Source organism: Micromesistius poutassou (genome assembly GCF_964030765.1).
Source record: "Micromesistius poutassou genome assembly, chromosome: 19".
NCBI lineage: Eukaryota > Metazoa > Chordata > Actinopteri > Gadiformes > Gadidae > Micromesistius > Micromesistius poutassou.
This window is the reverse complement of record NC_140289.1, coordinates 7,334,545-7,398,157: the sequence shown is the minus strand read 5'-3', so window position 1 is coordinate 7,398,157 and position 63,613 is coordinate 7,334,545. Positions and strand designations below refer to the sequence as shown.

Below are 63,613 nucleotides of genomic sequence, written 5' to 3'. Positions count from 1 at the left end.
GTGTTTGTGCATGAGTGTGTGTGTGTGTGTGTGTGTGTGTGTGTGTGTGTGTGTGTGTGTGTGTGTGTGGGGGGGGGTGTGTGTGTGTGTGTGTGTGTGTGTGTGTGCATGAGTGTGTGTTTGTGTGTGTGTGTGTGTGTGTGTGTGTGTGTGTGTGTGTGTGTGTGTGTAAATGTTAAACTAATCAGTATTATGCATTATTAAATCAACAAGTGTGTGTTTGTGTTTATGTTCTGTTTTTTGTGTTTGTGAGTGAAGTAAGGCTGAGTATGCAAATATACGTGTTGGCATGTGGGCAGTCTGTCTGTGTGTGTGTGTGTGTGTGTGTGTGTGTGTGTGTGTGTGTGTGTGTGTGTGTGGTAGCTGATGTGCTTTATTTGTGTGCAGTCATCAGTCTGTGTGTGTGTGTGTGTGTGTGTGTGTGTGTGTGTGCATGTGTGTGTGTGTGTGTGTGTGTGTGTGTGTGTGTGTGTGTTTGTATGCCAAGTGTGCACATGAGCGTGTGCATGTGAAAGTGCTGTAAAATAATAGGGGGACTGCTTGTCTGAAGGAGGGATACACCATGGAGGGGTTTTGGTGGGGGTGTGTGTATGTGTGTGTGTGTGTGTGTGTGTGTGTGTGTGTGTGTGTGTGTGTGTGTGTGTGTTTGGGCGGGGGGGACTCTATAGCACTCTGCAATACAGAAGGAGATGGGAACTATCTGGTGCTGGAGGGCGATTCCAGAAAGCTAGGCTCTAGAAGAATTAGGAAGAATGGGCAGGGTTAGCAACAGCAGGTTAGCAGGAGGGGGAAGACATGTTTCTGACATGCAGATGACCCAGACAAGACAGGAGCGATGCTAACCAGCTAATAAAATAGCTAACACTTATAGCAGCCAATCAGTCCCGGAGTCATTCAGCCAGACTTTGCCCTGAAAATATGTGACTGCAGCGTCCTCTGCATACAGTAGCATCGAGCACATATTAGCAATCAGCCAAGCTGACCCCCTAGAAACTCACACTGTGTGCAGTCTTGCTAATAGCAAATACTAAGTGGCTGAGTTTCACTGTATTGTAGCAAAACATCAAATATGGCAGCAAATATGTCATTGAGTCTGATAACTGCAGAACAGGGTACAATAAAGCCAACCAAAAAAAGAACAGACTCTCATTTTTATTCGATTAACATTCTAAAAACGACGTCGCTAAATAATGTGTGGGGGGAACCGAGTACCTAGCAATTTTTTTTTTTTTTTTTACCTTTCACCGAATCCCACCTGCTGCTCAATCCGTATCTCTATAGAAACAGAGACAGAAAGAGACAGAAATGCTTTGGAAGGAGATCTAGCAGGGATGAGGGGGGGGGGGTGTATCTTTCTTGCAGTTAGCAAACAATATTCCATCTGTTGAACAGAAAATCTGAAAGCCAAATCATTGCTGTGTGGGATGGTTCTGTGCTGCTAAATGTCAGGTGTGAGTTACAGCAAGCGAGAGAGTGTTATAGGTCACGTATCATCGGGTTCTGGGGGTAAACACAGACTTTTGTTAGACGGTCGCTTTCCAGATGCATGTTATGCAGGACTGCGTAAAGGAGGTTGGACAGTAGCTGGAAGGTAATCGGCCCGATGTTATTAAAAGGTCCTCCGTTGTGTGTGTGTGTGTGTGTGTGTGCGCGCGTGTGGGTTACTGGGTGTGTGCGTGCATGCGTGTGTGTTTGTGTGTGCGCGTGTGTTTGTGTGTGCCTTTGGGGAGAGCGATGGATAGATAGAAGGAGAGTGGGCAAGTGAAAGAAAAACGTGTATGGGTAGGGGTGAGACAGGGAACAGGCTAATGACTAACATTGAAAAAAGAAAGGCTACAATGTTCCAGCTGACCTTCTGGGGGGAAACTGTACGCTACGGATATATTCTACCTAAATAAACACATTTGCACGTGTGGATGAAGTGCTGCTGTCTTCATTCCATAGTGCCTTGCGTGCTATTTGTATTTTTTTGAAGTATGTGCTTGGCAATCCGCACACTCTGCATTCCTCCTTAAGGTCTGGTGCGTGGCACATCCAAAGAGGCAGTTATTGAGCCGGAGGAGGGGGAGGGGGTATTGATTAAGTGATTGATGGTGTTATCGATTGTTAGGGATCCCTAATGTATGCTGTGGGGTTCGTACCCCTACCCCAGGCTCCAGTACCTCTCCCAGAGCATGTCAGCACTGCTGCTGCTGTCGGCAGTGTTCATCTGTCGAGGACTCTCACGTTTGACCGACCAATCCCACTTCAGTTGTTAAGTTGTTGTGGGCGTTTACCCTGAAATGTCATGAAATGTCAAGACATGTCACTGCTGGTTTGGCTTCAGATCTGAAAGATGGATGTGTTGTGACAGTAAATGCTTAGGATCATGATTTGTGATTTATACATATAAAAATAAATAAAAAGACGGATTGTGGGTAGTAGTACACTGTACACTGTAGCAAAAATAATATGACAATTCCTTGATCCTTCGATTGGGGCAGGAAAAAGTGTCACCACCAGATTGCTATAATTATGTATTACTTTTCCATCAATAAATTATAATACAATTAAATATGTCATTTGAAAACATATAGTAGATTGAGTCGATCGTCTGTGTGGTTTGTCCATGGTGACTGCTAACGGTACTTAGCTCTACTGTTAGCCTGTGCCGCTGCAAATGATTTGCTAAATGGATTTGCTTGACCTGGAAACCCCAATTATCTACAGGGAATCAGTACTTGGTTATTGGCAAGCAGTTACTAGAAAGTCATGTTCATGGACAATGAAGGAAGACCCTTTTCGCACTATCAGCGCACACCTTTTCTGCAAAAATAAATGCAGAATAAAGCTGGTTTAACATGCAAACACAGACTATTTGTACATCATCTTAGCTGTCAGATCACTTGCACCTGCACACATATGCACTATCCACTCTGAATATATTTTCATTACGTGCAAATCAATGGACTCTGAATACTGACCATGGAACAGAGTGTGAATCAAGCGCTGAGCACGCTGACGAAGGTGATGTGTGTCACTCCCAGAGGACTGGATGTTGTGGTGCGAGGGGTGATTGACACATGGCCATCATTCGTCAGCTCGGTTGCCCCTCCCCCTTTTGCCCTCCCCCTATCCTGTTGCCCCCCCCCCCCCCACCACCATCTGCCCGAGCAGAAGGGCGTCCATGGCTAGCATTCAACATGTCCGTCTGCCTGTCCCGTCTGTCTCTGTGTGTCCGTCTGCGTCCGCCCGCCATTGGCACTGTTAACCCCTTGTTCTCTTGTCACCTCTTCTGTCTGTCCGTCTGTGTGTGTGTGTGTGTGTGTGTGTGTGTGTGTGTGTGTGTGTGTGTGTGTCTGTGTCTGTGTGTGTCTGTCTCTCCCCTCTCCTCTGGCACTAGGCGCGGCTCCCCTCCTGTTCATCCACCTTAAGCATTGCGGAGGTACTCCTGCATGCCTTCTGTTTGGCCCGTCGTCATAGCATCGCTTGCCAAACACACACAGACATGCAGACACGACCGCGAGCGCACACCCGCCCACACAAACATGCAGACACACTTAGATGCACACAACGCACACGCACATACGCAGACACCCCTTTCCCTGCGTTAGACTGGCCTAGCTTGCTTGGTTGGTCAAACTGCCTCCCCTCTCCACCACCTCCTCCAGCATCATCCAGAACTTCCTTGTCGTCGTCCCCAACCCCATCACAAGGAAACTCTGGTGCTTAATGTGCTTCCCTCCTGTTCTCAATTTCAATGTGGTTCCACTGAGTGATTCCATGCGTGATATACGATTGAATTTGAGTTGTCGTTCTAACATACTATACATGGCTGACTCGCAAACATCTCCCTGAGCGTGTGTTTCGGCCAAGCACCTTCCACACACACGCGCACACACACGCACACGCACGCACACACACATACGCACCCTGCAGGAAAGTCCTAGAAGAAGGATACATTCAGGATTTATTTTCTATATACCGATATATATATATATATATATATATAAAATCGTATATCCCACTACTTATGCTCATGGCCCGGTGACTTCACCCTCTAAAGGTTGAGGACATAAAATAGTGCTGACACTTGCTTACTGCGATATCGGGTCAGTTATTGATTCCCTGTTTCTCTGGGGGTAATGGGATCTGTACATGGAGTGGTGCAGGGGACTAGCGGGCTCTGAAGAAAAACCGCTGTGCCTCTTTGAAATAGTGTTAGGAGGAGACGACACCAAGAGACCAGGACGGCGCCTCGTCTGTGGCCTGTATGCTTTGAGTCAGAGCAGAGATTCAATAGCTCATGTTTGTCTGAATGAGCTCATCAATTAGCCTTTATTTAGCTTCCATCAGCATACATCTTGCTTCCGAAACCCATAAAAGCTCAACGTTAACGTATTCTAATCAGGTCTGGATTGAGATGACTACTCAAATTACATTTGCAACCGATTATTCAACTGCTTAGCATATTGCTCGCTCTGCCTGCAATCCCGCAATGATAATTCTTGATCCCTGACGATTTTCAGCAAGAAAGATAGATAACAAATTGAAATGCAATGGCTATGCTCTATCTATGCTTCAGTGGTGATCCAAAGTGATGAAGTCCAATTGTTAGTACTGTATTTCCATTACCTGAAGTGTCTAACTATGGACATGAGATCACTTACTGGCCATGAATGTTTATGTAGGATCTTGTGTGGGAATTTTCATGGTGCATCCAGTATTTATTTGCTTTGATTTGATTGCTGAATGTTTGTCAGGCAAATACTCAGATTTGGACGTGTGTGTGTGTGTGTGTGTGTGTGTGTGTGTGTGTGTGTGTGTGTGTGTGTGCGTGTGTGCGTGTGTGTGTGTGTGTGTGTGTGTGTGTGTGTGTGTGTGTGTGTGTGTGTGTGTGTGCACGTGTGTGTGTGTGTGTGTGTGTGTGTGTGTGTGTGTGTGTGTGTGTGTGTGCGTGTCAAAGTCTGAAAATCAATGTAATTTTTCTGTGTGGATGCAAAACCTTTAAATGAGGATGTGCTAGCGAGCGGGCTGCGATCCAGCACGCACCGATGTGTAAGTGAGTGACCCATGTGTCCTATGGCTTCCTCCCAGGCCTCACGGAGAGAGTTCAGGGCTCACCTGGATGAGGTCATCACACTCAAGTCAAGGTACTCTACCTTGGACCAGGTAAACAAATAAACCTCTAACTCACCTACTATCCACCGGCATGCTGGCTAACCGCCACCACACGGCACCGCACACAAACACTGTCCTAACACACCAACCACAACCATACCACACCCACCACCACCACCACAACCCCCCCCCCCCCCCCCCCCCACTGCCATCATACTGCACCCACCAACAGCATAACACACACACACAACCATCCCACACCCACCTCCAGCGTACCACAACCGGACAACCAAACCACACCCCATCACCAGCAAACCACACCCACCACAACCATACCACACCCACCACCACCACCACCACCACCATACCACACCCACAGCCAGCATACCACACCCATCACCACCACCACCACTGTACCACACCCACCACAACCATGCCACACCCACAGCCAGCATACCACATCCACCACCACCACACCCACCACAATCATACCACACCCATCACCCTCATCCCAAACCCACCACAACCATACTACACCCAGCAACAATACAAACAGTGTAACCATGGCTTACACATGAAAGGTGTCAAAGCTGCTTAGATATTTTGATAGAAAGAATTATATGGGAGAAAGCAGGACTAGGTTCAGAGCTAGCATTAAGGAGAAATATGTATGAATTCACAAATCTAGACCATTACCTGTTTTAAACTAGAACTAGCATTCCGTTGACTGATGACCTTTGAAATTGCCCTGTTCCAGACGCACATTCACACACAGAAACACACACACGCACACACACACACACACACACACACACACACACACACACACACACACACTCCCACACTCCACAGTTAGGCTGTCATTTGGATGCAGAAGAATCTGTGCTAGAGAGGTAAGGGAAAGTGCATATGCACTGTTAATAAATAATTCCAAAACGGGTCAATAATGTTGAAAAGTACGAACATGATGTCAAAGCAAGATCATTGCATTGAGTGTGGCGGCGTTTATTGGTCTAAAATATATATTTTATTAAATTGTTTTACAATTTCTACAAATACCACACATGTTCCGGATGGGGTCATAAGTTAAGCACAACAACCCTTGGTGACCATAGCTGATGTTTGGGTGCATAGACGGTCAGCCACACGGTCTGCAGCCTGTCTCATACCCATCTGACTTGGCTCAGTAAAGCCCTCTCTCTCTCTTGATTCGCTGCCATTTTTTGTAGCCGTCGTCGGGGATTAACTGCTCCCTCGCCCCTCCTGCTCCACTCCCACCGCACACACACAAACACTGCCTCCCTCCATCTTCCAATCACTCTCTCTCTCTCTCTCTCTCTCTCTCTCTCTCCAGCTCTCACTCTCACTCTCTCTCTCTCGCTGCTCCCTGCAGAAATATTTCATCGCCTATTCACCAAGTCATGCGACTGACTGCTAATGAAGGAATCGTACCTGCTCTCTTGCCATGTGTTTGTGCGTGTTCGTTTGTGTTCATATTTAGTTGTCTTCATTAAGAGAGGGCGTGTGCATGTTTACGTGTGTGTGTGAGTGTGTGTGTGTGTGAGTATGTGTGTGTGCATAGTTTATCAAGCTAGCTCTGGAGTAGCGTATGCTCCGTGCACCACTCAGAAACAACTAGGACCACTCCTTAACTCTCTCACTTTCTCACTTGCTTTCTCTCTCTCTCTCTCTCTCTCTCTCTCTCTCTCTCTCTCTCTCTCTCTCTCACTCACTCACTCACTCACTCACTCACTCACTCACTCTCTTCCCCCCTCGACCCCCCCCCCATTGAAGGTGTACTTTTCTTCTTCTTTTAAATGTACCTGTTTCCACCAAACAAGAACAGCAGACATTTGTAGTTTCCATTTGTAGTTTCCTCACAGCACTTTCTCCAGGAGTGACTCTCACGCTCGCTGCTGATTGAGCCACCACCACTATACCACCCCCGACACTCCCCCTCCCACTGGCTGACCTTTTGCTAATCTACACACGTAGTATCACACACACTCACACACACACACAAGTCCAAATTTGTGTACACTGTGTACTGTGTGTGTGTGTGTGTGTGTGTGTGTGTGTGTGTGTGTGTGTGTGTGTGTGTCCGCGAGCGCGTTTACGCGTGTGTGTGTGTGTGTGTGTGTGTGTGTGTGTGTGTGTGTGTGTGTGTGTGTGTGTGTGTGTGTGTTCCTGTGAATCGCATGTTTTTTACACATTCACATCCCACATAAAGCAAGCCATTTTCTCTCTCTCTCACAGTGACGGGTGGGTAGGGGTGGAGTTGGGGGGGGAAGGGGGGGGTAGGAAGGAGGAGGGTGGGGCTGCTTGGAGGTTAGTAGTCTTAGAGCTGGTGTCCCAGCTTCGGGATTCTCCATGGTCCCAAACATCCTCAGCTCCTCGGTCCCAAAACCCACTCCTCACTCATCCATTACACCACTAAACGTCTTGCTTCTCACTCTCTCTCTCGCTCTCTCTCTCTCTCGCTCTCTCCCTCTCTCTCTCTCTCTCTTTGTGTCTTAATCCCTTCCACTGTGGACAGACTGTTACAACTCCATGGTTTTATCATGATTCGATTTTTCATTGTTGTTTTTGTTTTTTTGCGCCCACAAAGAAATGTGTTACCGTCTTGCGTTATCTTTATTTTTGGGCTGTGTGTTCACCCATGTGCACATAGTTTTGGTTTGTCACTGCTCCCACATTGCATTGTCTCTTTGATCTAAAAAACCAAACGCAGTGTGTTCGGTCCCTGTATGTACCATTGCATTGTGTTCCCGAGCTATTGAACAGAGAGATAACGTACTGTATTGCGTACTGACTAAGTTAGAAGTAGATCTCTAGAAACCAGATACAATTCTTTTTCTTCACTTTTACAATGCTCTGAACGCTTTTTTTTTGTGGATGGCCTCGCTCACGTGTGTTGCTTGTGGTTTTTTAGACATCTGTGTCTATTTCTTTTGATTTTGATTTTTGCACAATTTGTTCAGTTTACTCACAGGAATATTGTGTTGTGTGACCAAAAAAACATCTATGTCGTTGAAAGTGGGTGTTTCTTTCTGCTATCCATGTTTTTTAGGATGAGTCGATCTGTGTGTTACATCAATTTCCCCGCCTGTCTGTCTGTCCGTCCGTCCCTCTGTTTATCTATCTATAAGCTATCCATCGTTGCCTCTTATGTTCGATGCCTGCAGGCATTTGTGTCTGTGTGTGTGTGTCTGTTTGTGTGTGTATGTGTGTGTGTGTTTGACTCTCGGTGTGGTGTCTGTGCTGGCTTTCGTCCCGGGACAGATGCACTGATGCCTGTGATTCCATTGCTCTGTCCCCACTAGCTCCAGTGTAGGTTGGAGGGGCTTAAAGATGATCGCAGGAGGACCTTCAACTCTCGAGTAACTATCCCTAACCCCACGCGCCCCACTCACAGCACCCACCCACCCCCCCGCCCCCGCCCATTCCCGTCCCCTACCAGCCTCACCCGCTCCTCCTCTCCCTCTCTCTCTCCCTCTCTCTCGCTCTCTCTCTTTCTCTCTTTCTCTCTCTTGGTTTGTCGCACTCTCTCTTTTGATTTGTCAAAATTTTTCTGTTTCTCGCTCTCTCTCTCTCGCTCTCTCTCTCTCTCTCTCACTCTCTCTCTCTCTCTCTCTCTCTCTCTCTCTCTCTCTCTCTCTCTCTCTCTCTCTCTCTGTCTTTTCGTTTATCTCTCTCTTTCTCTCTCTGTCTGGCCCCACGCTCTCTCTTTTTGTAGTTGTCCTCTTTGATTTCCATTGTCTCTCATCGTGTCTCCTCTATCTTTGGCTCTGTTTATTTTGGATCCGACCATCGGCCTGGCCTCTCTGTTCCTCATCTTTCGTCTGGTTTATCGTCCGTCTAATCATTGTACCTTTCTATCTGCCTTTATTGGTTTCCCACTTGTGTTTCATGTCTCACCTTTCCATCTCGCGTCCACATTTCTGACCTCTTGACCTTCTCCCACTCCCTGTCTCCATCCCTCGTCCCTCTGCCTGTCTCACTCTGTCTGCTCTCTCGTCGGGGGATTAACATGCTCTGCTTTCGTCTAGCCGTGTCTGGTGTGCTGGGTTTGTGCGTAAAGTAGACGCCGTCAGGATGCTGTTCTAGCTTCACGTTGACGTTGTTGTTGCTGTTGTTGTTGTTGTTGTTGTCGTTGGTGGTGATGTTGTTTTTATTCTTGTCATATGTTCTTTGCATCCTTGTCTGCATTTTTTTCTTCTTCTTCTTCTTCTTCTTCTTCTTCTTTGTTTTATTCTGCTTTTTCTTCACCTCTTCTGGCCTTGCGTTCTCGGCTCTGTGGAGGCTCAGTGGTGTCTTGGTCTGTTTGGTTCCTCTCTAGCTCTCTCCGTTTTGTCGCTGTTGTCCATGTCGTTGAAGCTTTTTTATTTTTTTGTTACCTCGTCCACCACTTTGTATTGATGTTGTTTTTATTATATCTTTTTTTTTTATCTGTGGTTCTTTCAAAAAGGCCATGCCAAGCATTTTCTTGCTTTTCTCTCTCTCCTTCTCCTCCAAATGTCTATCTATTACTACTCATCCGCCATCTCGCCGACTACACTCCCAACCCCCACTTCACTCACCCCATCTTGGTTGCCCCATGGTATCACTGAGGGACAGTGTGTGTGTGTGTGTGTGTGTGTGTGTGTGTGTGTGTGTGTGTGTGTGTGTGTGTGTGTGTGTGTGTGTGTGTGTGTGTGTGTTGGGGGCAGGGGGGGGAGAGGGATTGGGGAGGCTGTTTTTCGCTGTTTTTTTTCAACAGCTCCCTGGCCACTCCTTAGACACACACACACACACACACACACTCATGCACATGCACAACCTCGGAATCAGCAGGATGAAAATAGGGCTAACAGACAGGGCCAATAGAGCGCGTACTGTCTGGGAAACGATGGGGGAGCCAGGCAGGCGGAGGGATGGCTGCTGTCCACAGATATACACAGGCTGATGTGCTGACCTTTTCCCCCTAAAAACTAGCAGCACGCTCCATTGAGACATCTTCACAGGCTTGAGAAAAGTAAACATCTCATAACTCCTTCCGTTTTGTTTTTTTGGCCAACATAATTGAAATGATTTCTCCCCCCCCCCCCCACCCTCTCCAACAGATTGAACAGAACTCTGTGCATGTGTGTGTGTGGTGCAGGGAGTGGGGTCCACCCATCCACCTGTGACCTATACCGGGCACTCTGTACCCCTAGCATCACAACGGAACACCCACCACCATCGCATCACTTACGGCCTTCCCCCCCCCCCCCCCCCCCCCCTTATCTGCATACCTTAAAATAACGCCACGGCATTATCAAACAATGTGTGTGTTTGTGTGTGTGTCGGTGCGTGTGTGTATGAGTGTAAGAGTGTGTATCTGTGTGTGCGTGCAACAATCTTGTGGAACGGCATGACCCAACAAGTCACTTTGTTTGTCATTGTCCGAAATTGGAATAGAATAGAAAATACAAACAGAAAAACCGGTGTTCCTCTTGTCCAACCTGATGCCGGTGGAAAAAAACTAAATGACCACTGTTGTTTTATGTGTGACCTTTAAGTGACCTTTGACCCTTTTTGGCCAAACGAGCTAGCTACATGGTAGCGTGGTAGAGATATAATAGAGATATAAGAGATATAAATAATATAATAACATGGGAGAAGCAGCCGTCTTCCCCGACAACCAGACAACCACAAAAATACCTAGCTACAGTGGAGACCCACAATATCTTCCCTACAGCCCCACTTCTACCTGTTGGGATGGACGTGGGGAAAAGAGACTTATTTTAAATATAAAGAGAAGAACTTCTCATGTCTCTGTAGCATGTCCCAAAAAAATTAATGGAGTGCTGGTTTATCTCATTTTATCTTGCGTTATCTATTCTCTCTTCATGTACTCTCTCTCTCCTTCGTTCTTTTGCTGTCTCTGTGTATCTCCCTCTCACTATCTCTCTCTCTCTCTCACACACTCTGCCTTTTTCTCTTCCTCTTGCTGTCTCTCTCTCTATCTCTCTCCAGGTGCAGTCACGATGCAGCAGCAAAGAAAATATCCTAAGATCAAGTGAGTATGAAGTCTACTGGCTCAAAGGGCCCTTGCACTTGCACGCATGCATGTGTGTGTGTGTGTGTGTGTGTGTGTGTGTGTGTGTGTGTGTGTGTGTGTGTCTGACTGCACGTGAACTCCAAAACCACATGGCTTGTGTGTGTGTTTACCCATGTGCGCTGCCCACTGTGTATATTTATGTGTGTGTGTGTGTGTGTGTGTGTGTGTGTGTGTGTGTGAGCAGAAAATACAAGAAATTGGGTCAAGATAAAAAAAAGGCATTTTCTTGTTGCTTTAATGCAGAGGAGGTAAAGAGAGGAAAAGAGTGAGCAGGAGACAGACACTGAATATGTGTGGAGGATGAAAGAGAGAGAGAGAGAGAGAGCAGATTGCATTAGTTACACCTTGCTTTGTTAAGTTCAGAGATATCACAAGGCGTATTAATAGACTAGCGGGACCCACTGCCAAGAGAAGCCTCCACGCAACGGCAGGAGAGGGGGGGAAAGGTATTCAACACCTACAAATAAAATATTAATGTTCTGTTGCTAAAGCAACACAAACACCCGAGCACACACACACACACCAGAATTGTGCATATGCATGTTTCACTGGATGTCGCTAAAATGTCTTCTCTCGTTTAAGTGTAGTGAACCGCCTTGATAGTTGCACATCTTTTATGCTGCAGTATGAACACACACAAGCCTTTCAAATCAGGTATTTTAACTTCACGTGTGTTATACTACTGACAGGATGAAAAGGGCTGAGTTTAATTGCCAAAAGACTCAAAATAATCAAATAAGAGCAAGGAAACGTCTGATTTATATAACAGGTCCCCTTTGAACACAATAGGCGGCTTCAAGTCAAGCTTTGAAGAAACCAAAGAAAACCAGAACCAACTGTTTGGACACATGGTGGTGGGCTTCAGTAACAATGTGTATATGTGTATGTGTGTGCATGGGTGTGTGTGTGTGTATGTGCGTTGACGCTTTGTGTGTGTGTGTGTGTGTGTGTGTGTGTGTGTCTGTGTGTGTGTGTGTGTGTGTGTGTCTGTGTGTGTGTGTGCATCTGTGTGTGTGTTTGTGTGTGCACGCTGCGTTCCCTGCTGTCTGCCCTGGACAGGTCACAGTGCGGTGGACATCACAAAGGTGGCCCGGAGACACCGTATGTCCCCCTTCCCCCTCACATCCATGGACAAGGCCTTCATCACTGTGCTGGAGATGACCGCCATCCTAGGCAACGAGATCATCAACTACAGAGGTGTGTGTCCCCCCCGGGTCCATGCGGCTCTCTCACTGCCCCGGGATGAAGCAGAGCATTCGTTCATTCATTCATCCTTTTATCCGGGGTCTTTTGTTAAAGGTACACTATGCAACGTTGTTGCTGGCTTAAAGGCTACAGCGATCGATCAGTTGAATCGCTGAAAGAGAAATCTCATGCCTCACTTTTTGATGGTGGGCAGGATTTCGAGAGAGAGGGGAATGGGGAGTGGTGATAAGTTTGTGTTTTATCAAAGAATCGCAAATCTTGTAAAAAAAAATGTACATTGTAGAGAACAATCGATAAGTCTTGCGCGTGCATTTGAGGTTTTGTGTTTCTGTGGCTACACCTAATTGGTGCAGAAATAACATGGTGGCTGCACATTGTAACTGTCGGGTGTTGCTTTGCTGGCTGTCTGTCAGAGGTTGCAGATGGGAACAACACTAAAGGAGATTAAAGGACTACAACGCTCAAACTGTCTCCATCCTTTTACACACCTACACACATGCCACAGCAATGCAGTCCACCGGCAGCCATGTTAAACCCACACACACACACATTGCTACAGGAGCTCACTCTAAACATTGAGTTGGTTTTGGTTTTGTTTGTTTTCCTTGAAATTCAACTTGACGCCGCCGCTTGTGTTTAAAGGGGACCTTTTCTCCAAATCCGACTGTTCCTTGCTCATATTTGAGTGTACTCAGCCCTTTTCATCTTGTCAGTAGTAAAACTTACATGAATTCAGATTTGAAAGGCATGTATGTGTTGTGTGAAAAATTCACACACACTCCTTAAATGATACACACACATTCAAACACACATTCATGGCCAAGTACTTCCATTGTAAGCTTACAGGACAACATGGATTGTTAATAATTGCAAAGTGAATAAAATGAAGCTAGTAAAATCCACCCCTGCCAACACAACATATCCATATTGTTCCGTACATCACTGAGACACCAACACGCCTCCCATTATCAGGCAGTGGTTGCAGGTCATACACAATGCACACGTCGATGACTGCTTGGCAGTCATCAGGAGTGCACGTGCGTGTGCTTGTGTGTATGCTTGTTTTTTCAACGTCATCATCAAATATATTTTTACCAAAAGCAAATCCTAATAACGACCCAAAAGCAACGTCACTGCACCTTGTTCCTACTGTCCAACCAACCGCACGACTGAAGTCAACGGCCCGCTGTATTTTAAGCGGATTTCAGGCGTGTGGAGGAAACAACGCTGTGGTGTTTTGTTGTAAAAGTAATCCGGTGCAAACCAAGGCGAACAGAGAGAGACACACTCTGCAGGTCTTCTGCAGCGTGGTGACATCACTGCTGGTCTATTTTTATGAGGTAGTGCACGTGGGCCTCGGTGCACGCACTTAAAAAGCTGCTTGAACGGCCACCTAGGGAGGCATGGCAGTCATGCCGTTTGTTTTTAAAGAAAGGGATGGAGGGATAGGATATACACTGCTGTGTGTCCGATACGGAGAAGTATTATATGGATTAGCTCAGCCCCCAAAATGTGTATGTTAGTGTGTGTGTGGGAAGGGAGGGGGGGGAGGGGTGGGGTGCGTGTGGGTGTGTGTTTGTGTCCTTGTATGTGTGTATAGTTGTCTGTCATGCATTCATTCACATCAGAGCCACTAATCTTTGCATCAATGCTCAGGTAATATCAGCACGCAAGACCTCAAAGACACAGGCTATAAATAGCCGCACGGGACCGGGGGTATTTCAAGTGCTAGGATTCTTCTCCTCCTCCACCCACTCCCGTACACTCTATCTCTCTACTGCCACTACCTAGCCTTTCTTCCTCCCCTCTGTCTCTCTCTCATCCTCTCTATCTTTATCTCTCTCTCCTCTCCACCCCCTGACAGGTCCTTTGCATTTGCGCTTGTTGTTGTTGTTGTTGTTGTTGTTGTTGTTGTTGGGGTAATGATACAGAGGATTTTAAATGAAAGGAAATTGTGTGTCTGTGTCTGTGTGTGTCTGTGTCTGTGTCTGTGTGGTGTGTCAGGTGGTGAGTCATACAGTCAGATTCTGATGCAGGGTGTCACATGCTTTCTCTTTCATCTCTCTCTCTCTCTCTCTCTCTCTCTCTCTCTCTCTCTCTCTCTGTTCTCTTCAATGGTCTCTCTTTCTCTCTCGCTCCCCTGATTGCATCTCCTCTCTGGACCCGGCTGTTGACCTCAGACGGGATGGGTCGAGTCCTGGCTCAGGACGTTTATGCCAAAGACAACCTTCCACCTTTCCCTGCCTCCGTCAAGGACGGCTATGCTGTGAGAGGTGAGCATCAGTCTCTCACTCATTCTCTGTCGCTCACTCTTTATTGCTATTCCTCTGTTTTTTCATAGACACAGGAATATATATATATTCTGCGATCAGCCATTGAATGTTTCTTCTTCTTCTTTCAGCGGCCGATGGGCCAGGTGACCGCTTCATCATTGGAGAGTCCCAAGCTGGAGAGCAGGTCCGCCCCACTAGTGGAAACTCTGTCTAGCTTATGCAATTCAATTCAATTGTATTTGTATAGCCCCTAATCACCATTACAGTCTCAAAGGGCTTAACAGGCCAAATATTTATGACACCCCCCTGACCTAAGCCCCCAAAAGGGCAAGAAAAAACTCCCTTAATCAGCAAGGAAGAAATCTTGAGGAGGGACGCAGAGTGGGGGGGGGGGGGTTCTCCTAGCTTGGTTTGGTTTAGTGGGAGTACTCTGTGTTGTGAGTACTCTGTGTTGCTTCCTCCCGAATTTTGTCACCTCAGGACTCTAACCCCGGTCCTCTTTCCCAAGCCCACCAGACCAGAGTAAAGGTCTAGTGGGGCCAATTCTTCCAGTCAGGCGGGCGTATTTATCTTTGTGCATTGTGTGTTGCTCCTTGCGTTCATTACAACACTGTTACACGCTTGCACAAAATACCCTGGCAGCATACAGAGGTACAAAGGTACAAGCCCGCTGGCTGGCGGTCACACAGTGGTTGTGCAGAAGGCGGTCTCATTGGGGGTCTGTGTCGGTGTGTGCAGCCCACCCACACAGTGATGCCGGGCCAGGTGATGAGGGTGACGACGGGGGCCCCCATTCCGTGCGGGGCCGACGCCGTGGTCCAGGTGGAGGACACGGAACTGCTGCGCGAGTCTGAGGATGTGAGTCTCACCTCTGACCCTTCAAATGTCCATTCACCTACAAAAGTAAATATCGAAATAATAATAATAATATATATCAAATCTTAGAGGTGGTTGCTGTCCAAAATGGAGTCAACAGGCTGCTCATTGCTGAAATATTGAATGCAGAAAAGTTGAAGTGAATGAATTGAGTGACTGCTACTACTACTACTACTACTACTACTACTACTACTACTACAAGGTTATCTTGAGCGAAATTGAATTGGGCCACAGTATACAGTGTGTTTGAGTAAACAGTAAACACTACTATACAGCATACAGTGTGTTTGACAGTAAACAGTACTATACAGCATACAGTGTGTTTGACAGTAAACAATACTATACAGCATACAGTGTGTTTGACAGTAAACAGTAAACACTACTATACAGTATATGGTGTGTTTGACAGTAAACAGTAAACACTACTATACAGTATACGGTGTGTTTGACAGTAAACACTACTATACAGTACAGCATACAGTGTGTTTGACAGTAAACACTACTATACACAGGGGTGCACATAACTTTTTTAGTGAGTTACTCGGTGATGGTACCAGGGGATGGTGTTTGGTACGCACCCCACACACACCACACAAACTTACCCAGTTTCACAAAGGAGATTCCATTTTCAATACACGACTTCTTAAGCACAGCAGTGTTTGTTGCTATCAAACTGCATCAGCTTGACCACGGAGCGTTTGAATATCTCACAAAAGGAACGTTGCGATCAGCTGAGATTGCACAGGTCTCCAGTGTGTGTGCGGTGCACAGCGCACACAGCGCACATGAGCGCACATTTCAGTGCACTTGTCATTCGTTTCGAGCCACTGCACTGCATCTGGTGCCACTTTTCAAAAAAAAACTATTTTCTTCTGCGCCGGCTCCGTTTGCCTGCTGCTCAAGGTAGCTGCTCTATATATTACATTTTTTCGATTAATTTCGATCTCCCGTTAGTTACGCAAATGCGTTGTAGTGACGTTACGCAGCCCTGATTATGGGCGCACATGTGTACTTGCGTACCAGTTATGTGCACCCCTGACTATACAGTATACAATGTGTTGGACAGTAAAAAAAACACTACTATACAGTATACAGTGTGTTGGACAGTAAAAAAAATACTACTATACAGTATACAGTGTGTTGGACAGTAAAAAAAATACTACTATACAGTATACAGTGTGTTGGACAGTAAAAAAAAACACTACTATACAGTATACAGTGTGTTGGACAGTAAAAAAAATACTACTATACAGTATACAGTGTGTTGGACAGTAAAAAAAATACTACTATACAGTATACAGTGTGTTGGACAGTAAAAAAAACACTACTATACAGTATACAGTGTGTTGGACAGTAAAACACTACTATATAGTATGCAGTGTGTTGGACGGTAAAAAAAACACTACTATACAGTATGTGCTTGTGTACAAGCCTGTGGATGTGGATGTGGTTCTCAGGGCACAGAGGAGCTGGAGGTTCGGATCTTGGTGCAGGCCCGTCCAGGGCAGGACATCCGGTGAGCCTTCTGCTTTGTCATTGTTGTTGGTTGTTGGTTGCTCTTCTATAGCTTTCACTTGCCTTCCAATAACAAAATACCCAGATTGTATTGTGAATGCCGCAAAAACAAATAAGACTCATTCACATAAAGATCAAGAAAGAAAGAATGTCTAAATAACATAGATAGATCATACAGAGAAAAAAATGAGAACATATATTTCACGATATGTGACTTACCCTTAATTATAATGTGTTCCTTCAACTTATTTTTTCTCTTCCAAACCAACCAATCATGCCCTAGGCCAATCGGCCACGACATCAAGCGTGGGGAGTGCGTGCTGGGTAAGGGCACCCACATGGGTCCATCTGAAATCGGCCTCCTGGCCACGGTGGGCGTCACCGAAGTGGAGGTGCAGAAGTTCCCTGTGGTGGCCGTCATGTCGACAGGCAACGAGGTGAGCTTTAATAAAACGATGAGCCTTAAATAACATGTTGCCCCTTGTGTGACTCTAGCCTCTTCCACAGGCTGTTCACAGGCTTTTCAAGCTGGGAATGTTGCGGCGTTATTCCGCCTCACCTTCTGTATAAAACTTAACTTGAAACACGGAAGGGGTTGGTATTCTTATTCCGCCTTTGAGCCGGCAGCAGAGGTAGTAACAGAGCTGAATGGACGATTGTTTAAAAAGGGTGAAGTGGTATGGTGGGACTTTTGGTGACGTGTTATGTGTGAGACTCCATGCTTCTCAATCATTTCTCCTACAACTTATTTCTGATCACACAAACACTTGTTGCTTGCGTGCAGAGGCGCAGCTTGCCAACAGGCAAGGCAGGCAAATGCTTGGAGCCCCGAGCTGCTAGGGGGCCCCCGCGACCTGGTCTCAGAGCGCTTGCCGCTCGTCCGCGATCCAACCCCCCCCCCCCGCCCCCGTCAACAATCGCCCCCGTCAACAATCGTGCCCGCTCCAAACATCCTCCCCTCCGTCAACAATTGCACCCGCCCGCAATCGCGCTCCAAACCCCCCCATCAACAGACGAGTGATACAAATGGGCACAGCTAGTAACAGTACCTCAACCGTACTCCTACAATCAGTTCATCCCCCATTATGTCTGGCGGAGGCTGGCCAGCATAATGATGAACTGAACACAGCCGCATGTTTGGTTCTGTAACTAATGCCAGATGTTCTTTACAGCACTGTTGCGGGATCGGTGTGCAAAAGGGTCTTGTAAAACAAACAATGTTGTTTACACTTCATCAACGGTGACATTTTCATTTGTCAAGGCAATTGATGTTCACTTGTTATGCTAACATAACATAATGATAATAACATAGCACATAGCACTTTCAAGTAAAGACCCCCCAAATGCTTTGCAGATACAACTTTTAAAAGAACATACAAATATATTGCTTACAAAAGACAAAAGGATAGGAGATCAAATAAAAAAAGATCATGTGCTAAGGTCATGAAATATAATGTGTGTACATACATGCATGTTTGCTTGTGCATGAATGAGTATGTTTGTGTGTGTGTGTGTGTGTGTGTGTGTGTGTGTGTGTGTGTGTGTGTGGGTGTGTGTGTGTGTGTGTGTGTGTGTGTGTGTGTGGCAGCTTATTCAAACAACATGCCCTTTGCAGCTCACCTTAATCATAAATCATAAAATCCTTCTTCTAATGAAACAAACAACCACAAGCTGCATCAGGACCATGTGCAATACACAAACACACACACCTTTGTATGTGTGTGTGTGTGTGTGTGTGTGTGTGTGTGTGTGTGTGTGTGTGTGTGTGTGTGTGTGTGTGTGTATACTGTAGTATACACACACACACACACACACAAACACACACACCTTTGTATGTGTTTGTGTGTGTGTGTGTGTGTGTATACTACAGTATGTATATATATATATATATATATATATATATATATATATATATATATAGTGCTTACAGTGTTGTGTTATCATCATTCATCTGAACTGACATTACGAACCCTAACTAGAGAGGGAAACACCTGGACTCTAGGGGCCTCTAAAACAACCTCCAAACAGAGGCTTGCCCTTACCAAGCCTGCTACACAAAATGACCCTGAACAATACAGTACAGAATGCATAAAGACAGCACACTGTAACCTATAGGGAACCGCCCCAACATCGATTCTCCGTGAGCCTGAGCCTGAAAACTGGAGCGTCTGCTCCCCAGATCAGGCCTAGTGATTGTGTCAAAACTCAACAACACATTTTAAAGAAATGGATTTCCATGCTGAGACAAACATCTCCTTATCGTCTCTTCATTGCAGTGCAGTAGAAGCATGTTAGCTCTGACTCTGCACCTTCAGAGTTGTATCACGTGTGTGTGTGTGTGTGTGTGTGTGTGTGTGTGTGTGTGTGTGTGTGTGTGTGTGTGTGTGTGAGTGTGCGTATGCATGTGCATGCGTGCAAACTCAACAGTAACTCTGCTATTATAGAGAGGCTATAGGTGGTGTTAGCTGCTTATAACAGTGTTAGCTAGCTGTGTGTAGTATCAGTAGCCGCTTCATTATGCTGTGTTCTGTGTGTGTGTGTGTGTGTGTGTGTGCGCGCGTGTGTGCGCGCATGTTTGTGTGCGGTTGTTCTGCGGGTCGTAGCTGCTGAACCCAGAGGACGACCTCCATCCAGGGAAGATCAGAGACAGCAACCGCTCCACCCTGCTGGCCACCATCCAGGAGCACGGCTACCCCACCATCAACCTGGGCATCGTGGGAGACAAGTACGCCCGCCACTCAGTGTGTCGTCTGTCAGCGTGTCCCCCTCACCGTCCGGCTGGGGCCTTGACCCCCCCTGTCGCTCCGCATGCATTACTCCAGTCCTCTGCTGGTGTCTGCAGCATCTCTGTCTGCGTTTATCCAACGATAATGAACGGCTCGCTGTACATTGTACCCACTTATTACGTGCTACGTGCTAAAGAAGTCAATAATTTGACGCAAAATATAACAAAAATGACCAAAAGAATATCGCCTGTTAGGCAATGGTTTGAAATACGGTCCATAGCAATGGTGTGTTATTCATAGCAACAGTCTGCTTGCAGACCACTGAATGCTGTAATTGACCCATCAGAATCGAGTAGTCATGTATTCTTCTAACAGTTTGTTACATAATCCCTATACCTACATTTTTGTGTCTGGGGCTGCAATAGGCCTTTACTTTATCCATATATATGTGTGTGTGTGTGTGTGTGTGTGTGCGTGTGCGTGTGCGTGTGTGCGTGTGTGTGTGTGTGTGTGCGTGCACCTCAGCCCTGATGACCTCCTCAACGCTCTGAATGAGGGAATCAGCCGTGCTGACGTCATCATCACTTCAGGAGGAGTGTCCATGGGAGAGAAGGTACCTACCCCTGCGTATTGGATTTAGCTGACACCTAGTGGTGGTTAGAGTTAACAGCAGTGGGGATAATGGTGCATTCCAGACCTTTTGAATTGTTAGAAAATATCAGATTTATCTCTCTCTCTCTCCCTCTTTCTTTCTTTCCCTCTCTCTCTCACACACATACAAAAAACTGGTCTCAAGAAGGAAAGTGCAGAAAAGTGCAAAATATATAAATATAGTAGTCGAATGGTTCCTGGAGTCGTAACAGTTTATTTTATATTGGTTTATAGTGAATTTTTGTGTCAATACGTATGTCTTGATGACTTTTCTCCTAGGACTACCTGAAACAGGTGCTGGATATTGACCTCCATGCTCAGATCCACTTTGGCCGCGTCTTTATGAAACCAGGGTAAGATGCCCACTAGAACTTAAAATAAAATACATCTCACAACTACGTTTTTCACAGACAACAAACCTGTGGACAATATTGTGATATGTTTAATTAGCTAGGATATCACATGATATGCAGACACTAAAGTTGAATGATTAAAGGTGCCATGACATGCCACCAGGTGTGGTGTGATTAGCCGTTACAAGCCGTTTTGGAAATCTGCCCCTTACGACATTACAGGTGGGCGTGTCCACCTAGATGTGTGACGGATAGATGAGCAACGTTTGCTACAGTCCACTGGGTAGGCTGATAGACTGATCTATCCAGCACACATCTAGGTGGACATGCCCACTTCCTGCCCCATATGATGTCATATTGGGCAGATTTCCAAAACGGCTTGTAATGGCTAATCGCACCACCTGGTGGCATGTCATGGCACACTTTAAAGTGTAAAGTTACGTTTTATAGAGACCATTGTTGCAAGCATCAATAGTTCCTATTAATAAGTGATGGCCAGAACTCCTATATTCTTAATTGTAATCTGGATTTAAAGACGATCAAGTGTGTGACTGTGTGTGTGCATGTGTGTGTGTGGGTGTGCATGCGTGTGGTGTGTTTGTGCATGCATGCGTGTGTCTCCTCTCTTCCAGTCTCCCAACAACATTCGCCACCATGGAGATGGACGGTGCTCGCAAACTTATCTTTGCCCTCCCAGGTAGTGTGTGAAGTTGAGAGAAAGAGACCACTTTTAGCCGCTCCCGTCAAAGACAGCCTGTTGACCCCTTGTTCTGTCCAATTCTCCCTCTCCTTCTGTCTCTCTCTCTCTCTCTCTCTCTCTCACACACTCTCTCTCTCTCTCTCTCTCTCTCTCTCTCTCTCTCTCTCTCTCTCTCTCTCTCTCTCTCTCTCTCTCTCTCTCTCTCGTCTGACCGTTTGGCCTAGGTAATCCCGTGTCTGCTGTTGTTACCTGCAACCTCTTTGTCATTCCTGCTCTGAGGAAGATGCAGGGGATATTAGACCCAAGGCCCACCATCATCAAAGCCAGGGTAAAACCCACGTACACATTAACACACTTACCATCGGTCACAGAAAATAATACGATTGCTGCGCTTATTCGGAGCCCGTGGGCGAAATAGTGCTCACATAAAAAGTTTGACTACGCGTGAACTGAACTGTCCTGATGTCAGGAAACAACATCCCATGTTTTACACACCAAGACGGCAGAAGGTATTGGAGAAAAAAAGGTACTTGCTTAAAATAATTTAGAGTGACCCAGAGTCTGGTTGTAATATATTCAAACTGCAGATGACATTTAGCTCTCTGGCTAATTCTGGGTCAGTTACTAACTATCCATTGTCCCTGTTGAATATATTCTGAAAGTAGGTCTCCATTTGCCGCTTGATATTCAAACATAACATTAAAAAATAAGTTGTGATTATGTGTCGCGTCACATGACAAATTATAAGACTGGTGGCACCACCATTAGCTCTGCTCCTCTAGTCCCTGTGATGTTTTCTTATTGTTATCATCATTATTATCATCACCATGATCATCATTGTCATCATCATCCTTACCATCATCGTCATCATCCTCATCATCCTCAATCATCATCATCATTATTATTCTGTATTCTCCCCAGTTGTCCTGTGATGTGAAATTGGACCCTCGCCCTGAATACCACCGCTGCATCCTGACCTGGCATCACCAGGAGCCTCTACCATGGCACAGAGCACAGGTACCCCGCCTGGTCCCCACCATGCCCCCATCCCCACAGAATGGCTGCTCAGATTGCCATACGACTGTAGTTCGACAACCGTCAAAAGAGGAGCGGTTGTCCGCATTCACTTTTAAATGAAACCAAATCATTCAATCTGTCGAGCTAATTGATATCAAACACAAACTGCGATGGTGATAATCCACGTTTTACCAGAGATTGTATGATTCCATGTTCCTTGTTTAAGTGCTCTGTTATTATTTAATGTTGGTGAACTGCTTTCATTCAGTTTGAATTGAGACAAAGATCTTGAGTGGCATTTGATGGAGACAAAATGGCAATTTAGACAAATATTTTACTCCCCTGTGTTCCGTACCGTTCTCGCCTCTCCTCTCCGCTCATCTCCTCTCCTCTTCCCTCCCCATCAAAATGGCAATTACAATTTTTTTTGGCTTCTCTGTGTTTCCATCTCTTCTCTCCTCTCCTCTCCTCCTCTCCTCCCCTCTCCTCTCCTCTCCTCCCCTCCCCTCTCCTCCCCTCTCCTCCTCCTCTCCTCTCCTCCTTCCCTCTCCTCTCTCCTCCTCCCCTCTCCTCCCCTCCCCTCCCCTCCCCTCTCCTCCCCTCTCCTCCTCCTCTCCTCTCCTCCTCTCCTCTCCTCCCCCCTCCCCTCTCCTCCCCCCTCCCCTCTCCTCCCCCCTCTCCTCTCCTCTCCTCTCCTCCTCTCCTCTCCTCTCCTCCTCCTCTCCTCTCCCCTCCTCCTCTCTCCTCCTCCTCCTCCTCTCCTCTCCCCTCCTCTCCTCTCCTCCCCTGCAGGGAACCAGGTGAGCAGTCGGCTGATGAGCATGCGCAGCGCCAACGGTCTCCTGATGCTACCTCCCAAAACGGAGCAATACGTGGAGCTGCACAAGGGCGAGGTGGTGGACGTCATGGTGATTGGGCGGCTATGATGTCACCGCAGGGGGACCGGGAGAGCTTTCACATGATATGAGGGGTCAGAACGGGTGGTTCACGGTGCATGTCCACATATCATTGACTATTCTGTAATATGCAACGGCACAGCTAGTTTTTATTGATTTGGATAACGTTGAGGTATAGTCAACATCTTGATCACAAAAACCTAGATACATATGAAAAAGAATAATTAATTTAAAGGAAAAAAAAAGATTATAATATTTCAAACAAAGGAAGTATAACTTTTAATGAAAAAAAATCTAATTATAAAAAGAGATTTATTCTGTAATATATTATTATGATTATTCTTCTTATTATTATCATTATTCTTATTATCATTATTATATTAAGGCGACTTTGTTCCTTTCATTGCAATTGCTTTGTGTGTTCAACGCTAGACCTTATCTATAGCAGTAGCATTTTAATAGACAGCTGTAGGTGCCTGCCAGGACAAAAAAAGATAAAACTATTATTTTCTCATCTTTAGTGGATTAAAAAAAATCTGTTTTTTGACAATGAAGAAAACTTTGCGGAGGATTTCCCACGGTGCTCGGGGGGGTGGGGGGGAGGGGGGAGGGGGGGAGGGCGGGGGAGTAAAAAGGGGGGCGGGTGAGGTGTTGAGGTGCCCGTCCGAGTTGACACTTTGGTTTTAGTACTTTCTTTCTCTCATTAGTATGCATCATAATGGCTTCACAAAAAGAGCTTTGCTTGTTGTTTATCTTGTGAGTCTTGTTTATGTGCGCAGTGCCAAATGCCTGGGCAGGGGTGGGTGGCTGGGTGGGTGGCTGGGATGGGGCACAGGGGCGTGTTGGGATGATGGTGGGGTTGGGGGTGGGATGGATAAAACAGAGGGATGGGCGGGGGGGCACGGAAGTCGGGGGGGGGGGGGGGGGAGGGGTGACCCCCCTTTGAGTCTGGCCTGCCCAGACCCCCTGAAGCCTCCTAATATTCACAGTGTGACCGGGTGTAAACACAGACACACACACACACACACACACACGCACACGCACACGCACACACGCACGCACACACACACACACACACACGCGCACGCGCGCGCGCGCGCGCACACACGCACACACGCACAACACACACACACCTCACGTGCACACACAAAAATAATAGTACTACGCCCACCCATCCCAGCACCCCCACCCCCACCCCCTCCCCCACCCCTCCCCTCCCCTCCCAGGTGTGCAGAATCACGGGGAAATAATATTTTATTTGATCTACTATCGAAGAACAAAAAAAGAGAGATAGAACAGAATGAGGGATAAGAAACAGCTTCTTTAAGTGCTGACAGCCTTTTTAACCAACTTCACAAAAAATGTACAGAAAAAAGACAAATAAGAAGAACCATATTGTACAGATATATAGGTGACCAGCACTCCTAAAGAAATTATTAAGCAATGAGGAGACATTGAAGAACGCTGTACTATAACATTTTCTGTAATGATATGAAACTGATGAAAGAGACAAAGATAATAAAAATCCTTGATCATTATGTAAAAAAAAAAGTTATTGTTGGCTTTCCTTTTTTAAATAAAATATATTTAAAGTGAACAAAGAAAACGTGATTCTTTTTTTTAATCTTTGGTTAATCAAAATACCAGTGAGAAAGTTTGGTTGAATTTTTTCTTGTTGTTTTTGACTGGGTTGTTGAAAAGTGGGTGCACTTTAACAGGTTAGACTCCAATGCAGACAGTAAAAATGTATGATTGTGAATCTGGGTGAAAACAAGATGATCAAACATGTCACAGTAAATGTAATGAAATGTAATGGGGACGGCTCAAACACTTCCCCATACCAATGATTAAAATAAAAGTGATTACAAATAAGATAAGCTGGTTAACAAATGAGTGATTGCCTACAGTAGAGCAGCTCTAATTTATTAATATCTGGTTCCTTTGGCCCACTGTTCTCCATCTTCATCCTGCTTGTCACAAATGCTAATCAATATGTCATCACCAAGATGAGTTGTAATTGGGTGTAATATCAAACATTCTGTTTTTCTTGATGTGTGCGTGTGATTGCTACAGTGACATAGATATGGAAAGGATGATGGGACTGAAATTGAGATGGTATAGAAGAGGCTACTTGAGTCAGATTTCAGTGTGCCACTCTATGGAATACCGAATGCCCATGCGCCGACACGCAACTATTTTCCTGACCACGAGGGGCGCTGTAGAGTTAAATAGTTGCCAAGGAGATGACATAAACAGCGAGCTCTCCTCAACTCCACACGGCTCCGTGCCCAACACGGTCATGTGAGAGGGAGAAAGAAAGAGAGGGAAGAGTATGAAGCCAATACCCTAACCAACACTGAATGACCGCAACTTTCAGAAACATTGAACCAGGACATACATCCTCCTAGAAGCCCGGACGGCTATATTTGAAGTGGTAAGTAGCCGCTTTCCAGGTCTCGGCTATTTCCCGAATAGCTCCGCATTACCCTACTGGCTGTGGAGTGGGCACCTAAAGAGCTAACTTAAGTACCAGGCAGGCGACTACTGACTACTAATCACACATTGGTTCTTTACATCAATATATTTCATTTAATTTGTTTATAGACATATTGGTGGGACTGATTCTTAAACGTTCAAAATAATATAATAAATAACAGGGAAACTAGTGTGGCGGTCGTTGTTAATGGTGATCCTTTGCCACTGATTCCCTGGCGTTCCTAAATATATTGTACTTAAATTGTTGACACGTTATTCACAGCTGAGCTGACTGTTTGGCTCTCCTAGTGTAGCCTACTTCTTTACACTGTTTTCAAGGAGGGAGGATAATTGGAAAAGGTCAATAACTCCATCAGTTAGTTAGACTGAATGAAGTTGCAAATAAACGTCCTACTTGTGATGTAGGCCTACTGATGGACTGGTTCATTAATTAACATGCTGATTGACACAATTAATAAATCAGGATTATTAAGTGTGTTAGTGTGTGTGTGTGTGTGTGTGTGTGTGTGTGTGTGTGTGTGTGTGTGTGTGTGTGTGTGTGTGTGTGTGTGTGTGTGTGTGTATTCAGGTGCTTTCTTTCATTCATTTTCTTTATTTATATTAATGTAATTGTATTGACTTATTCATGTGTTGTGTGCTCGAATGAATGCCACCACATTTTCCAAACGTCTTCATCCTAATGCCAGGGAGCTTCCAACTTCCGCTCCCACTGGCGTGGCTGTCTCTCTGCGGCCTCGCTGTGCCGCTGAGCCGCGGCAGCAGAAGCTAACTCTAATTAAGCCCACAGGAGGAACAGATGGCCCTGCCGGCTAGTCTGTCTGTCTCACTGCTGTTTGTCATCCGTGCACCACCGCTCTCTAAATGCTGCTAAATGCTAACTATGGGTGGGGGTGAAGGGGGATTGGTGTGTTGAATGTTTGATGGGTGTGTGTGTGTGTGTGGGGGGGCGTAGGGAAGCATGTTGTGGTATTTGGTATACAATTTGTCGGCCGACAATTATAGGATCTATGTTGGCATGAATACCACAACCACAGGGACTGTTGTTTAGGCATTTGTGTGTCACCACAACAACATTGATGAAGGATGAAGATGACTGTGCAGAACAGAGGCGATGCGTCATAGATGAATTCAGTCTGCCCCTGAGCCCCAGCGGATCAGAGGGAAGAATTTGACCTGGAACTCTTTGAGTGTTACATCAAACGTGCAGCAGTGAGGAAGAGACCGAGACTGCTCCTAACCACAGCTCATTTTACCACATTGTAGTTGTCTGGAACATCCACGCTCCATTTCTCCTGTCAGTAATGGTCTATACATTTGAAGGATTATTTTGGATGAATTGTGACAGACGTAGGCCTGTGTCTTCATGTTGAACTCGCCCATGCCTGAAGTTAAACGCCTCACGTCACTGTACCTATTTCCCTAATCCATCTTAATACTAGTAGCACCCCTGAAATAGACTGTAATCCGGAGCAATGACAGATTGTGTACTAGAGTCTAATTACCGGGGTCTCCGGCATCACCTTATAATTCATTACAGTCATTTGATCGTACAATAAAACCCATTAGGGCAGAACGTCGTCACCCAAACTCGGGCATTAGGAACTGATTGTTATATGAATAGGAAAGGGGTCACCACTAACACCATGTAGAGACAGTGTGCCGGAAGAGACTAAATTTTAGGGATGGAAAGTTGGAGGCTGGTCCGCCAGATGAGTTCACGTTGCTGCAGGTTAGCTGCTGCATGACAGTGGACCCGGGTGGAATAGGCCGGAGCATATTGCTCCTGCTTGACTGTTGTTCAAGGAGTGCCAAGGAACAAGTCTTGGTCCTCCCAATGGATGGTCTTTTCCCTCATGTGCAGTACAAGCAGCGACACAGATCGCTCTGCATAATGATGCGTGAGATCCAAGGCCTAGGGGTCTCCTTTTAATCCCAGAAACAAATCTGAACTCGGGTCATTTGTCTATTTAAATTTCAAGGCATCACAGAATGTTGCCTTGAAGACCTCTAGATTCTCAAAAGTGTGTTTTAACGCTGAAGTATTTCAGAATGTTTTATGTTCATTCTTTCATTTCCCTTGAACATCCCGTTATCTCTCTTGTGTTCCAGGTCATTTCCCACAGAGAGGTGCGGTCAGGGCCCTGCATCGTTGTCTTCCGTGGCGCTATGGCCCCTGAACCAAGGAGCCGGAGCGGCAGCCCTTCGTAGCTTTCTTTGCGGTGCAACCCGACGTAGCTGCGCCCGTGGGTGGGGGCGGGGGGCGGTTGAGTGGCTGTTTAAGAGCAGCAATAGCAGCAGCAGCAAGCAGCCGGCGGTTGTTAGCGGCACAATCCCTGACAGGATGTTCTCGTCGTCCCACATGAACGGCTACGGGAACCCGGGTTTGTCAGAGCAGGGCGACCAGCACCCCCACAGGGAGAGGGCGGTGGACTGCCCCGGGGACAAGGAGGGCGAGGACGGCCGGCCCTCGCGCTGCGGCGCCCAGATGGAGAGGATCCAGCACTACCAGGAGGAGCTGAGGAAGAGGAGGGAGGAGGAAGGAGGGGGCAGGGCCCGCCACGAGGTGGACCCCAACGCCTCGCTGCGTCTTAAGAAGCTCTCACAGAACCCCAAGCTGGGCATCGACAACCCCACCTTTGACGGGAAGGAGAGGCAACCTGAGCACGGACCCCCCGAGCACGGGCCGGACCCCGCAGCCGGTGAGTGTTGTTGGGGGTGGGGGGGGGTAGGTAGATGATGGGGTTGTTTAATTTCAGATAGTGGGTGGTGTTTCACGTGGGTAGTGTTACACTCGATGTAAGACCCCAGGTTGGTAAGACTTGCTCTTCTGCCGCTTGAGGTTATCTGAATCGGCCCCTATCACAAATGGCTAAATTAATTTAAATGTGAGGGAGAATGTGGAACCTGCAAAATTGAAACTAGCATTAAAGGTAAGAAATGGTCATAATCTTCTTATTTTCTTAACGAGCAGGTCAGCTTATGGAGCAGAATTGACCAAATAAACTATCAAGGAGAATGAATGTGACAAATGAAATGCCGGTCAAGGAACCTGAAAGGTGCAAACGTGTGGGTGTTGAAGGGTCCCTAGACAGTTTATAATCGGACACACAAGGGCGTGGGGGCCGGCGGTGTGAAAGAATGGCCCTATAGATCTATTGGTGGTGACTCCAATGCTGTAGGCATGGCTCTGGTTCACCAAAAAGGTTTTTGTGAAACACCAACTATCCAACAATCAGACGGGAATCACACAGAAATTCATGTATAGGGGTGGTACATCGGGATGTCACATGGCAATGACTTCCTCCATTTGGAAGTATTGGAGGACAATATAACTGGTAGTTTATGTGTTTGGGCCATTGTTTAATTATTCTTTAAATAATTTGTTATTCTGGGGTGACATTGTTGTTTGAAACTGCCACAATGTTTCTCATGCGAGAAGTACCAAAACAAAGTTAGCCTAGGATACAGCATCATTAAAATTATTTAGGATTTTACATTACCACAACTCTCTTGAGTACTCTCAAAATGGCGCCAACAAAAACATTTTTGTATTCTGATGTATAAGCCCTCTTCTCAAGATCACAACAAGCATGACTGCCCTTTGTCTGGAGATTGTCATAACTACTGAGGGAGGGCTGAAGGAGATGGTTTCATTCCGTTTAAAAACAAATGCGAGGATAAGACGGAGGGCAGGAAAGCACAACCCCGACCCCTCCCCTTGAACATAGCCCAAAGAAGAGGGCCTTCCACAGTGGTGGTGTGAAACACAGTGACACAGAACAATGGCCCCTGTGGGGAGGCCGGTCAGAGGTCATCAGTGGAGGAGGGTCGCGTTAGTTTCTCCAAGGGGATTAAAAAGACGGGGGTTCATTTTGTAGGTACTGGAGGGAAGGAAGAGGCAGCTATTAATGTGAGCTATTCCTCCTTCATTCAGTCGATCTTTCCAAGTTGGGTCTCTTTCTTCCTTTCTGCCTCTTTCTTTCTCTTGCAAAAAGCTTTCCACAAAATGTCTCTCCTGATGTTGATTCTTAAATGCAGTGCATGAAGTAATGCTGCTCGTAACGGTTCAATGAGCCACCGACACCAGACTCAGACACATGACTTCACACCACGTTTACTTAATGGCCATATGTGTCGTCCCTCAATGTGGTTTGGGTGAAAACATTCTGTTTGTGTCTTGGACGCGTTCGCACGCCAGCATTTTACACATCAACCTGAAATACATTTGCATTGTCATCTTGATCTGAGTCTCCAGCCAAACCCTCAACACCTCAGAAAGACATGGTGGATGGCTGCAACCTGTTAAGGTTACTTGTTGAACTCTGTTCCTGAAATCGAACACCCCCCTATCAAATGCAGTAGTGTGCAAAGCTGAGCTAGTTCGTTATCGATAAACGTTGTGCGGCTTTAACAACGATCCACACTGAGAAATCACAGCCATTTAGAATCATTTGGGTTCCTTCTGTACAAGAGGGACCCAAATCGACTCCCATAATCTGTCTCTCCAGGCTGGCCCTTGCCCATAGAAGGTGGTATTGATGGCACTCGTTAGGCTTGTTGACAGACAGTGTGAATAATACATTGCTTTGGCATCCACTGCGTATCCAGCTGCCAACGTCACAGTGCCTCCCTGCCAGTGTTGGCCCTTTGGCTCATCAAGAACACCCCCCCCCCCACTGTCATTTCCACGGTATCGTTTCCTAGCTCTTTTAGTCTTTTGGCCATCGGTGTGTTTAGGTTTGCTTTGGCTAATGCGTGTCAGACCCGGGTGTTGTACCCTGTCTTTACCCACAACGGTTTTCTTCAGGGTGATAATTATCACTGAGAATACACAAACACGCAAGATAGGCGCCACTGTAGCCACCCTCATTTTCTTTCTTTCTTCTCTGCAAACACTATCCATCATGGTTGTCATTACTGCCTTGGACTCAATCCCTCTCTCCCCCCGTCTCTCGTTCTTTCTCTCTGTCTCCCCCTCTCTCTCTCTCTCTCTGTCGTTCTTTCTCTCTGTCTCTGTCTCTCATGTCCAGAGCTGGAGGAGATGCTGCATGCCCTGCGCTGGGCCAAGCAGTGTCTGACGGACACTCAGAGCCAACAGGACGTGGCGCTGGTGCTGCAGCTGCTGACCAAGGAGGAGTTCAGGACGGCCCACAGTGTGCACAGCGCTGTGTCCCGCCAGATGAGCCGCGCGGGGCCCACCGCGCCCCTCACCGCCAAGGCCCAGGGCCTCTGCCATGAGGTAGGGCCCAATCCTCAATATCCCATCCTCGGTACCCCATCCCCAGAACCCCACTCCCCTGGGGGTAGACTAACCTACTAGCCTAAAGGAAAGTACCCCCACAGTTTTGTTTTTTTTGTTCTTGTTTCTTTATTTATTTTACTTCCTAAAGAATTAGTGTCTTTATTTGCCACGATTTGAGATTGGCCCCAATAAAATGTTTATTATATGTTGTTATTCATTTTGGGTTTGAGTTTCATATGTGTAGCCCACCACAGCATAGGGTAGAGAAGCTCTATATAGAACTTTGTATTGACAAACCAATAAGTCTGTTCTATATAGAGCTACGGCTGTAGTAGCCACCAGTCTTGCCTCGCCTCACTGAGGATCATTTGTTGCCATTTGTGTTGAAACTTAAGCTTCCTTTATTTCGTAACTAATTGATGTGCTAATGAGTCGAGACGACGATACGATCTCAAACGTGGTCCATTGTAATACAATCTGGCCGCGTTTGGCTGGACCCCATGGGTCAAAACCTCTCTGCCTCTCTCAAAATGGCTGATGAGGAACAAAACGTAGAAGTTGCACTTTTTCTGTACCAATGGGAATATGGTGATCAGGTAAACGCATGCGGTGGGGGGGGGGTTGAATTATGGAGCAAACGAAAGAGGGAAAACAGGAAGGACAAGAACAAGTCTGGGCTTCAGCTGTTTCCAAATGCAAAGCACCCTGCATCTTGCAAAACGCTGTGCGTCATAGCCAGTCTCCGCAGGGGTGGAGGCGCACGGCTGCCGGGCAGGTGAAGTGACTTGAGAGAGGAGACGACCTGAATCTGTCACACCTGACTTCCCTTTGAGGACAGGAAGTGAGCGTTTGCTCACCCCCTTAATGCCGAAGCAGGGCGTTTAGCGTCATTGGGATCTCTGTCCTCTAGTCAGCCCGCTCATGTTTTGACTTCTGAAAAGGGCACTTCTGATAAGACCAGGTCTAGGCTACATGTTATCCGGCCCACAGTCCCTCCCGTAAACAGCATATGGCCCACACGTTTCCACCCACCTGAGCACTGCTTCGCTAAGAAGCCGCTTAAGGAGGTGTATTACGCTTTGAGCTGTGTTGTGATTGGCTGCTGTGCTAATCTCCCATCAGCCCCTCACCCTTCTTCTGTGTGTGTGTGTGTGTGTGTGTGTGTGTGTGTGTGTGTGTGTGTGTGTGTGTGTGTGTGTGTGTGTGTGTGTGTGTGTGTGTGTGTGTGTGTGTGTGTGTGTGTGTGTGTGTGTGTGTCACAGCAGCACAGCAGCCTAGTGGACGGCTAGAAAAATCTAAAGGGAGGGGCGGGAATCACCTCATTAGTAAGAGCTTCATTTAATGTAGGGGTTGGGGAGAGCGGAGAGAAAGAGAGCTCTAGAGTGGCCGATAAGCAGAGCAGGTGGAGAAGATTTTGCAAATCTCTGCCAATGACCATATGGAACGAATCACTGAGGTCGAAAAAACCCGAAAGGTTGTGTGTCTGGGTTTGGGGAGAGTTTAAGAGACCTGACTACCATGAACTCCTGAAAACCTTTTTTTTATATGCTCTGTGTATCCTTGTGTCTCCGTGCTCCTGGGTGTAGCTAGTCATGCATATAAAGTGTTGAAGTGTGCAGGGCTTGTATTTCGCCAGGTGTTCTCCCCTGTATATGTTCAATGTATGCTCAAAGAAATCTCAGAAGTTGCTTAAGCATTCAGCTGGCGAAGCCTCAGCTTATACCCACAAAGTCTTTGGGCTCACGGCTTGGTTTGCAGCGAGTGGACCTCTGCTGGATTCTCCTGATTCTTGTTACCCGTAATCCAGCGGGCCAGCACATAACAATACCCCTTACAGTAGACTGAAGGCACAGTTTCCCATCCGCAATGCCAAGCCCCACTGTGACTTATTAAATGGCTGCCATCTACACCCTTTTTTCAATTCACACACACAAACGCACGCACGCACGCACGCACACGCAAACTGGTAAATTCATTTTATTTAATTGAGAAGTACCCAAATCCTTGAAAGTTTCAGTTGGATTTAGTGAGATAAGGCTAACATATACAAATATTATGAAAGGGATGTTGTCTGGCCTTCAGATGATTAGAAATTGGCACACACAGCTTTTGTCTGGGAGAGAGGATTCACAAAAAAAATCAAAACCTATTTGATATCCTCAGTAGTTGTATTGTGTACCTATCATGAATCACTTTTGAGCGAGGCCTTCCGCTTCGTCCGTTTCTTTTGCCTGCATGCATATTCAAATCAATGAATATAACCTTGAGTCGCTTTGCCTAATCTCTCTCTATCTACCCTCCTCTCTCTGTCCCTTTCTCTCTCTCTGCAGGTGCAGAGGATTCTCCAGTCCAGCCACCAGAAGGAAGGTGTGGAGCTCTGCACTCTGCTCACCACCCCTCACGTTAAGGTCAGATCCGAGCACAACAGCACAGTCCCAACACCTGTCCCCCCCCCCATTATCCTGCAATACCCCAATCTCATCAGCTTCAGACTTCTCTGTCATGATGAGAGTCCCAGGTTGAAAGCAAGTGTAGTATTTGACTTGTCATCATACACAATCACACAAATGTGAAAACCACTTAACCGCTTAACAATCTGCCCTGTTCAATTCTGTTGACTAAGCAAATCTTTATTTGTCACATGCACAATGGCTACTTGTACAATGTGTATGTTGTCATGTTGAATGTGCATGTATATAATACGATATAAATACAATAAAGATGTTTTTTCTTTACATACACATCATAATATTTCAAATTAAAATGTACAATGTTATCTTTGGAATTAGCATTGCTCATCATTATGTGAAAGCGTGTCCCATAAGCGGTGGGTAATCTAAGAGTCATCAGCGAAATCTCTTTGAGAACTGTCTCTCAGACACTACTTCCGAGCTCACATACATGGTGTTCCTCATTATAAGCATTGATGAGCTTCTTGTTGAGGTCATACTCAGGTAATGCTGTCCTGACGGCTGTTGGCACAACTATTACTTGACTCCTAATTGGTTCTTACGGGTTCCACTGACCCCATTAATGAGGAAATGGATTATGCACACACGCACGCACGCATGAAGCTTTTCTTATCATCCAGGAGTTTCCGTGTGGAGATTATAATGATCCCTCATGAACTGAGTGAATGTTGTAGTAATTGTACAGCATTTAATCCCCAGAATCCAATGGGGTCTTCTTGCTCTACCCCAGATGATAATCAAGGGAGGCTATTTCTGTTCATGTTAGCTAACTACGGCGCAAGCTAATTCCTTCATCATTTCGAACTGCATGGGAATGTAAAGTAATGGGGTCAAAGCCAAATATCTTTAAATTCACCCCCTTCCCACTACTTCTTCTTCTATGATCTCCTTGTGACTTTCTTAACAGTACAGGGTATTACAACACCAGCCACAATGATGATACGCTGATTGACTCCTCATCCATCAAGAACTGCAATGCTGATAAACAAACAATTCAAACTCTCCCTCCCCTTTTTCATATCATCTCTCCCTGATACAATCGGTAGAGATCCGTGTCAGATCCCTTCACATAATAACAGTGTGCACGGTCTGCTCGAATGGATTGTAGTGAGCATGTTGTTTTGCGCAAGAACGACAACCATATATTGGGCCCTAACAGGCTAACCAGAACATTTGATGCCAGTTTTAGAAAGTTATTAAACGTGTTTACGTGACATGTGACCGTGTGAACAGCCTAGCCGCCTCGGGCTACTTTGACTTTTTGCAAAGTCTGATCCAATTAACCTGCGCCACCGCAGTGCCTGCTTAGGACGCACAGGGTGTGTGTGTGGGTGTGTGGCAGAACTATCCCTGCTATGTGAGGAACACAGGGATAAAGGGACTTGAACCGGATGCCCTTTCCTTCTGCTGCTCTGTTTCCAGCATGGATTGATTGATCCCATACATGGTATCTACTACTGGTATCAACCATAAATAGTCTCTGTCAATGGTATAAACCATACATGGTATCTACTGCTGGTATTAACCATACATAGTATCCACTACAGGTATAAACCAACAGTTAACAATATGGCCGTAGCATCTGGACGTCAGTCATTGCTTTACACATGACCATTATGTAGACTTGAAAATGAACAACGATACAATGAAAACAATCCATATTTGGCCCAGTGTGCAGTACTGAGGGCCGGACTTAAATACCTCACACCAGTCTATACCCTCATTAATATTCACTCCTTAATAACTTTGCAACTGCATTTAAGTGCATTTAAACCTTTCTGAAGATGAGCTCTTTGAGATCCGAGCTGAACACAGAACAAATGTATTAGTGTTGTCTTATGAGTATGAGGCTTCTCTTTCCGTGGACTCGGACCACCTGAAGGGCCTGAGAGGAACCACACTCTAGTCTCCTCCGGAGTGTGCCTTGGTCTGAATACAAGGCACACGTATAACATCTGGTGCAAACCATACTTGGGTATGCTGCTACTGCTGGTGTGAGCCAAGCAGAGTCTCTACCGCTGTATAAACATACGTCGTTACACAAGCTCTCCTGGTGGAAGCGCAAGGGAGGGGAAGGTGGTAGGAGACATCACATCCTTCCTTGACCCTGTAAGCCCTCTGCTCCCCCCCCCCCCTCCCCCGCCCCACCTCCTCCTCCTCCTTCTTTTAAGTGATATCCTGCCTGGCATGTAAAGTGGGACTCACCCGGCCGAGAGAGAAAGAGAGAGGGGGAGGGAGAGAGCGAGAGGGCAGGGTTGGCGTGATGGATGGTAGTGGATACTGACTCGTGAACGCTGCATAGATTAAGACTGATTGTGCATGCTCCTCGGTTCCCTTAAGACTCGTTCACACACACACACACACACACACACACACACACACACACACACACACACACACACACACACACACACACACACACACACACACACACACACACACACACACCGCTAATTTGGAGCAGGCAGCCTTTTAATTGCGGTGGCCCGCGTGTGTTTTAGTGTGTCACGTGCAAAAGGAGTGGTGGAAAGTGAAAGATTAGTGTTTGTATTGTTTCTGACTCGGAGGAGGTCTCTGATGACTGCTCACGTCAAACGGACCCGGGAGGGGGAGAGAACAACCGTCCCCCTCCCCGTCATACACCCACAAAACTCCCACTCACATTATCTTACACGAACGAGACAAACTGCCAAGCCGTGCTACAAAACATGTGGCGGCTGTCTCACAAAGTATAATCTAACCACCCACACACTAATGATCCATCTCTCCCATGCGCTACCGCTGTCCTGGCTTGTGTGTGTGTGTGTGTGTGTGTGTGTGTGTGTGTGTGTGTGTGTGTGTGTGTGTGTGTGTGTGTGTGTGTGTGTGTGTGTGTGTGTGTGTGTGTGTGTGTGTGTGTGTGTGTGTGTGTGTGTGTGTGTGTGTGTGTGTTGGCTGACTGTGTGACAAGTTGTTTCGCCCTGTGCCATTACCTCACTCTGCCTCTTCTCTTACCCCTGTCCGTTCTGGTGCTTGTCGTCCATTACGTGTTTTCTGTATGTACGTGTGTGTGTGTTTGTATGTGTGCGTGCGCGTGTGGCCGTGTTCTATGTGGCAGGCCCTGATGCAGGCTCATGACGGCATTGCGGGGCAGGAGCTGGACGAGGAGAAGGAGCCAGAGGCCCAGTACTTGGGGGAGACGGTGAAACTGGTGCGGCTGGAGAAGACCCTGGACACCCCTCTGGTAGGCGGACCACCCCCCCCCCCCCCCCCCCTCTGTCTAGGACAGACTATATGAGTCCTCCAGCGTAGATCTCAAGACCACCTCTGTAGCCACTGGGGTGGGTAAAACAAACAAATAAAAGAAGGGTTGTATTCGATTTGAAGGAACTATGTGGAAGAATCTGGAATTCCTCGTAATTTTCGACCCCTTTGGCTGGTAAGTGAACTCCCCATTCACAAAAACACAATCCCATTAGACATGAATAAAGAAAACACGAAATTGGTCCTAAGTGTCCAAAAATTGTGAGTGGTGTCATTTTGGCCCATCTCCTAGTTCCGCATGTTCTCAACATATCTACTTCCTAGGATGGCTCATAACTCAGAAGAGTCTGGTGTGCTGAAGAGGACTCCTGTCAGTTAGGAGTCGCCAGAAGTTTGCTGCATTGAGGCGACGCTCAATGTGCACTTGTGCGTTTGTTCGGAGAGAGAATGCGTTGACATTTGACTAACTTTTGATTAATTATTTAAAGACTATGCTACTCTACTACACATCCCCGTCTAAGTTGAAAGTGCCATCGCTTGTGGTCGATATCGTTCTCCACACAATCCTTTTCATGCTCACAAGTCACTGTGGGATAATTTCCTTTTTGGCTTTCCTTGTTTTACTTATTACTGTATTACTTATTACTCATAAGCTCTGCCAGTAGAATGACCTCAGAAGATCGGAGCGGCCTCCTAACCCTATCAAAGCATGATATACAGGGAACTGCAATTACATTGTATAAAATGAGATGGGGCAAAGTACACACAGAATTACACCCCGGTTATGCTAACTCAACCACATAGAACTGACCTTGTTTTGCTCAAACCTGGTCCTGCTTTGAGTTCCCTTTTAGCACAATACCTCTAGTAACTCTGAGAGGCTTGATAACTAAGGGCCCAGACCAAACAGTACACGCAATACATAACATCCACCATCCAATCAAACCCTCAATCTAACTATACCTACATGCATATTAACTTACTACATTAATTCATTCATTCATTCATACATATTTCTTAAAACATTTCAGGGAGAATTCCTGAAAATAGTCAGCAATGATTTGTTCCAGACCGGTAGTGCTCTTTATAACACCTATAACAGGAGCACTGTAGAGACCTTAACAGCTAGCCGGCAGAGCTAGTATTAAGTTAAAGACCACATTGAAATGTAAGCTATAAAGGACAACTTGGAATGGCCACTTAAAGAATATCTGGGCGCTAAAACTCCCTTTTGCTTCAACTCGAACCATCCGTCTGAGTCTTTTTAAGTAGACCGTCCGCCAGGGAGCCAAGAGGCGGGACGAGTAAAAACGAAATCACTAGGTTACCCGTCAAAGTGTCCTGACAGTCACCCGCAGCAGAGCATTTACACCAAAGGAGCTGAGTAAGGTCACTGGTGGTGGTGGTGGTGTTACAGCTTCTGCTGTAATGGAGTCAGCAGTTCTCAGTTCTTCTCTTTTCTTTGTTCTCTCTTTTTTTTCTCTCTCTCTCATGACCCTCTCTCTCTCTCTTTTGCTTTTTTCTCGCTCACCCTCTCTCTCACCCTCGCTCTCGCCCTCTCTCTCGGTCTCTCGCCCGTGCGCTCAGCCTTCTCTGTTATCTTGTCTCACAGCTAAGGTAATAAGACAGCGGCGTCTGGATAAGCACATCCTGCTGACATCTTGGTGTCAGCGCTGCAAGTGACAAAAAAAAAGTGTAGTGTTCTTTTTTTTTTCTTCCAATTTAGCTTTGGTCTCACTCTCAAGGTTGTTTTGTCTTTCTATCCAGAGTTTAGTTTTCCTCTTGTCTGCGTATCGTCACAGTATTACCAAGGCGGTTGTGATTTGTGACTTCATGGCAGGACCTAGGAAGGTCATCTTTGACATCTCGTGTGTGTGTGTGTGTGTGTGTGTGTGTGTGTGTGTGTGTGTGTGTGTGTGTGTGTGTGTGTGTGTGTGTGTGTGTGTGTGCGCGCGCGGGGTTACACTGTCTCTGCACGTACCTCGGATTATCTCTCTGCATGTACGTACGCCTCTTATCGGCGTCGTGTGTGTGTGTGTCACCCCAGGGCGCCACGGTGCGTAACGACATGGAGAGCGTGGTGGTGAGCCGCGTGGTGAAGGGCGGGGCGGCGGAGCGCAGCGGCCTGCTCACTGAGGGCGACGAGATCCTGGAGATCAACGGCGTCCCCGTCCGCGGGAAACACATCAACGACGTGCACGACCTCATCGTGAGTCGTCGTCCGTCCCCCCCCGCCCCCCCCCCCCCCCCTCACACACAAAGCCCCGTCTCCACGAAGCCCCGCCTCCAAGGCCGTGCATAGACCTCTGAAGAATAAGTCCCGCCTCCGAGGCTCCGTTCCCTAGTCTGTCAAATGTCTATGGGAAATAACATGGGGTTTTTGAATGATTGTAGGTGGCGAAGAAGTAAAAGCTGCGTCACATTTTGAACTACACACATTTTCCATCTAGTTATGTACAGTCATTCAAAAACCCCATGTTATTTCCCATAGACATTTGACCGAGGGAACCGGAGCCTCGGAGGCGGGACTTATTCTTCAGAGGTCTATAAAAGCACGCCTATAGTGCTCTGAGGATAGGTGGATAGATAGATAGATGGATACGCACTCCCCCCACGGGGATTACACTTATCTCTGTGGGGAAATAGTTTTGTTCGCATCACGACAAGACGGTACATGACCAAACGATGAACTCACAGTAGACAAGAGACCCAGTAGTACATAGTACAAATAGAAACTGCTTCTCAGAAAGGTATTGGTGATTCTCAAGGTCTAGTGGGATGAAATTAATTATAAAAGTGTGTTGACGCGTAAATGAAGTTTAGTTGAGGTTGTAAGAGTAAAAGGGAGAAAACGAACAAACTCGTACCGCGGCAAATGTATTTTCGGCACTTCTTGATCCTCTAAGCTTTGGTAACATTTACCGAAATAGGACATGGCTTGGTTTCTTCGGATTCCCTGTCACGACAGAGGACCTACTCTTAGCTAATTAAATGTTCAGTGATCAAACAGAGTATAAAACATTTGTCTGCAAAGGACTTCAGTCTCAGGCTTCAGTCTCGCCAGCCAAAATGAACTCTGTGGCACATTCTCAATCATTTTTTTGAGATTTTTGAAGTGAGCTGCCCACTTTTAAGTGGACTTAAAGTGCAGTTAAAGCAGACTTACTTACTTGGTGTTCTTTAAGTTAATCCCGCTGATAGTGTTATTCATAGTGGACTTTTAGTGTTCCAAGTCAGTCAATGTCATCTCCATCGTACTTTTAGCTGACTTATCGTGGTCAACACTGCCACAAGTGTAGTCAGAGCATGTATATTGTACTTAAAGTGAGTCAACAGCGTCTCATCTGTCGCAGTGTACTTATAGTGAGTCAACCCGCCTTCATTTTAGGCACATTACTTGCAAGTAAACCTCGCCTTCAGGTTTACTTGCAAGTAAACCTCGTAGTAAACCTCACCTTCATTTGAGTCAGTGTCCATAAAGCTTACTTTACGAACAAACCGTATGAAGAAGAACCATATGAAGACAACCAGATTGAAGCACCTCAAATGATTGAGATTGTGGCAAGGCTCCTAAAAAGAAACATAAACAAATGTATTCTTTCAAACAAGTACGTCTTCACCGTACGAAATTCACCATTGAGGTGTGTGTGTGTGTGTGTGTGTGTGTGTGTGTGTGTGTGTGTGTGTGTGTGTGTGTGTGTGTGTGTGTGTGTGTGTGTGTGTGTGTGTGTGTGTGTGTGTGTGTGTGTGTGTGTGTGTGTCCCATTGAGCTCTAAACAACTAAAGGTCAGAACAGAAAGACTCCAAAAATGAAAGCCTTCTCACTGAGGGACGCGCTCTTCTTCTCCTCACAGCAACGAATGCACGGCACTCTGACCTTCCTCCTCGTCCCCAGCGCCCAGTCCAAGCCTCCTCCACACAGACAGACAGTGGTAAGTCTTTCCTAGTAGTGTACGTAGTGTGCGTGTGCGTGTATCTCTGTGTTTGTGTGTGTCTTAGCAGTCAGCCTGTTTGTGTCCTTGACACATAAAGCATGTGTGACCACCCCCCCTTCCCCTTGTGTGGTCGTGCAGATGCACATCAGGGCCTACTTCGACTACGACCCCTCCGAGGACCCCTTCGTGCCGTGCCGCGAGCTGGGCCTGTCCTTCCAGAAGGGGGACATCCTCCACATCATCAGCCAGGACGACCCCAACTGGTGGCAGGCCTACCGGGACGGGGACGAAGACAACCAGCCCCTCGCCGGGCTGGTCCCCGGTACGACGCTCACTGTATAGGACAGCCTAGTGTAGCGTTTCTGTTTGGATGACTGTCCACGGAGAGGGCTGGGAGCCTGAGCTCTAGGACTGACATGAGCGCCTGAACACAGCTGATGCTCTGTGTTGTGTTGATATGGGTCGATTGTTTATTTTGTCCGATGCCGAGTTTATCATTTGAAAAGGATTCTTTAATCATAGCAAAGAGACTCGCAACCTTGAAATAATGAGTCCAATAATAATTCTGATAATGACATTAACTGCAGTAACTGCAGTTTTCACCAGAAGGGGAACGTGTTGTACTTGTTTACAGTGGTTCACGCCCTGCCCGTCTGCTTAAAGATCAGACCCTCCTAGACGGAGATGGATTAGATAGCGTGTGATCGGAGACGGATCTCATAGCCCCAGTAAAACCGTGCAACATGGTGCACACGATGACTGAACAGGGTGGGCTGGAGGAGGGCGTTGGGGTTGGCGTGTTCAGTGTGTGTGTGTGTGTGTGTGTCTGTGTGACTGTCACATGACTGGCCTTGGCCGTGCGTGTTTCCCCTCCCTCTATCAGGCAAGAGCTTCCAGCAGCAGAGGGAGACGTTGAAGAAAACGGTGGTGGACAAGGGCCGGGAACAGCCGGGTGAGATGACTGAAACGCACGCCGTCCGCAAACACACTGACGAGTGTATTTATATCAGGTTCAATGAATTGTCATTTGGATTGTAATCCGTTTGAACACTTTTGGTTCTTTTTTATAAATGTGATAGAGATCAAAACGAGTAGGGATTAGGCTTTGTCATCCGACAAAAAGCTTGACACAAATCCTTGTCGCTTGTCGTTTGCTCCAGGGAAGCTTTGGTACGCCAAGAAGACAAAGAAAGCCCGGAAGAAGGACCCACATAACTTGGACTGTACAGGTAAAAGAAAAAGAACAGAATCTCACAAACTGGCCCTGTGTTTACACCACGCCAGCGGTGCACGGCGGTGTGTACGTTTCACATTCCGAGTGCCAGTGGCAGAACGCGTGCGGGGCAGCTCTGAAGACCTCACACTGACATCCTCCAAAGTGCTCCACAGCCCAACCTCTGTGCAGTCAAACTCTAACTACGTTGCGTTCCCAACGACACAAAGCACCATGGGTCCCCTTCTCAAAAAGCCTGTATTCTGCGGTAGCAGGGTCCCCCGTTGTGAAATTAATAAATGCATCAAAGGACCCACCCTGTACCTCTGGGTGGGCAGTAATAGACACGGCTGTCGACTCAACAGGGGGCGGGGGGGGTTGGGTCGTTTGGCGTTAAAGATCTGTTCACCGTGGATGCTGTTAATAGGCCCTGTCGTTGTCACGGCAGCGGCCCGTCGTCGGGCAGGATTAGCCCCCGCCATCCCTGCAGACAGAGATCAGGGCTGGTGGAGACAGGTGCTCGACAGGTGCCTAACTAGCTTGAGCGGGCCTGCGGGGACATCTTGCCACGCACGCATGCACGCACGCACGCGCACACACGTATACACTTACACACCTACAAGCCACGCATAGACACACGCATAGGCATATGAACACGTTTAGACACACACATAGACATAGGCACACGCATAGGCACATATATTTCTGTATAATCGTGGAATACAAATACCTCACATATCTAATATACACGCACAAATACCTAAACACACTGTGGCAACCCGGCCCGGTCCCAATCAACGTGATGCAGAGCACCTGAGGAAGCCTGCTTAAAAGGCAGGCTTCCACGTCCATTCGGGGCTCTCTCGTGGCTGGGTTGAACGGGAGAGTCCAGCCGTTGTGGCTGCGCCACGCGATCATCTTTTAGTTATTTTATAAAAGAGACTTTATGTTTGATTAAACAAGCTTGTGTGGCGTAACACCCAATCGATTTGCGTGCTGATTCAAGCGAGGTGGTTCACTCCCCGAGGCGGGTTGCCACAACACATATACCAACAAGCGCACCCACACACACAAACACACAGATATGCATGACATTTGCATGCTTGTGTGTACACACACACACACACACACACACACACACACACACACACACACACACACACACACACACAGCTGATGTAAGAGGTTAACTAGTGTAGGGATATTGTGTGTACTGAGCTTGGCCACAACTCAAACAAACACAACTTTAATTTAACAGGGGTTACATTTACATATGCTGACACACAGAAAATGAAGGAAATATCTTTGTTCTCACCTGTAATCACCTCTGACCATGAACCCACCCACAACCGTAGAGAACAGTGTGTGCAATGTCCCCATGATTTCATTTTTCATCTCACAGAAACACGTCTCTCCTCTCCACAGAACACGAGGACATCCTGACATACGAGGAGATGGCCCTCTACCACCAGCCAGCCCACCGCAAGCGTCCCATCGCTCTGATTGGCCCCCCGAACAGTGGGCACGACAACCTGAGGAGGAGGATGCTGACCATCGAGCCGGACAAGTTTTCCAGCGCAGTACCGCGTAAGTCCACTCTGAGGTCATGTAACTAAAATAATGTATATACACTCTGGACCAGTGATTCCCAGCCAGGGTTAAGCATACCTTGAGGTAGGGCTGCTCGATTATGGAAAAGAAATCATAATCAGGATTATTTTGGGCAATATTGAACTAAACTTGGGGGTGGGTGGGGGTTACATCCATTACATTTCACCCTCCATGCAACCCAACGCCGCTGACCGCCGAGCCTGCTGTCCCCTCCCCGCAGACACGACCCGGGGCCCGCGGATACACGAGCGCAACGGGCGCGAGTACCACTTCGTCAGCCACGCCGCCTTCGAGGCGGACCTGACGGCCGGCAAGTTCGTGGAGTCCGGGGAGTTTGAGAAGAACCTGTACGGCACCAGCACCGACTCGGTCCGCCACGTGGTGAACACCGGGCGCATCTGTCTGCTCTCTCTGCACACCCGGGTAGGGAGAGACACACGCACACACGCACACGCACGCAGGCAGGCAGGCAGGCAGGCAGGCAGGCAGGCAGGCAGACACGCACACACAGGGTCTAAACACTAACGCCTGCCAGTAGCCAATAGATTTGACGATGTTGGCAGGTCAAATAAATTCTGTGTTACAATTACTTGGCCGGTGTGCACACACACACACTCACTCACTCACTTGTGGTGTCTTCGAAGCTGTAGTGCGTGATTATTATTCCTCACTTCCCTCAAGATCACCTCGGCTCTGAACCATCCCTAAGCCTTGGAGGGATAGAAGTGGATATATATTATATAGAAATATGACGACACTGTGGTGGGGTGTTATTGAAGTCAAGGTTGTCCTTGTCTTTGAGGTACACTGAAAAATGGACCCTTGACGTCCTCTTGATGCTAATGTGGGATCCAGAAGTCCTATTATGTTACAGCGGAGCTTCTGGGGGGAGACTGCACACAGCCTTGGCCAGAAACCAGGACTGATGGGCCGGAGTTACACCTCCGTTTTCTGTTTCAGTGCAGAGATTTTCTACCGAAGAAGAGTAATTTGCGCCATTTGGTTAAGCTTTCAGATGGGGATTTTAGTTGAGTGTTTCTACAGTGGCCAGTCTACACAGGTGTTGAAACCTTGACAGACACTTTGATGTGAACGAGTGCTTGTGTGGCTACTTGTGTTCACGAAATTAGGTGCTGACAGATCCCTGCCTCCAACATGATTGGTCAAAACTCATTTGAAGCAAAATAAAGTGAAATGCCCCGTTTATCCAGATTTGAACTTGTCTGCCATCAGACTGTAGAGTCTGATGTGGTAGACTACCTTCAGAATAAGAATCAGAATCAGCTTTATTGCCCAAGTATGCACACATACTAGGAATTTGACTCCGGCAGGTGTTTAACAGGTAGACATGTAATAATAATATACAATAATAATATACATATACATAATAATATACAAAATAGACATGCAATATAAATAAATATACAGACATAAGGCTGCATACTAAAGTGCACGTAGAGCAGTGACCATAGAAGATGTAGCAGTAGTAAGGACAGCAGTGAAGGAGGGTGAACTACTGTGAACTACTGTGTTGTATTGCAGATCAGCTATTTAGTAGAGTGGTGGCAGTGGGAAAGGTACCTTGATCCCTGCTCCTCTTGTAGAGGGCAATGTGCTGTCAGTATTCACATGCAATCGCATTTGTTTCTCTTCCTGTTAGTCGCTGCGGGTGCTGAGGACCTCCAACCTGAAGCCCTTCGTCATCTTCATCGCTCCTCCTTCCCAGGAACGACTGCGCACCCTGCTGGCCGCCGAGGGGAAGACACCAAAGGTACGCATTGTTTTATAAACACTGTGTAAGCTACCCAAATGTCCCCTGTCCCTCAGTGTGAGCACATACTTTATTTAATTACAATTAAATTAAACCTTATTTTATTTTTATAAAAAAAAGATAAATTCACAATAAAACACTCCCTTATCCAATTATTAATTCATTAATTATATCATTGTATATCAGTCATTATTTATCGTACAAAAACAGGATTTGATAGACAGTATGCCCTTCAAGTCTCGGACCTCTAACCCTAACCAGCCATGTCTCTCCCCAAGCCCGAGGAGCTGAAGGAGGTGATAGAGAAGGCCCGCGAGATGGAGCAGAGCTACGGGCATCTGTTCGACGCTGCCATCGTCAACAGCGACCCCGACACGGCGTTCCGCGAGCTGCGCCGGCTCATCGAGAAACTGGACACCGAGCCCCAGTGGGTGCCCACCTCCTGGCTGTGCTAGACCCCCAGAGGGTGCCCACCTCCTGGATGTGCTAGAGCCCCAGAGGGTGCCCCCCTCCTGGCTGTGCTAGGGCCCCAGAATACTGAGGGGTCGCTGGGCAGTGATGCTGATGTGACCTGTGGTGGTCACACTGGCTGGTTGGTGACTTTCCCCCCTAAAATAGGGCACCGGACGGGTGTATGGGGGGAAGAGGACGGGTTTGAAGGTAGGAAGGGTTGGTGGTTACGGGGTCACTCAAGTTTGAACTTGCACAAAATGGAGAGGCCTTCTTCTTGTCCGTAGAGGAGCTGGCTGTCACCAGGATGTAGCGGGACAGACACGTTTCTTGAATTTGTTTTTGATAGTGTGTTTGGGTGAGTTTTTATTTTTCTTTGTCAAACTCGTTTGTTCCGCTCAAAGCCATGTTTGGTAAAGAAAACTAGGGACAGTATTACAATTGTTACTTTTATAGTAATTTATGACTGTAAATATGTATTTTGTATAGAGGAGAAAGGGTTATATAATATCCTATTGATGCATACTTGTTTACTGGGTGCACAAAGTAAAAATACTTTTGATCAAGAACACCTTTTAAAACTGACTTATCTTCCAATCAACAAAAACCAAACCGAATGCTATGCAATATATCGAGGTAATCTATCTTCACCGTCAGTATTATTTATTATTGTACAAAATTGCTATATTTATGCAGTGATAACTTACCTCGACATTTTTAGTATGTTCCTGGTTGTCTTATTCCGGCAAGAGTAAATCAATTCACTGCAATATAATCATATGGGTCTAGTTTTTTTCCTCCACATGAGGAACTTGGTATTTCCTTTTTAGTTTTCTTAAAACATTGCTGTACTTGTTTCCTCTCTTGGTTCTCAATCATTTCTGTTGCCAACTCAGGAAAATGTCAATAAATGTGTGAACAATTTATCTGCCTATAAATCAGTTAAATCGACTGTAAAAGTAAAGATTGTTGATTGTTTGCTATGGACACAGTTCGAACCGTAGAATCGCAACTAATTTTATGAAATATTTTTGTATTGTTATATTTTGTCCAATTATTGATTTCCTTAGTAGGGAGTTGATCTATTTAAATAAATAAACCCCTTAAAGCTGATCCTGAAATCCTAATCCCTTGACTAGCGACACACACGACTTCCAAAGCTTTTATAACTTCAAAGTGTTGTTTCAATATTCAGTTTCACTTTAATCAGATGAAAATGTTGGACCATTATCTATTAGTAGCCCCACATTTGACAGCAAACATAACACATCCAATATTTTGGTGCAACTGTCCACCTTTTAAAGGGTGACCAGACAACCAGCCCAGGATTTGGGACAAGCACTGGAATGGTTGTCAGTACAGTACAGACTCAGACAACACCCTTTTCACAGAGGGGTCATCGTAGCACAAACACTGCTGTCGCTCATAACACTAGTTATTGATCTTCTACTTTCACGCACCAGGGCGAGGGTAGTGTGAGTTATCCTCACTAGTCCATTACCGTCGCCCCACTACATGAAAGTAGAGGAGCTGTAATTAGTGTTATGAGCGACACCTACGTGTCACTCATAACACCTTACGTTGACACCCCTGTAAAAAGGGTCTGTTGGGTTGGGGGGCGGGGGAAAGATCTACAAGCACCTTAACAACCACACTGTGACCAGCATGCAATGGCTCTGAATGTTGCAAGGAAACTGATTTATTTACAGCCTCATCCCACCACACTAAAGTATTTCTAATAGATATGTCCTTTTGTCTCATTTAAATATATCTTATTTTTTGTTGAACAAGCGTCATCACTTGGTACGGGCAACGTTTGACGCAGCCCCGACAGTCACTGGAAAACATACAATACTGTAAACAATATAACCAAGAGAAAACATCACAGACAAACATCGCTCTTTTTACCCATTTACACAACAAGACTTTTAACAGGTACAGAATAAATAGAGTAAGAGTCGGGGCGACACGGCCGATCTCGGCACCCCCACACACACGCCGTCACTCAAACAGCATGTCCTCGTCCTGCTCCTCCATCAGCATGTTGGTGGGCTCAGCGATGGGGCCCAGCGCCGCCAGCCGCGCCGCGATCTCCTTCTCCGTCCGCTCACGGAGCTGCTTCTTCTTCTCCTGGATCTTCTTCAGCCTGGGAGGCGGGTACGAGAAGACGGTGAGAAACCACAGAATCAACAGGTTTTTCGTTTGTTTTCTTTCCATCTTCAAATTAATCGACACTATAACCAGTTGGAGCTGTACCAACTGGTTGTGTAACAGATTAACCATGCATCAGGCTAATTAATATTCATCATTAAGTCTTCCATTAATCGCTATTTCATGGGATAACCTGTGTCTTTGTTGCAGTTCATTGGATTTTCTGACGCGAGTGGCCAAATGTATGCATTGTTAATTTTCATTAACAATGCAAATTATTGCAATTTGTGTCGTATATACAGTATAAAGAGGGCTGGTTTTGAGTCATTCTGATGCAGGTGGCCTAACACACACACACTTACAAATACACCATTCAGACACACACACTACGCACACTATCATCCATCCACAACGTACACTTCAGTTTGTTTTCACAATGATAGGTTAATGCAGCGGTTCTCAAAGTGTGGGGCGCGCCCCACTGGTGGGGAACAGAGACGTGACAGGTGGGGCGCGACAAACGGGAGGAAATTTCACTGAAAACTCCACATTTCTTATGGTAGGAGTGAAAGCTTGACAGTAGGGCTGGGCGATATGGACCACAAGTCATATCTCGTATTTTCAAGCAGAATGTCGCTATAAGATATATATAGGCCTATATATATCAATACTTGTTCATGCTATAAAATAAGTGCTGTCGTCATTCTACATCGGGGGCGCCGCGTCGCTGTGCTCGTTAACCTGCCTGTAGGCCACGGTGGCTAAACATTTTAAAATTAGTCAGTCAAAAACAGTCGGAGCAAGATGTGGCAAATACATGTTTCTCGCTGAAGGGGATTTTAAAAAGTGACGCGAGCGGAAGAGCGGGGGCCGGGGGCAGAGCGGGACGGAGAGAGAGGTGAGCAGAGCAGAGTCCTGCACGCCTCTCATGTTGCAAACCCGCACCCGTCCTTATACCCGCACAACTTAAAACCACATCCGACCTGAATATCAGATCCAGCACCGGAGAAGTCTCGCTCTCTTGCTGCGCGGGACGCACTGAGCAGGGGTGGCGAGGATAAATCTGTCCATCTGAGCGATATTGGGAAACGAACGACCGTGCTTCTCGCCACCGCGATCACACACCGACAGAGTCGTCTTTAGGTGTTGTAACCAAGCAGCAGCTTCGTCCCGATGCTGAGCCTCGTCACTGGAGTCCTCCCCGTCCGATAGCGTGTCCGCTGACACTCCAGCTCTCTTCTCGGCTGGGGGGGCACTGCTCGCATATTTTGTAGATGTGTCACTAATAATGATTTTTTTTTTATTTGAAATAGGCCTACATTTGAACATTTTAAGCTTGCAGCTTTGCAGCCACTCATGCAAGTATAGGTCTCATAAGTTCAATTGCTCACCTGTCTTGCCAAATGCATTGCTCGTCTTTTTTTTTTTTTAACAGATTGCAAAGTGGCACTTTTATTTTCTCTTTTTCTGAACTTGGTACAAGTCATGACACAGCTGCACTTTTATTTTCTCTTGTTGTTGAACTTGCTGTTATTTGACGTTATTGAGTTAGAATTTAGATACAACATGATGTAACTTGATGTTACTTCAATAAATGTGGAGATGTTAAGCTTGGCGTATTTCGTTAGCGTTGTGTTGGGGCGATGGGGGCAGGTGGGGCTTGAACATCCCCCCTTGTCCAAAGTGGGGGGTGACCGAAAAAGTTTGAGAACCACTGGGTTAATGCATATCCCTGCATACAGTTGTACATAAATAAATCAGAATGATAACAGCCACACTAAAAACGAGCATGTGCTTGAGAAACCAACATTCCTATAAATCAAACTGATCCAAAGGCTGTTTGGATCAATCCGCTCACCTGTAGAACTCCTCTCGTTCTCTCTCGTCCAGCTCTGTTATGATGTAGGTTAGGGTGCGCTCGATGCGAGGGATGATCACTGCAGAGACCCGGGAGGGGAGGGAGGGGGGGGGGGGGGGTAAAAAAAACAAACATTCACAGTAATCGTCAGCGAGGGGCAGACACAGGGACCTGAGGCAACCATGAAAATACATGGCGTCCACAGCCTACCGTGCTCGATGGCGTTCACGCGGCGGTTGGTGACCTTGATGGCGTGATCCAACGTCACAAAGGAAGTCTGCCAAACAAAGACAAAGTCTCATTTTAATCAGCTATACTACAATCGTTCAAGCCAGCATTTCATAACTTGTGGTTGGGGGCTTGAGATTGCAGACTTAAAAAACGATATACATTTAATGTATATAGTTGATCTGCATGAACTATATGCATGATGATTTGATACATTTCATGAATGTCCAAATGGTGCATTTATGATCGACGCGCCATCAAATGTATGAATTTACGATAACACATGTTTGAAAACGTCTCATAAAAAGGTCCTGCCTTTATCAACAGATTTCCTAGTGATTTGTTACCCAAAGCAGACGGTTTTGTGTGCAGAACACAGACATTGATATTGGCAAATGTTAATCGGGCTAAAGTGGAACTGAAACTAAATAGAAAGTGAAGGTCAATGTACGCGTGTCCACTCTTTACTACGGTGCGAGGCCCCAACCGCTTACATGGTCGACTGTGAGGGCGCAGCCATTATGGATTTAGACACAGTGGGTGACTCGTGAGACCAGTTTGTGCTGACAGTACACAGTCTATACTGATACTATAGGCTGATTGGCATGGATACCGTCAATGATTCACTCATTATGGATTGGTTGCAGGCATATTTTCAATAAATAAGACCCTGAAGTAATAGATTACAACCAGACAGCCCTCTGTATCATCTCTCAAAATCGTAATCCAGAAGCAATCCTACTTAATATCTGTCTAACTTTACCTCGGTTGAAAAGTTGGCTTCAACCAATTCCCTTTGCTGTGACCCCTCTGGTGGCGTATACAAGACATAGTTTCAAAATGGTTGACATTAATCTGGGGCTTGGAATAAATAGATATGTTTTGTTGTTAATACATATCCTGCTATTGAGTAATATAGCATGGAATCAAGCTGGTTAGTGTGTGTTTCTGTTCTACATTAAAATGATGTATGGCACACATGTCCTTACTCCACTTATTATCAACTAATGTCCTGACTAATGGATACACATGCTGGAATAACAATCTATGGGGGTCTTACATTTAACTGGACTGTACCTTTTAGTCACAGGAATTATTTTAAACAGCGCCCCCTACCTGTAGGGAGGCCAGCTCTACAAGAAGCTCCACTGCTTTCGCATAGTTCCTCTTCAACCGGGAGACTTGCTCTCCTCCCCTGGCCAGACCAGTGAGCTCATAACCTGACGGACACAAACGCACCGGCTGTTTAGCGACATGGATTCACAGTTAATCCAATACAAACGAGTCACACACACAAAAATAAATACACGATGTAGCATGCATTCACAGACATAACCTTTATGAATCTTTATATGTAAATATGAACTCACTGTCGCCTCCCTCCTGGTAGTGTTCAAACACTGGGAGAGTGACACCTAGAATGGGAGAGAGAGGGAGAAAAAGAGAGAGAAGGAATTGTGTTAAAACTGTAAAGTGGTATAGGCACTTTCTGTTCCAAAAGTTAGATTGAGTGTGTGCGCAAGATTGAGTGTGTGTGCAAACAGCAGCCATCGCCTACGCTATCTGTGACCGTTCAACCTTTCAACTCCCTGGGAAAGATGAGGAAACAACAACGACACAGCAAGATGTTGATAGTGAGTGTGTGTGTGTGTGTGTGTGTGTGTGTGTGTGTGTGTGTGTGTGTGTGTGTGTGTGTGTGTGTGTGTGTGTGTGTGTGTGTGTGTGTGTGTGTGTGTGTGTGTGTCTCACCAGCAACGTTGTCCTTCTTAGCACGGACCTTCACCTGGGCCTTGTTTACATTCTGGATAACAGTCGTGCTGTGGAAAAAACATGCATTTATATACATTTGTTATGCAGATGGAAACTATCCTTTCTGGCTAAATCTTGAACATTTACAGACAGATTTGTTATGTGTACTGTCCGGGCAAAAGAAACTAATTATTTAGGAAATGTGAAATTCAGTAAGTATTCAAATATTCAAGTTCAGGGGACATTCAAGAGGTTCAGACCTGAAGTCTCCGGCAGCAAATTTAGCCTCAGCCAATGAGAAGGCCGCCTCTCTCATCACCTCTCCCATCAGGGTCTTGGTCTAGGAGAGTAAACCACAGGTCCATGTTGGTATAATGCTATATTACATACAGAACAACAATGGGGACGGTCCAATTATTTGGACTTACCTCTATGATTTTACGTAGGATCTGACGGAAGCGCATAGAGAGAGCGTCAGCCTTTTTCTTGAGCAGGTTGCGACCTGTCTGCGCCCCCTTTAGTCTGGCCTTCATGATGGTCTGAGCCCTGCGATGCAAAACGAGCTGATTATTACAATTAAAAGAGCGGGATACTATGTTGAGTTGACTAGGTCCACACTCTACCTGTAAGCAACATTGCGCAAGGTGCCTTAACCTCTACATGCTCATTAATGGCCTGTAGTCTAATTCACTTAAATAAATCACTTTGGATTAAAGTGTCAGCTAAATTATCAAATATGAAATTGGAAATAGTATTAGGACGAATTAGGACGAATTACGATACATTTATTATTTTAGTTTTTAGTTAATGGAGCAAATTCTATCCTTAATGCTGGACATTAAGTGTCTTTTAAAAATCTTAAATAATTTTAAACCACCATCTTGGGTCCAAACAGAATTGTGACAGACGTGAATCATGCCTCAACAGCGCACAGTTAGGTCACAGTTAGAAATACACACATCACATGGCACATATGCATGTACGCTTCCTTATTTTGAAAGCTCTCTGAAAACAGTGGTCGAAAATACAGGGAATATACAGTCAATCATCCATCTGTAAGAGCAAATGTATGATTATGACAGCCTTTATGTGAGCCACCCCAGATTATCTGCATATATACATTGGAATAGACTACGATTGGCAACCATGCACTACATTCGATATGTCGACATTGTCTGGAAGTTATACAAAAAACATTATTTATTGCACTGCTTATCCTGCGACATCGTAGTTGGGCACATAGCTAGCAAACAATATGCTTACATTCTGGAGGGGAATACGTCGATCCTGTCTTTTGCTGACATCTTGTCCTTTCGTCGAAAAGTATGGCCTTTCTCAGCTTGGAAATGAAAAAGAGACCGCTGGTCAATATCCTAAACGACCCGGTGTGAATGATAAATGAATCGGATAGCCTGCAAGGGTATTAGGAAGAAATATTAAACTGGCGTCGTGATCTAATACAACTAGGCTCCTAGCCTCCTACAAGGTGATCAGCTGGTCACTAGTCATGTGACTCCCACGACGCTCCGCAAATGAGTCGTGCGCCTGCGCGACCCTTTAGGGTATGATCTCTTCCGGGTCGAAAAAAAAATAGCACACACCGATGAATTGGAGTTAGCTGGCCCAAATCTTTAAAATATAGAAAGAGAATATTGAACCAAGAAGTTCTGAAGAACAGAAATCCATTTCCTATCTATTTGTAACCATATGACACAGGTAAGTCGCATTAGTATGAAAGGCAAAGCAGCTGTTCGCCGGCAGGGGAAGGCAGATCATGCTACTAGCGGTGGCTAACTGCTAACCCCTGCGATGCATGTGCCGCATGTGAGCTGAGAGCCAGCCCAGTAAACGGCCTGTGTTACCCGTTAGCTACGTAGCTTACGGTGGCTCTCCATTATTGCGAGCAGTAACCTGCATTTGTCTACTTCTATCGACTGCTTCTGTTGTTTTTGTTTTTATCATTTGGGGTTTTGTTTCTCTTTTGTGGCCATATATTCAATACAATTATCGTAAAACGGAATTGCATCATACCACTCAGCGCTACCATTCAAACGAGAATACAATTGGTTTTGACTTGTGCATTTCTACACTGAGTTGGTACAGCTGGCGTAATTTAAACAGACGAAGCCAGTCATCTTCACGTTTTCATAAAGTAATAACGTTAGATTTAGATTTTGACCATCTGATCTCTTTCCCTTTCTCTTTTATCGCGTCTTTCAGCGATGCCGGGGCTCAGCTGTAGATTCTACCAGCACCGGTTTCCAGAGGTGGAAGATGTGGTGATGGTGAACGTGAGGTCCATCGCTGAGATGGGTGCCTACGTCAGCCTTTTGGAGTACAACAACATCGAGGGCATGATCCTCCTCAGTGAGCTGTCACGTCGACGTATCCGCTCCATCAACAAGCTTATTCGTATAGGCCGCAATGAGTGTGTGGTGGTCATCCGTGTAGACAAAGAGAAGGGTAAGCTATTCCTACCAAATGTAACAAAGTATTACAGAGCGTCACAGATACTGTAACTGTAAATTATGACATTATTTAAATATCCTAACTGTCTCTCCCTCTATCTTCAGGATACATTGACCTGTCAAAAAGAAGAGTTTCACCAGAGGAGGCCATTAAATGTGAAGACAAATTCACCAAATCTAAAACCGTGAGTAAACTGATGGGTAGCAATATTGAACGTTTTTATAGCTTCAACTTCACTTTCATGTTGTATTAGTGGTTTAGTGGTTTAGTTAACTCATGACCTGTTGCATTTGCAATTATTGTTGTTTTTAAAGCTTAATTTTGATCCTAGTGTGGTCAAACATTTGCCATGGAGTGATGATGCCCTGGCTGATGTGGTTGTTATGCCGATAACAGGTATACAGCATTCTTCGGCACGTGGCCGAGGTGCTGGACTACAGCAAGGACGAGCAGCTGGAGAGCCTCTTCCAGCGAACCGCCTGGGTCTTTGACGAGAAATACAAGCGGCCTGGATACGGTGCCTATGATGTCTTCAAACAGGCTGTGGCGTAAGTGTCCTAATGTTATTCAGATCAAAGAGATCCAAAAGAGAGATTTCCAGATGAAGGGAAGCATGTGCTTTAGAAACTTTTTCTGATGAAATGGTGCATTCAAAAACATGTTAAAATGACAACTGTTGAAAAGTCACATGCCTTTAGTTAAAGGTGTTGATGTGTGTTGGTTTTAAAGTGGCCCTCCTTACCCCCTCTCAGAGATCCTGCCATCCTGGATGGGTTGGACCTGACAGAAGAGGAGAGGAACGTACTCATCGACAACATCAACAGGCGACTCACTCCACAGGCGGTCAAAATCCGAGCCGGTGAGACACCACGTCCCCTCAGTGGCATTAACAAACGTTGTACCACACGCTTGTGTGATCCCTTCCACATATTGCGCATATCAACGTTTTTGTGATCTTGTCTGTAGACATTGAGGTGGCGTGCTACGGCTACGAGGGGATCGACGCGGTGAAGGAAGCACTCCGGGCGGGGCTAGGCTGCTCTACAGAAGTCATGCCTATCAAGGTGAGCCTCCACAGGAATGTTTCATCCAACCGCTTTGCCGGCAGCCTGTGGGCCTTTTGGACCATGACCCCTAGGGTTACGTCCTCGCAACTGACGCACCGAATGCCTTCTGCCCCGTAGATCAACCTGATCGCCCCTCCACGCTACGTGATGACCACAACAACTCTGGAGCGCACAGAGGGCCTGTCTGTCCTTAACCAGGCCATGGCTGCCATCAAGGAGAAGATTGAGGAGAAGAGGGGCGTGTTCAACATCCAGATGGAGGTGAGAAGGTTTCCCGCAGCCCGATGCTTGTGTACCAAAGCATTAAATACACGCATTAACGTTTTTTTTAATTCAATTGACAAATGTGAATATGTTGAACAATATGTTAATTGTACATAACAGAAGACATGGAGGAAATCTAAATAAACTAGCACTACTTTAATTCTAGGGATTGTATATTTTCTGATGTATTTCTAAGTAAGCTGGGTTATTGGATAAGCCAGCAGTGTGTTGGCCTTTTACAGGCTTTATATGAAAGAGCAGTGGAAAAGTATAATGTAAAAATAGCAATTGACTAGCATTGTTGTTCAGTCGGTAAACAATATTCCATGGTGTCTTTAACCTGCGTATCTTTCCCGTTCAGCCTAAGGTGGTAACGGACACGGACGAGACAGAGCTGGCCCGACAGCTGGAGAGGTTAGAGCGGGAAAACGCTGAGGTGGACGGAGACGATGACGCTGAGGAGATGGAGGCCAAGGCGGAGGACTAGGACCTCCCCACCAGACCTCCACAATGAAAGGGGTGAAGAAGAAACCCAAGGCGGACGGACCTGGCTATTCTCGGCCAGTACAGTTGCTCTCAACATTTCCCTGAAGTTAATACATTCATTTTGGCTAAATGAAAAAATAATGAAACAAACATGTGTGAACATGGTTTTGGGTTGGATAGTGGTGATGCGCTATTGCTATGTTCTGGCCCTGGCTCTTTCAGATTCCATGTCCAATTAGTTATTTTTGAAGTCAAATTATACAAATATTGACCGTACCCCGTCCCCTTCTGTAAAAGATTCAATAATTCCAAAGCCGTTTTCAAACAGTGGCCTTCACTAATCTCTGGCTCACCAGACCAGCGTGTTCAGTATCCATGACGTTTCATCTCTAGCTGGCTGCACAATGCCGCGCTCAATGGTAAAACTGAAAAAAAAGGCTTATTTTTCCGCAACACCAGTCATGGGTGCATTTTTGTGCTGTTTCCCTTCCAGTTTAAGGGTTTTTACCGGCAGGATATTGATGGTTTAGCTAACATGATCTCAATAAAGTTACGGGAAGTTTTGATTCAAAGCGTGTCCTTGTCAGTGAGTTGTTGCACTATGTTTGCAAACTGGTGTTCTTCTATATCAAGTAAAATCTAGCAACGTTTTTACATAATTTCCTCTTTAGAGGCATTATTGTAGGAATAACGTCTCATAACATTATGGGTCTGCTCCTTTTTATACATTTTGGCTTGAGGACACCATTCTAAAAAAGAGTTAATCGCTATTCCCAGCTTTTAAGAACTCCCGTTTGTCCAGGGTGAACCATTTGCAATGAAGCCTTAAGTACTCAAATGATCACTGGTGTGGCTTGGCCTCAGCCTTAAAGGTGCCATGACATGCCACCAGGTGTGGTGTGGTTAGCAGTTACACGCCGTTTTGGAAATCAGCCCTTAAGACATCACAGGTGCAGGCATGCAAACTAGTCGGCGAAATTCGCCGTTTTTTAAACAAAATATGCCAAGCCACTTGTGTGATTCGTGGAGATCCATTGAGAAAACATTGGGGGTCTGACGAAAACGAGACGATAACTAAATTAAAAAAAAAAAAAACTACGACGAAATCTTTTGACACTTTCGTTAGCGAATAAAAACGAGACGAAAATGTAAGCGGGACGATTTGGGAAGCGATCCAATCAGAACTAAGCTCTTTATGTGGGTAAGTGGACTCGGTTTCGTAGATGAGCAACCGCCACATCTTCACTATGAAGACTTCAGCTTCTTCATCAAGAACCTGGAACATGGGAGAGAAACCATGAGAAAAGCGTGTGAGAGAACCCATGTGACCGTGGCAATGTCCAATAGGCCATATATGACTCATATAGGCCATGTGGCTGGTTGATACATCATCTTTATTGAAGATATTCCCCATGTACATGAATTACCTAACCAAGCCACACTAACAGTGACTCTAAATGCAACTGGCTCCAGTTTATCGTGGCTGTAAATGCGTGGGTGCTCTCAGCTCAGGAGTGAAAACCTAGCAACTAAGAAAACCATCGTCTCCCATCCGGCCGTTTACTCACCATGGCAACATCATCCAAGATAGGCCTACCCTGCGCCGTGCCGTGAGCCATCACCTAAAGGAGTGGGGGTGAAAACAAAACGCTCAGGGTCTGCATCTTTTTTTTTAGTAGGCCTACTGATCGTCCCGCCCGGCAGGTCAACTAGCAGGCGCTTGCTGCGTCGCAAGCAAGTGTCCCTTTGTAAACAGTTTGGCGCAGTTTTGCCAACTTGAAGTCATTGGCAGAGAGTCATCCCAAAATGCACGCAAAGATAAGCATCCTTAAACAGTTTTTTCTTTCAAGCTGTTATGTGTGTTTTTCGCTAAAATTGGAATACAATACGTCCATCTCGAAGACGAGTCCGTTCAGAATCAGCTGCTTATCTGACTCGACTCGATTTCCTTGACTGACTCGATTTCCTTCTCATACACTTACGTGTTTAATTTGCGTGTGTTTAGACAGATGGGCGCGCACACACACGCGCACCAAGCATCACCCGCATTCATTCATTCTTCAACACTCACTCGCGGTAAAACTAGCCTATAAATCCCCGTTGCGCATGGAACTGCCACATTGGCAGTGTTGTGTTTCACCAAAAAAAAAAAAAAATTAACAAAACTGTCTTCTAAATTAATGAAATACTGGGAAACGAATAAACCATTATAAGCAACGAGTGAACTTAATAAGCGGTCGAAATATTTTTTTCAACCACCGCCTCTTTCCCTTGACGGTGCGCAAAGCCCGCACGGCGCACACAGACAGGTAGCAAAAAGCAAAGCAGTCTCAGCATAAACACACAGTTGTGCGTTAAATTTGTCCGTCGGGGAACACGTCAATTCCTCTAATGCTGACGTTTAAAATATATCAGCACCTATTTACCTTGATCTTCAGCTGTAGCCTTGCTGAACTCCCTGCATCCTCGCTGTCTTTATTCATTTTTTCCAGATTCGTGGCGGTCTTATTATGGTAAACTAGCTCATTGGTGAACACCTCGTCAGGTTTTAAACAGCGACACGCACTCGGAGACAGTAGCCTAAGCCTAAAGAAAGACAGGTCCATAGCTGCTGCACAAAAATAATGCGTGCCAAGCAGTAGTTGGTCTTAAAGGGGGGGAAAGCAAGTTCAAGTTTAACATCGATTTGCAGTGATCACTTGGCTGAAGGGTTTTATATGCCTATTCATTACATAATTATTCTTATTCTGCTTTTTTAAATACATAAATGAAAGGCTTGCGGTTTATCCATGATTCAGCCTGTATGCGGGAAATTACGGTAGGCCCCGACAGGGCGAACCGGACCCCGACTTGAAGCGGCGGTGTCTTCTCCCTTAAGGGGCTTATTTTAGATAATAACCGACGACGTTCTATAGGCTACATTATTACACGGCTACTTGCCGAAACGAAAAAATAACTTCACACGGTGTGTGAAGTTGTGTGAACCACGTGACTCCTCATTCTCAATTTCAGAATGAGGAGTCACGTGGTTTTTGGGGAGGGGAGGGGTTTGAGCCCATCCGCCATGCTGGTAGCACGGTTGCCAGGAGAAACGTTGTCAGAGCGGCATACAGACAGATGAGGAAACATAGACGCAGAGACGCAGGAGAAATTACGATAGAAATAAATGGAGAAGAATAAGGCGAAGGAAAAGGGTCCTTACAGGAACAAACTCACTACCAGCGCCAAGCAGAGGTATGAGGAGTAGCTGTCAGACTTAAACAACGTCGACCCATACGAGCTACCTGCAGCAGAATGGGACAGAGACCTGGACCTTTAACCACCTTGCACATATATGGACATAGTGAACTACTTGGTTTTTGGCATCAGTCAATATACGATGCAAGAATTTAAAAGCCATAAATCGCTAGAAAGCTATGAGACATTCTGCTGTGGTTGGGTGCAAGACCTGGCCATCTACAAGCCTCCAAACGCTCAAAACACTGTTGTACTGGCAAAGGTAAGTTGCTTCACCTTTTGAGTTTTATGCTAATACTAATGTGTTGTGAATACATTGCGTTGACCAAAGTGACAAAGTAATTTACCGCGATTGTTTCGTAAACACTAGATTGTAACGAGGTGTTCCATGCACACAAACGTTAGATTAACTTCCCACATGTTTTGCAGCTTGTTATGCTAATTTGATTTTAGCCCAATGAAACATACTAGGCATTGTGTGTTGGGGGCTTCGAAGTAGACAAACCAGTTCTGGTTAGGCTAGGGTAGTTAATGGTCTGGTTAGACTAAAGCAAGCCATTAACGGTGTGAATGAAAGGTCTGTGAGATTCAGGCTGCAGACAAATGTAAATCTGGAAAGCTGCATACAAATGGAAATGGGGGTCTAGACTAGGCTGTAACTTGAAATAAAATGTGTCCCTTGTCTTCAAGGCTTTTTACTGTTTCTCTAATTTATTTACCTCTTGTATCTAACAGGTCATGCATTCATGACGGCTCTGCGAGCCTCCACTCACATGGGTCATCCTCACACCATCAGGGCAAGTGTGTTCGGCCCACTGTACATGCATGGCTGGTGTAGCGGAGTCGTGCACCCATGTCGGAGCCCTGCTGTTTATGGTCGATGCCTGTGTACGGTTAAAGGAGAAGGCCACAGTCACAGACGAACCGGCCTACTGGAAGCTGCCAAGCAGCATCAACAAGGTCCTGCCAGAGGTTGGCCAACGCATCAATTTCATATCTGCTGCAGCTACACGGAGGTCTCTAAACAGACGAATAGACGGTGAGACCCACAATAGTCTGAGAACACGTCCAGCCAAAACAGCCAATGACACACCGACACCAACACCGGAAGAGCTAGCAGTATTCTACCGGGAAATCAGCACGACGAAGACGAAGATCAGCAATTTTGAGTGTGCTACCCGAATACTGCGATGAGTTCAGAGACCCTATTCGGCCCATCCGCAGCTTACAGTCTCTGGCTAATGGAAGCGGCCTTGATAGGAGTGACTTGCCTGCGCTGCAGAAGCACTGCCAGACCATAGGGAGCATTGCTGATGTGTCTGAGGAACAGGCAGTGCAGATAGAGAGAAGGACGCGGGGACAGCACAACTCATCACTTTGGTTTGCTGCACGGGCTGGAAGAATCACAGCCTCCTCAATGCATTGTGTTTATGCAACAGACATTAGTTCACCAGCACCCTCCACCATAAAGAGGGTTTGTTATCCTACACGTGGGCCGGGAACAGCAGCCACCAGTTGGGGCATCAAACATGAGGAGACAGCGAGGCAGGCATACACTGCCCAAACAAAGGATCAGCACACCGATCAACAAGTGGAAACTTGTGGGTTTTTTGTCAACCCGGCCTTCCCACAGGTAGGAGCATCGCCAGATGCCATTGTTACTTGCACTTGTTGTGGGAAAGGCTGCATAGAAGTGAAATGCCCCGTGAAGTACAAGGACAGCACAATCCTTGCGTACTCATCAGATGACCGCAACTTCTGTCTGCATGCTGTTGATGGTCAGGTGCACCTCAAGAAGAACCACCAGTACTACACCCAGGTCCAGACCCAACTGTTTGTAACAGAGAGTGCCTACTGTGACTTTGTAGTGTGGACATTGAAGGACTGTGTGATTCTGCGCATAGCTCCAGACAAAACATTTTGGAATGCACGGCTTCAGAAGGCACAGGACTTCTTTGTGAAGGTGGCTCTCCCTGAACTTGCGGTGCAATATTTCTCGATACCACCTACATCCCAAGCATCACCTCGCCCCAGTGTGCTTCGTGAACTACAGCCACAGACCGTGGTGAAGAGGCCAAGGAATTGTACATCCATGCACATTTCTTTTTGATTTCTTTATTGCTATTTTTAAATGTTTATTTTTAAATGCACATTGTTCTTTTACACTGTTTACTGTTTCAACCTTTTGAAATGTTGCACTGTCAATTTCTATTTATTCAATTTATAGTTCTATTTCTATTCTAACAGTTCTCAATAAATAATGTTACGCCATATCATGTTTCAAGAATTTATTTCACACACGAAACACTAAGGAGGCACTCAAACAACACTTTTACACATATTTGTTAAGGCACAGCAAACAGTGACAATCTTATCCAACGGCATTAGGTTTTCACCCTGACATTTGATGAGCATGTTCACAGGTACAGTGGAGTGTAAGAATTTAAATTTGTTGCGCACAACACCAATCACCCTCTCAACATGAATCCTGAGATGTGCTATGGCCCTAGTCTCCTCCACATCTTTCGCATCCAGCTGTGCACGACCCCTTGTGAACGTAGGTACCTTAACTTCAGCACACATCATACCCACACTTTCCCTGATATTAAAGCCCCTATCTGCCAGCACAATGTCACCTGGCAACAGTTTGTTGAGGAAACCACTTTGCTCTGTTATACGTTTGTCACTAGTGCGCCCACCCCACCCTTGGGATATGAAAGAAATTACACCCTTTAGGTGTAAGGGTGTAATTAGGTACTTCATGGTGTATGCATGTTTATACTGAGAGAAAGTCTGTGCCCTTGCCAGTACATTTGAGGGTTTTTCAATAAACACCTCGAAACAATCCACAATGGCGGCTACATTTTTCCCCGAACGATTCCACAAACTGGTGTGGCATACTCGTCAATAAACAGTCTCTGCTTGGCCAGTGCACTAATGGACACAGCCGTGCATACATCACTCCAAGGGTATGGTGAAAGGCATCACTGACTGTTGTCCTGTGTACCCGAAACAGATGGCTGATGTGCTTTACTGGCAGGTCTAGTCTGAGGCGCATTAGAGTCAACAGGACAAGCTGGAAGGGTGAGAGTTTCTTCATCCTACCTTGAGGCAGATATGGGGTGAGACTGCATAGAAGTGTCTGAAACATTACATAGCTTGCAAGTCCTGTGTAATACTTCACTATGTTATCATCACCACTCAGAAAGTTCTCATTCATCCGGTACTCATCAAGCTCCTCCTTCAGCTTTCTGTTTTCCTCCAAAAGACTGTTGATTACATCTCCTCTAGATGTGCAGAGTCCACATTCCAGGTCCTGTGCTGGGGATGGCGGTCGCTGGTCCTGTGCTGGGGATGGTGGCCGCTGCTCCTGTGCTGGGGATGGAGGCCGCTGCTCCTCTGTCGGGGATGGAGGCCGCTGCTCCTCTGTCGGGGATGGAGGCCGCTGCTCCTCTGTCGGGGATGGAGGCCGCTGCTCCTCTGTCGGGGATGGAGGCCGCTGCTCCTCTGTCGGGGATGGAGGCTGCTGCTCCTGATGCTCTGCCAGTGGTGGCACTTGCTCCTGGCGCTGGGTCCTGCTGCGCATTACATGCCGCTGATATCTCGCTCCATCTGTTGGCTTGACATCACTGTGGCCCATCTCATATGATGGTTTACCTAGAACAGAATAATTAGATTATGAAAACTCAATGTAATCAATGCTTTAATGCAATGTACAATGTACAATCAATGCTTTAATGCAATGTAATCAATGCTTTAAGCTTTTACAGAAAATGTGTTAGTTAAGCTCAAAACAATCATGGGAAACACTAATGTCATGAACTGAATCTCAACTAGTTTTGTTTAAAACAACATTAATAGTTGGGCCATCGAGCATTTTCTAAGAAGCAACAGTTTGTTAGATAGCTAGCTAGCTGCTAGAAAACAACTTCAGATGCACTTCAGGGTTCGCACCAACATAAGGTACACTTCGTGGCTTTAAGAGACGACAACATAAACAAATTTAAAGACATTTTTAGAGAACGTACCTGAGTGAAAATGCAGAGAACACACTCTTATCGACTGGGGAATGTTATCGAAAGTAAGGTCCTTTCTTCTGATTGCAGCCACCCAAGAAATCCGACGTCTCCTCGTGATGTCGGATACTTGCTCTCCTAAGTGCGTTCTCCATTTAGGGAACCTAAAAAAACTGTAGCCCACTGTTCTTACGGTTTCCTCGGTGATCGTGTGAGGCATTGGAGCAGTTTTTAACGCAGCAGTTGCTTCCAGGCATTGTT

The 63,613-nt window shown here is 46.1% G+C and overlaps 4 protein-coding genes and 1 pseudogene across 5 annotated transcripts in view; 3 read left to right on the top strand and 2 right to left on the bottom strand.

Annotated features, from left to right (window-relative positions):
* The window catches only part of gphnb (gephyrin b), a gene marked incomplete at both ends in the record, with an annotated part of 84,093 nt that extends 60,668 nt beyond the window's left edge, over window positions 1-23,425 (top strand). Inside the window, 18 exon segments of the mRNA XM_084483647.1 lie at window positions 3,383-3,424; window positions 5,077-5,151; window positions 8,424-8,480; window positions 11,098-11,140; window positions 12,242-12,379; window positions 14,569-14,661; window positions 14,790-14,845; window positions 15,400-15,519; window positions 16,995-17,053; window positions 17,336-17,489; window positions 19,656-19,777; window positions 20,304-20,391; window positions 20,709-20,782; window positions 21,415-21,479; window positions 21,707-21,810; window positions 22,404-22,485; window positions 22,488-22,499; window positions 23,292-23,425. Of these exon segments, the coding sequence (XP_084339773.1) occupies window positions 3,383-3,424; window positions 5,077-5,151; window positions 8,424-8,480; window positions 11,098-11,140; window positions 12,242-12,379; window positions 14,569-14,661; window positions 14,790-14,845; window positions 15,400-15,519; window positions 16,995-17,053; window positions 17,336-17,489; window positions 19,656-19,777; window positions 20,304-20,391; window positions 20,709-20,782; window positions 21,415-21,479; window positions 21,707-21,810; window positions 22,404-22,485; window positions 22,488-22,499; window positions 23,292-23,425 (1,518 nt within the window).
* Window positions 23,426-28,232: 4,807 nt separating this feature from the next.
* pals1b (protein associated with LIN7 1, MAGUK p55 family member b) lies at window positions 28,233-45,832 on the top strand (the record flags this gene model as incomplete). The annotated part of the gene is made up of 13 exons (XM_084483784.1): window positions 28,233-28,590; window positions 30,922-31,130; window positions 33,464-33,541; window positions 36,702-36,827; window positions 38,895-39,056; window positions 40,702-40,779; window positions 40,921-41,104; window positions 41,666-41,734; window positions 41,943-42,011; window positions 43,421-43,582; window positions 43,827-44,029; window positions 45,267-45,377; window positions 45,656-45,832. 13 exons carry the CDS (start codon window positions 28,233-28,235, stop codon window positions 45,830-45,832), a joined length of 1,986 nt encoding a protein of 661 aa, XP_084339910.1.
* Window positions 45,833-47,725: 1,893 nt separating this feature from the next.
* Window positions 47,726-53,302, bottom strand: atp6v1d (ATPase H+ transporting V1 subunit D). The gene is made up of 9 exons (XM_084483883.1): window positions 53,077-53,302; window positions 52,242-52,359; window positions 52,074-52,153; window positions 51,814-51,881; window positions 51,435-51,479; window positions 51,181-51,284; window positions 50,047-50,113; window positions 49,837-49,915; window positions 47,726-47,973 (listed from the first exon to the last, which is right to left on the bottom strand). The coding sequence occupies exons 1-9, from the start codon at window positions 53,115-53,117 to the stop codon at window positions 47,829-47,831; spliced, it is 747 nt and encodes a 248-aa protein (XP_084340009.1). The 5' UTR covers window positions 53,118-53,302; the 3' UTR covers window positions 47,726-47,828.
* Window positions 53,303-53,388: 86 nt separating this feature from the next.
* Window positions 53,389-56,671, top strand: eif2s1b (eukaryotic translation initiation factor 2, subunit 1 alpha b). The gene is made up of 8 exons (XM_084483476.1): window positions 53,389-53,529; window positions 54,034-54,276; window positions 54,387-54,466; window positions 54,679-54,830; window positions 55,035-55,141; window positions 55,249-55,346; window positions 55,467-55,610; window positions 55,975-56,671. The coding sequence occupies exons 2-8, from the start codon at window positions 54,036-54,038 to the stop codon at window positions 56,098-56,100; spliced, it is 948 nt and encodes a 315-aa protein (XP_084339602.1). The 5' UTR covers window positions 53,389-53,529; window positions 54,034-54,035; the 3' UTR covers window positions 56,101-56,671.
* A 673-nt stretch (window positions 56,672-57,344) lies between these two features.
* On the bottom strand, window positions 57,345-62,636 carry LOC311364282 (annotated as a pseudogene). Its single transcript has 3 exons — window positions 61,739-62,636; window positions 57,697-57,721; window positions 57,345-57,375 (listed from the first exon to the last, which is right to left on the bottom strand). The product of its transcript is annotated as an uncharacterized misc_RNA (transcript).
* Between the last annotated feature and the right edge of the window lie 977 nt (window positions 62,637-63,613).

Excerpts from the sequence above, each read along its gene's own strand:
- atp6v1d (XM_084483883.1), bottom strand. The coding sequence starts at position 53,117 with ATGTCAGCAAAAGACAGGATCGACGTATTCCCCTCCAGAAT. Across the intron at positions 51,882-52,073 it reads TTTGCTGCCGGAGACTTCAG|CACGACTGTTATCCAGAATG; the intron begins GTCTGAACCTCT and ends TTTTTTCCACAG. Across the intron at positions 51,285-51,434 it reads CTACCAGGAGGGAGGCGACA|GTTATGAGCTCACTGGTCTG; the intron begins GTGAGTTCATAT and ends TGTGTCCGTCAG.
- eif2s1b (XM_084483476.1), top strand. The coding sequence starts at position 54,036 with ATGCCGGGGCTCAGCTGTAGATTCTACCAGCACCGGTTTCCAGAGGTG. Across the intron at positions 54,467-54,678 it reads AATTCACCAAATCTAAAACC|GTATACAGCATTCTTCGGCA; the intron begins GTGAGTAAACTG and ends TGCCGATAACAG. Across the intron at positions 54,831-55,034 it reads GTCTTCAAACAGGCTGTGGC|AGATCCTGCCATCCTGGATG; the intron begins GTAAGTGTCCTA and ends ACCCCCTCTCAG.